We start from the raw sequence: 61359 nt of genomic DNA, 5'->3' as shown, positions 1-61359 counted from the left end.
GGATCTCAATAAAAATTTGACAAATAAGCAAAAGGCATTAAACTCCTTTCCGCCTCGCAGAAATTGATGACCTATGGAAGGTGACATGGGCATTGTTGTTTCCTTCCGCTTCAGAGGGTCAACTTGCCTAATGAGCTTTTGGAAGACATATTTTCCAAATCAATATTTAACCATCTTGAAGTTATTTATGTCCTTTTCTGTTTTTATAAGGGGCTCCGAAATAAGAATGGTTCTTCAGCATCATCCGAGTACTTGTGACAGATGGAGACCTGCAGCTTCTATTAAGAGATACCAGCCGTTTCATTTTGTTCAGTTCTGAAGAATAATAGGGTAGCTGCCAAACTCTCCATGTTTGGTTCAAGATATTGGAAGACAGGACTCAGCCCAGAGGTGATTGGACCTTCTTGAAAACTATGCTACTTTAGTGTTTTTGTGTTCCAGGCTGTGCAAAGTTCAGCCATATGCCATGTTCATGGCTTCCCGGTCCTGGGTGGCAAAAATCAAAAACAGTTTTGTGGAATGCTTCAGAAAAAAGGCTTCTGTATTAAAGCGAATCTGAGAAAATTTCCTCTGTCCTTCTCTCCCTCCATCTTGTGCTTGCGTTCGTTCCCTCCCTCTCTCTCACACGAATACAAACACTTATACACAGAAGTTCACACCATTCAATGTCTTTTCAAGAAGAACAGATACTGACTTTCAAACGGAGGGTTGATGAGGGGTGGGAGGGAGGAGAGGGTGGGGATGGGCATTGAGGAGGGGACCTGTTGGGATGAGCACTGGGTGTTGTATGGAAACCAATTTGACAATAAATTTCATGTTAAAAAAAAATAAATAAAATTACATTACTAAAGAGGCACCTGGGTGGCTCAGCCGGTTGAGCGTCCAACTCCAGCTCAGGTCATGATCTCCCGGTCCATGAGTTCGAGCCCCGCATCGGGCTCTGTGCTGACAGCTCAGAGCCTGGAGCCTGTTTCAGATTCTGTGTCTCCCTCTTTCTCTGCCCCTCCCCCCCTCTCAGAAATAAATAAGGCTTTAAACAATTACTTATTAAAAATAAAAACGACACAAAACAACCTGTGATTATTTTCTTCTCACTAGAAGAATATAAAGCTGGGGATATATAAACTTTGGCATATTCATTATTATTATTATTGTTATTTTTGCATCAAAGACCCTAAGACAGAGTCTGAATAAATCAGTAATCTTATAAAAATACATTATATGAATATTTAATATAATAAGAATATATAATCTTTGTATCTCGGCTAGTTTCGATTTCAGTGAATGGAATTAGCTAGGATGTGACAATGTGGTCTATAGTTTGGTGTTAGAAAGTAACTTCCTGGGCCACAGCTTGTTGGGAGTGAACAATCTTCCATTAATGTAATTTAAAGTGAAAAAGAATATTTGAAGTGAAATCTTCAAACTATTATGAAGGCAGTTTTTTCTTCTTTCTTTCTTTCTTTCTTTCTTTCTTTCTTTCTTTCTTCCTTTCTTTCTTTCAGCTTATTCACTGCACTATGTGGTTCCGTTGATTAAAACCTTGGCTGTAAATACCAACTTTCAAAATACAGTTCATTAAAGTTATTTGTATTTGTTGAAGTTTATTTATTTATTGAGAGATTGAGAGAGAGAGAGAAAGACAGAGAGGGAGAGAGAGAATCCCAAGCAGGCTCTGTGCTGTCAGTGCAGAGCCCGATGCGGGGCTCGCTCTCACAAACTATGAGAACATGAACTGAGCCAATACCAAGAATTGGATGCTTAACCGACTGAGCCACCCAGGTGCCCCAAAGTCATTTGCATTTAACGAATCTATTAGAAAACTATTTTCCACTTCGTGAACTTGCAAAGCAACAGCCTTCTTCCCAACGCATGTCACTACCTTCCTGCATAGGGTACGCACTGGTCTGGCTGTGAATCCAAATGCATCAAAAGTATGAATGGGTAGAGATTTGGGTAGGAGGGAATAGGTTCTTGCTAACACTCTCTCAGATATGAAAGAAGTAAAACATGATTTTTAAAAATGGAGGGGTTTTTCTTCTTTAGTTATTTTTTTAACCCCACTTAAGTGGATTCCTTATTTTGTTTTTAAAGAAATTTCAGGGGTGCATGGGTGTCTCAGCCCATTAAGCGTCTCCTCTGACTTCGGCTCAGGTCATGATCTCCAGGTCTGTGAGTTCCAGCCCCGCGTCTGGCTCTGTGCTGACAGCTCAGAGCCTGGAAACTGCTTCGGATTCTATGTCTCCCCCCGTCTCTTTCTGCCCCTCCCCTGCTTGTGGTCTGTTTCTCTTGCTCTCAAAAATAAATAAAACATACAAAAGAAATTTAAAAAAGGAAATTTGGGAAGGAAGATTTCAATCCAAAGGTTTTTTAAAAATGTAAATTGAAAGTGTCCTTGTTCGGGAGTCACAGTGTAATAGTGACTCTTCAGGAGAACAATATGATAATGTGAGAGTTTTCTTTTTTTTTTGTGATTACTGATATGTGTTATTATGGTCTCTTGGTAATAGATTGTCCTTTATATATGCTTACTTTTAGTTTCAAAGGACCTTTGTGATAGTGTTTGGGAAAAAAAAATAATCTTCTTTTTAAAACTAGAAAACACCCATTTTGGAGCAAATGAGAGCATATGCTTGGGTATTTCTTCTTCTCCCAGGTGTGATAGTTTATTGTACTGCAATAGAATACGAAAATGAGTTTATTAAGTTTACTTAGAAATGATTCAAAGATATCTGTGCGAGCTCCTTGAGCTATGTCAACATTTTCTTGAAAGATACCCGAGATTATTTGATGTTTACTTTTTTAAGTATAGTATTTGTGAGTTAAAGTGCACAGGAACATTTTATTACATTTTAAATGTAATTCCTGATCCCCAGATGCTGCCCATATAAATCTGAACAAACCCAAGACATCACTATCTATATTAGATCAACAAATCCTCTCAGTACCTGGGCTGGTGTTAAGAATAAGCAGCAAAAGTGAAATTCCTTGGTAATAAAACTTCTGTTTCTTGACAAGTGTGATGTCAGGACTTTTTTTTTTTTTTTTTCTTTTGCTATTCTGCCTACACCTTTTAAAGTAGGTTACCCGGCCTGGTAAGATTATGTCTTCCTGTACGATTGCGGTAACCTCTATTTGAAAAGTGCCTGCCGTGTAAATAATACACTTTTCTAACAACTGTTTTAATGGTCACTGTTTTCGAGGTCATCTTCATGTGAAATTCAAAACTGCAAAATGCCGAAAATCCAATTTTTCTTCGAAGGAAGGGATGCATGCTTTCTTTTTCCTTCTCCTTTTTTTTTTTCTTTTTCCTTTTTTGGGCTTTTATTTCTATTTCTTAAAATGGTAATCTCAATGGGAATTGGCATCCTCATACATCAAACTTCATTTGTGCCAACATCAGATTAAATAATTTTTCTAAGCTTTACGTGCACCGTAAAATTGGGCATACCTATGTGGACTACTGCTATTGACTTCTCAAATTATTACATTACACTTTTATTCTTGAGACCGGACAAAGATGATATTTTCAGGGCTAGAAGACCCAAATTTATCTCTTCCTCATGCCTTCAAATCACATTATAAGATGCTGTGTCTTGCGGTTCGTGCGGGAAAAAAAACATACCCAATTACTGCCAACTAACTAGAGCATCCTTTGATATGATTTCTAGATCTAGAGACCCCCCCCCCCAAACCACAGGTCTATATATGTGCTCTTATACCGCATTTATTATTTTTTTCTGAGTATGATATGTTATTGTAGAAATTTGGAAATTACATACAATTGCAGTAGGGAAAAATCACTTATAATTCTGCCCAGATAATCATAATTTAAATTTTGAGATGTCATAATCCTTTGCCGTCTGAAGTTTGGAGATGACACTCTTTCATACTATTATGCCAAAATTTAAAATCTACAACATATTTACATCTACAAAATTCAGTTCAGGCATCTCTTTAGACTCCACCCCTTTGATATAAAGACAGTTAAAGTAAGATACATGAATGAAATGTGATTTTGTACAAAGATCAGAGGGTATTTAAATTGCTGGTACCTGTTGAAACTAAACAAAGGGAAACACAGGGTCGCAGCAAAATGCTAACCGAGGCTAAAAATATTCAAACCAGAGTGGCATGTATGTGACATACAATTAGTGGAACCCATTGCCTTTAGCCAATAAAGGGTGCTAAAAATAATATTTCACCGGAAGATTGAAGACCGCCGATCAGTAGTACAATTAGCAAAGCAGATATTTAATGCTATAGATCTCTTCCATTTTGTAGTAAATTCCTTTTAGGCTTGAAACATAATGCTTTTTATTTTTTCCCAGCAATGCCTTTATGTTCCACTAACTTGATAAAATTGTAGTTTTTATCATTCATTAGGGTCCCAGAAATTTAATTTCCATATTGAAAAGGATGACATACATATATCCTTCCAGTTTTGAGATTCATATATTCATACTTTTTGTTTTGTTTTATTTTGTTTACAAGATGGGATTATTGTATTTTGGAACATATTTTTTCTTTAGCAATATAAGGTTTGTTTTCAATGCCCTTAACATTTTCTCCTAAATAACTTTGAATGGCTGCACATATTCCTATCAATGAATAAAACATAACTTCTTAAAGCTTCTTAGATGTCTATGAATGGACTTTCACAGTCCTAGATATTTTTTCTTTCCTTTTTCTTTTTTTAAGTAAGCTCTACACCCAGTGTGGAGCTCGAGCCCATGACCCCAAGATCAAGAGTAACATGCTCTACCAACTGAGTCACCAGGTGCCCCAAGTTTTAAATTTATTTTTTTAATACTGGATATTATTAAAACTATTTGCCACTGTTGGAAATGAGATAGTACATCTTATTGTTATATTATTTTACGTCCTCACCTACCATGCATTAAATAGTCTTTTACGTGTTCATTTTCCATGTGCTTTTCTCTTGTGAAGGGCCTTTTTTTATGCTTTCACATATTTTTTTAATAGAGGCATTCTCTTCTAGAGCTTTTTACATACGATGGTTATTCATTATTTTGTTTTGAATATCTGCAAGTTGATCATTTGCCTATTAGCTAATTTCAACGTGTGAATTAGAACTCAGAAATTTACATTTAGATTCAGCCCAAATCCAGCAATCTTTTCTTTAGGACTTTTGTCTTTATCTTTAAATAATCCAAATATCTCATAAATACAAATATCACATTCGCAGGAATATTGTTATCAGCTAACAGTAAGTTAGCACATACTGCTAAATTTCTTATAAACTTCCCTAGAGATTCTCCTATACATACTTATATAAAAAAGAAAATCAATGACTCAGTCATCATCCCTCCTCCTGGAAAGATTGAGGGAATCAGCTTTCTTCTTGGCTAATGATGTTTGCTCCTCGTTTCTTCTTCCTTCTAGGTAAATTATTTCCCAGGAAGCCTCTAATTTCTTATGTAAATATGTCTCTGCTGGGCATAAACCAGTAGTTAGCCAGACATACTCCGACACATTTGATATCTGTTCTGCATAGCTGAGACCCCAGGAAAGTTTAGGTGTTTTCCACCAGGGAGTAAGTTACTTGTCTCAAAGCCAGAGTGACTCCCACAAGCTTGGAAGGTGAGCATTTACCCTGGTATCTGAATTATCATTGACAAATATTCAATGTTCTAACTGATGGTGAAATGGAACATTTCCTTCTGAGTTTCCACATGGGAAGGTAAAAGGCAAAATTAGCAACCCATACCATATTTTTTAATTCCACATTCAAAAAGTGTTCCCCAAAAGGAACTGTAATATTTTTCAGCTGTTCAAATTCTGTGTCTTGCGCTCTCTCTGCTCCTCGCCCACTCATGCTCTGTCTCTCTCTGTCTCTCAAAAATAAATAAATGTTAAGAAAAATATAGAGCAAAAACAATAACAACGTACTGTGGGATCTGTAACGTATAGAACAATAAAATATACGAAAATAAGTGAAGGAAGGATGAGAGGAGGATAAATTGAATTATGTAGTTGTAAGATTCTTATATTGTTTTTAAAATAGTAAAATATTACTTGAAGGTAGTCCGTGACTATGTGAAGATGAATAATGTAATTGCTAGAGCGGTCATCCAAGAGAACACAAAAATATAGCTAAGCGCGAATACCCAAGAAGAATGGAATTAAAAAAAAATACACCTTTTTGGCATGGAAGAAATGGGATAAACATGAAACAAACTTCGAGATAGAATTCCTCAACTGAATCCACCTTAAAATGTTCATATGGGTGGGGGGAACTTCAGCAAAAATAAAAGGGGGGATAAACAAATGCAGAGCACCTTTCAAGACTTTAAAATCCTTCTTGGTCCAGTATTTGAGAAAACAAGAAGACCAAAAGAAATTGCAATAAATATGCAGATGATCTGAAAGACATTATCAACCAATACAATCTAGTTAACACTTATCGAATGCTATGCCTTACAAGTATACATGGAACACTTATTAAAACCATTGACTGAACACTAAAATATGTTTAATACATAGTGAAGGCTTGAGATCATTCAGTTTATGATGTCTGACCACAGTGGTAGTGACACAGAAATTAATAGTGATAGGATATTTGAAAAAAAATCCGTAAGTATTTGGAAATTTATCAATATGCTTTTACATAATCCATGAATCCAAAAAAAAGCACAAGAAAAATTACAAAACATTTTGGATTGAATGATAATGAAAACACAATATATTAAAATTTTTGGGTGTGGTAAAAGCAGTTCTTAGAGAAAAATATATGTCTTTATTTCTTTCAAACTTTTTCTTAAGTAATCTCTACATCCAACGTGGGGAGCTTAAACTTACAACCCTGAGATCAAGAGTCACATGTTCCACTGACTGAGTCAGCCAGGTGCCCCCAAACTGTATGACTTTAAATGCGTATATTACAAGTTACAGATGTAAAGTCAATTATGTAAGCTTCCTCATTAAGAAACCATGAAAAAAAAAAAAAAAGAAAAGCAAATTAAACCCAAAGTAAAGGGAAATAAATAAAACAAGAGCAGAAAATCAATGATATAGAAAGCAATTACATAGAAAATTAATAAAGTCAAATACTAGTTATCTGAAAAGATTAATAATATTGACAACCAATTATCCCTAAGCTGATCTGTAGATTTAACATGATCCCAATCAAAGTCCTAGAAGACTGATTTGTAGAAATTGACAAGCTTATTCAAAAATGTGTATGTACCTTTAAAGGACCTAAGTAGGCCAAATAATTTTGTAAAAGAAGATAGAGCTGGAGAACTATGCTACCTAATTTACAGATTTATAAAGCTACAGTAATCAATGTATTATGGTTTTGTCTATTTTTAAATGTTTATTTATTTATTTTGAGAGAGAGAGAGCACACAAGCAGAGGAGGGGCAGAGAGAGAGAGGGGGAGAGAGAGAATCTGAAGCAGGCTCCAATAATGACAGCACAGAGCCTGATGCAGGGCTCGATCCCGTGAACTATGAGATCGTGACCTGAGCTGAAATGAAGAGTCAGATGCTTAACTGACTGAGCCACCCAGGTGCCCCTGTGGTTTTGTCTTAAGGATGGACATGTAAGTGAGTGAAACTCAGTGAGATACCCATATTTAAAATCATATATATATATACACACACACATATATATGAATATAATGTATAAATATATTATATATTCATATAAATATATACATAAAATTGATTTTTGACATGTTTGATCAATATCAGTGAGGGAAGGAAAAATCTCTTAAGCAAATATTCCTAGAGCAACTGGAAATACATTAGGGGAAAAAAATAGATGACAATCCCCATCTAACTGCATACACAAAAATCAACTTGAGATAAGGCCAAAACGTGAACTTCAAACCATAAAGCTTTCAGAAGAAAACACAGGAGGTTATATTCACAACCTTGGGATAAGAAATGTTTTCTTATACAGACACAAAAAACACTAACCATAAAAATCTGTAATTTTTTTCAAAATTACCTCCTCCTTAAAAGGTACCATTATAAGCTGGAAATGTATGCTATACCATATACCTGACCAAAATCTGTGTCCGGAACTCTTATAGAACTTCTACAAGTCAACTATAAACAGACAAAAACCTCAATTAATAGTGAGCAAAGGTCTTTAAAAGATACTTCACCAAAGAAGATATGAAATGACAATAAACACATTAGAACATGTCCAGTATATTTAGTCATCAGACAAATATAAATTAAAAACACAGCGAGATACCAATTTTTTTAATCCACTCGAATGATTAATGTAAAAACTAAGAGAATGAGATATTAAACAACTATACAGATCAACTGGAATTCTTCTGTTTTTCTGGTTTGACTTTCCCATGGTACAGCCACTTTGAACAACTATTAGGCAGTTTCTTATGAAGTAAAACATTCATTTATACCCCCACCCACCCATCCATTCCAATCCAGTTCTAGGTATTTCTGATAGAAAATAAAATATGCCAGCACAAAGACTTATCCCAGAGTGTTCATGCCAATCTTATTTATAATAGCTACAAAATGGAAAACAATCAACAGTCCATGAAAACCGGAATAGATAATTTACATATATATGTGTGTGTGTGTGTGTATATATATATATATATATGTATATATATATATATATATATATATACACAAAAATTACCTATTCTGGTTTTATATGTATATATAAGTATATGCATATATATGTATATATATGCATATATATACATATATATGTGTATATATGCATATATATACATATATATAAATTACCTATATAAATTATAAATTACCTATATATTACTTATATATAATTATATATATAATTACCTATATATAATTATATAATTATAAATTACCTATATATAATATATATCATATATATATAAATTACCTATTCCAGTTTTCATGGACTGCTGATTTCATGACCATATATATATATATATATATATATATATATACACACACACAGTGGAATACTAAGGAATAAAAAGGATAGAAGTACTGACAAATACCACAACATGGATAAAACACAAAAACAATATGTTGCCTGGAAGAAGTCAGACCGAAAAAGAAGTTTTATGATGCCATCTATGTGAAGCTTTAGTTGAGTCTGTACCAAACTCGGCTGGTAAACATTTGAACATTTTTCATCTACGGAGTTTGGAAATCGACAGGAATATGGCACAAGGGAACTCCCTGAGGTGATAGAAATATTCTATATTTCATTTTGGGTGGTGGTCACTGGGGTATACACAATTGAAAACCTCACATTTAAGCACGGTGCGTTTTATTGGATGTAAATATTATCTCAACTAAAAGTAAGTGTATTTCCATGAAAAAAATGTACACTTAAGGAGCATAACTGATGAAATTGGAGGAATCAAGTGTGACGTCAGAGAACACTAGGGAGAGAAAAAGTATGTAGTTGAAATTGATCCAAAGGCGTCACCAATTGCAACAATATAAATAAACTAGACTTTGAAATCAAAAGACAGAAATGGCCCAATTGGATAACAGAAATCAAATCTATTTATGTGTTTTTATAGGAAGAATCCCTTCTTACAGGGGCACAGGAAAGTAAAAAGCAGGATTAAAGTGTGTGTGTGTGTGTGTGTGTGTGTGGGTGTGTGTGTGGGTGTGTGTATGCATGTAGCAGGCAGACACAAAAAGAGAGCTATTTGCTTCATCAATATCAAATGAGACAGACTTTATTTTTTAAGTTTATTTATTTATTTTGAGAGAAAGAGAGAGAGAGAGAGCAAGGGAGGCGTAGAGAGAGAGAGGGAGAGAAAGAGAATCCCAAGCAGGCTCTGCCCTGTCAGCACAGAGCCCAGTGAAGGGCTGGATCTCATGAACTGTGAGATCCTCACCCAAGCCAAAATCAAGAGTTGGATGTTTAACTGACTGAGCTACCCTTGCACCCCCACTCCATGAGATAGAATTTAAAGCAAAATCATTATTAGATTCTGAAAAGAAGAAATAACTCATCAGGTGGAAACAATTTTGAATTAGTAGGAACCTAATAACATGATCATAATATATATAAAAATCCATATATGTATATATGAATGGATGGATGGATAGCTAGCTGTAAAACTGAGAGAAGATGGCCATGTCTGAATCATAAAAGGAGACACCAAATGGCTTATTGGTGATCTTACTGTAAATTATGCCTTCTGCAGTTTGTACTAATAGAATAAATCAAGGTTTTCAGACCCTGGGCCACCTAAGAGGTACTTGAAGCCACAGTAGTCCCTCAACTGTCCTGTGTAAGGTCCAGTAAGTAGGGCATTAATTAGGGATATTTTTAGGCACCATGAAGAATTTTGGTCTAACTATATGTGACACATATATGTAACTAGATAGATCTAGATACACACACAACTATTATATATAATGGTATTTGTGTCCGTGTATATTTATATGCATATATTCTATATATGTATGCATATTGGCATGTATAGACAAGGTGAGTCATTAGTTGTTCGCAATGACGGATGGTATAGGACAAATATTTGTTAAATAATTTAGTTTAATTTAATTTAATTTAATTTAATTTAATTTAATTTATTTTCCCACTAGACCATTGAAATTAGTAATGTCCCGATCAGAACCTAGAGTCACACGGGTTAAATGGTTGTATAAAATATATAAAATGTGATTTTCCTCCCTTTATTTGAACCACTATTATTCTCCTTTATAGAACATAAAAATGACTGGCGAACGGTGGGTCTGCGGTTTTAATTCATGTCTAAATCTGAAGTGTATTACCTTGACCACTCTACTTTCCTGCCTCTTGAGAAGGTAGTTTAAAAATAGACCACAGAGCCAGACCTGAAGCCTGGAAGAAAAGCTCATGTTTGGGGTCGGTGTCAGGACCCACACCGGGACTCTCAAATTAGAGACCAATAAATCGGGAGTCATAAAATCAGAACACCATTGAGCAAATATATGATGCTTGAGTTAGTGTTGTTTTCAAGTACATTTTGGTAAACAAACAAAAAAAAAGTTTTTTGTTTTTTGTTTGTTTGTTTGTTTTTTTTCCCAGCAATCGCCAAGTGTCTCAGTGAAACAGGACACTGAAAATTTATAGCAAGTAAAGGCTGGCAAGTGGAACTTAAAATATACATTTCTCATTGTGACTAATTTCAAATGTATAAAATGTCATTGATAGTTTCCTTATTCCATGGGCCACTTTTACGGTTCTAACAGGACCTAAAAATATTTTAAAGGCTTTCCGTTGCAAGTTCGTTTGCAACCTCTGTCCCTGAAACCGATTCTTCCCCCCCCCCCCCCCCAGGAGTTATTAATTTCTCAATCAGAACGGATCCTCTCACGGTCACCGGGATTAGTTGTGTGGTGACCATCTGGAGGGGCCCGCGCTGATCCGCACCCCTGGAAACGCCCTGCTGCGGGGACTGCCATCGAGAGCCAGAGATCCCAGGGCGCTGCGGCTCACACCGTAGGCCTCCTTGGCCTCTGCCCCTCCATCCTGTCAGCCATGAATCACCCGCAAAGGAAAAAGAGGAGGGAAGACAGCCAGAAAGCCAGGCTGGCCTCCTTCAGGACAACTGCAGAACCAAAACATCCCCGAATGTTTGAGGAAGAATGGCCTTGAAGAGCCCTTAAGGAATCCTTAGTACCCCCATCGGTTTCCCCGGTATCATGATGTCATATTTGCCTTTGTCCCATTAGGAAAGCGGGTTGATCGCGGGCTCTAAATCTGGAACGCCTAAGCAACCGGGAAGGCCCTCAACAGTAGGTGAGTGTCTCTATTTGGGAAGGTGTGGCCCCCGGAACAAGGATTCCTTTACCCATATTCGCGCCTGTGAAGGTGCAGTTTTAGCAACATTATTCTGTACCTGATATAATTCCCAGGAGCCAAGATGGTGTAGCCTCTAAATGTTCCATTATCTCATTGCCTCCCACACCACTATTACTGTGATTATATGTCTGCAGATTGTGATTTTGGCTTGAGTCAACATTATCAATAAATATAGATGATTCACACACACTGTATTTTAATCTGACTTACACCAGAAAGGTGAGAAAAAAATCACTCCTGAAAAGCCAAATGCTTGGAAGATCCCCAGTAAGGAAATTTGTTTTCCACAGGAAGATTTCAGCATGGCTCAGGTTTTTCTGAAAGGAGCAACCAATGAAACATTTCTTTGTTAGTCAGCAAGCGTGAAGAGATTTGCTCACAGCTTTGTTGTATGTGGCAAAAGCAAATATTTAAAAATTCTACGACGATCCATCTTACCTTAGGAGAGACCCTCACTGATGGCTTATGATGAATCAGCGATCACTATGAATTATTTTTATTTTTAATAAAAATGCCGAGTAACCCTGGGATCTTGGGTCTGGCGGAGAAAGGACGAGAATGTGGAGGGATTAGAAATCTGGACTCTAAAATAAAAGAAGCTAGCCTTGCACAAACAGCATGGGATATTTGTGGTGTGTGGTAGGGAAGGTGCCAATTTCAAAGAAAGCTGAGTGCCAGAAAGTAGTATCTGGGTGGAAATCCAGTTACTCAGAGGTATGGTGGCAATAGAATTACTGAGTTTTAATTCCGCTGCGCATTTAGATCTCTATGAGATGGAGAAACACCTGGAAAAGAATCAAATGGACTGGAGTTTTGTTTTAGCAGGTCTAAAACCGTAATAGTCAGATGGGACTTCTTCATGTTCTTATTCTCATTTGGTGCGTGTGTGTGTGTGTGTGTGTGCGCGCGCGTGTGTGCGTGTTGAATATGCAACCACTGGCAGCAAGGAGGCGGATTGCGGAGATAGAGTTTTAATTTGAGGGTGATGTAGAAGTCAAAGATATTTTTGTAACATATCCGGCAGAATGGATGGCCTACCTCTATGTATACATTGGTGGAAATATTTTCTAGCTGCTTCCAACCAGTTACTACTGATTCATGGGTGATGTAGAATGAAGAAATAATCTTATTGTTTAAAAACCTAATAAAAAAGAAGGATCATTCATGGTAAAGATGAGAGACGGAGACAAAATAACTCATCTGTAATGCAGATTTATTAATAGTCATTCACTGATTTTCAGGAAAATACTCTTCACGTAACCTTGACTTTATTAAGGAGTCCTTAAGGTGCATTTGGAAGACAGATAATGAGTTTGGGGAATAGCCTTATCTACATCAAGCTAATCTTTAACAGCTTGGAAAGGAACTAGCATAAAGTTTTCCAATTTGAGTGGCAGAAACATGTTAAGATGAAACCATTTAAAATGTCCTTTTAATATGAAGACTTTACAGTACATGACAATGTTTTTATAAGCATGCTTCGTGGAGCAGTGGGAACATAAAATAAATAAGAAATATAGAAAACTGTGGAGCCCTAATACTATTCTTGAGGGTCAAATGAATTGCTAGTTAAGAGAATAAAGCATTCTACTGTCTGAGACCTCTGAGTGGCACTTTGTATCTGGGTTAATAAAAAGCAAGTCAGACGTCCCCAGGGGGAAAAGAGTGTTTCATTCACGTTGGCTGTCTCCTTTAAAGGGAGGGACAATCTGAAGGGAGGGATTTTGAATGGCATGTCATTGTTGAGACTGCACATGCCACATTGTCAGGCCTTCTATGGAGAGAAATCGGCAGGAACCTTTCTGACCCTTCGCAAGTGTAGGACTGTGTCTGTGTGGGTGTGCGTCAGAAGGCTGAGAGCCAAAAGAAAGGAGGATAAAAAGAAAACTAATTGAGAAGTATCTTTCTAATGAGACAGCTCATATTTACCCATGGGCTGATTCCCAAGTTCAGATTTTTCTCCTTTAGTGAAAATGCGAGTTCCCTTCTTTAGCATAAGAGCATAGCCTGCCCCCCCCTCCACCCCACCGGGCCTCCAGCTTCTATGCAAAAGTTACCTCACACTCCAAGTTGAACTAGGCTACAGTTTTCAAAGCTTTGAACGTGTTCATTAGCTAAGCTTTTCATTCACGTTGTTGCTGATAACCTTATTTTAAGCCTTTTTGTGTATTTGTTTGTTGATTGGTTTTGTTTTGCTTTTTCTTCCCCCACTTGCCTCAAGGCGCTTGGGTTATCTCCTTCTTCCATCTTTAGGTCTCAGAAATGTAGGATTTTACCAAGAGTTCAAGAATTCGCTTTCCCTGCCCATCATAAGATATTCCCAAAACTTGCCCAAGAGATTGAAATGCTCTCTCGAATTTTTTTTTTTTCTAATCCTGGCACAACATCGTTTCTTCATCTTAATAAGACCCAAATGGATAATTTGCAGGTCGTACTGAAGGCTAAAAAGGGCCCTTACAGATTTATCCGCGGTTGCTGAGATGTGAATATAGTTGTGAGAAAAGCAAGAAACCATTTTTCCTATGGGCCTCGGAAAATTCGGTCAGGGGTAAGAAAGCTGGGATTTAGTGATCTGACTGAGCGTTCTTCTTCCTTTAAGAAGCAAGTGATAATTCATCCGCAGACACACCTTTCTTTGCTCTGTTGTCAATAGAAAAGTTGTTTTGCTAATGGTTATCTGTCTGCAAGTCCTTGACCTGCTTGTAAACACATTTCTGCAGGAAAACCCTGGGCCGTGGCCTCAGGACTTTGCGTCAACAACAAGAGATAAAGTGACCACAACTTAACCTGAGGTGGCCTGGAGTGCCCTCTGCTGCCCCTTGACCAAGAGCTTCCCTAATCTCTCTGCTGAAGGAACAGATGCTTGGAGGGCCGGCCATTTACACACCATGACCTGCCCTGCTCCAGGGTTCTCGCCCCTACTCTGTTTGTAATAATTGTACATATCCCTGCCAGGGAGCCATTTTAAAGCATCCTTCCATTAACTGGGACAGTGGGGAGTTCTACTGGCTGATGAAAGTTGGTCAGATCTGCATCTTTACAATTCTGATTGACCTGGCACAAAAGGGAAAAAAAGAAAAGAGGGTCAAATCCATTGATTGGCGTCTTACCTGTCATATGTGGCCACCTTCATCCCGCAATATTTTGACTGAAATGCAACACTTTTTAAAGACACCAAGCAGTAAAATCGTGTGTGTGTGTGTGTGTGTGTGTGTGTGTGTGTGTGTGTGTGTGATGAGTTAGGTTTATAGCCCCGGGCAAAATCATTTTCTACCTCAGTTTCTATTTCCATGTGCCCTCCCCCTGCGGTAAACCTCGCTCCCTCCCTCCAGAAACTCTCCCCACCTTCTCCTTCCACCCTTTTCCTGTTTTGTTTTCTCTTCTCTTGAAACACCCCTCCCTACCTTCTTAGAGTTAACTTGTCACAACAAAGCATGGCTCCCATGTTTCTGAAAGGTCAGGTTTCCAGGGGAAATCTGTGTTAGTCTCATCTCCCAGCTGAGTCTGTTCCGCGCCTCCTCAGGCCAACCGTTTTCTCCCTTTATGAAGGTTTCTGAGGATGGGCCCTTCTTTCTCCAGTCCCCTTTTCAACAGTGACTTTCCTAACTTCTCTCATCCTTGACTCAGTATTCTTTCTTACCTCAGATGTGGCTCAGATTTGGCCTGTTGAAAATTAAACGTACACTGTTAACCGGTACCTATTCCTGGACACGTTTCCGGGTAGCGGAAATAAAATGGCGCCCAGCTTCTGTCCTGCAGAAGCGTTGCAGTTTTGATGGATCTAAAGCGACGATCTAACTAGTAAAAGGAAGCCCGATAAACCATTTGCACATCAAAGTAGTGTAAAAATATGTGTTCTGCATGACGCGGAGTTGTTTTTTTTAAAGTAAACCGATAAACTCATTTGTTCGTTATAGCACTTCACGGGTTATCTGCTGGGGTTTATGTTTATGTTTCATGTCTCAAGCACATTCTCAAAGTTACACATGAGCAAAATATTTTGGTGTATTTTCAGTGGCTGAGGTCACGGTTCAGTTCGCTTCATATGGGCTATAGCTTTTATTATTTGTATGTCCCGGAGATGATTTAGTCTTTACTTGGGTAGACATAAATTAAGAGGGAGGGTCAAAAGTGCTGTTTTGCATTTGTTCGTATGAGTGATTAGAATACTGATTCTTTCTTTTTCTTTTTTCTTTTTTTTTTTAAGGGGGGAGGGACAGAGAGAGAGAGGGAGAGAGAGAATCTGAAGCAGGCTCCACGCTTAACACAGAGCCCCATGGGGGGTTTTGATCTCACGACTGGGAGATCGTGACCAGAGGCAAAATCAAGAGTTGGATGCTCACTCAAAGGAACCATCCAAGGCGCCCTTAGAATACTGCTTCTTTATCAGTTTTTTCGTGTTTGTCATAAGCCTTTGATACGACGATCTACTTCTTTCCTTTGTAAGGGGGATATGATTGGTAAAGACTTTTTATAAAACATAACCAAAATCTGTGCAGAAGACTGTACCAACTAAAGTTGCGCAGCTCAGCGATTTATCACAAAATGAACATCCATGTAATTCTCACCCATGTCAAGAAATAGAGCATGATCAGTGTCCCCGATTTTGCCCCCCCCCCCCCCCCCCCCCCCCCGATTACCACCTCCTATGGCTCTTTCTGAAGGTAATCATTACCTTGGAATTTATATAATCACCTTCTTGTTTCTTTATACCGCCTGTGCATGCGTCCTAAACGCTGCAGTTGCATTTTTTTCCCATCTTCTGGGAATGGAATCCAGCAGCATTTACTCTTTTGTGTCTGGTTTCTTTTGACCAACATTATCTTTGTGGGACTTTTTCTGTGTGTCTGTGCTACAGTTTATTCACTTTTATTGCTAACTAATATTCCATTGTATGAATACACCATGATGCATTTACTACTAATATGTATTTAAGCAGCTTCCACGTGTTTTGTATGCATCCATTGGTACAGTTATGCAGTTTTTCACTTTCACTTGATTAATGTTGTGAAGACAGTGATTACTTCAAATATGAAACCTACCTTGAAAACTTGAATTCACCGAAATTGGTTATTGGAGATGACCATGTTTATATTTGGCCGTATTCAGTTTTCTAAAAGTTTAGCTTTTAAGTACTATAATTTTCCTTTCTTGTAATCAGATTTTGGTGCATGTTAGAGCCATGCTTTCCTCTGTAAAAAGAGATAATAAGTTTCTCTTTTCCTCCTCTGTGAAAGAGTGTGAGATGGGCATAATTTCTTCCCCAAAAGTTTGATGGAATTCCATGATGAAGCCATTTGAAACTTAGTCTGCCTTTCTTTTTCCTTTTCATTTCCTTCCTTCTTCCCTTCTTTCCTTCCTTCCTTCCTTCCTTCCTTCCTTCCTTCCTTCCTTCTGTCCTTCCTTGTTCCCTCCCTCCCTTCCTTTCTTCTTCCTTCCTTCCTTCCATCCTTCCTTCCATCCTTCCTTCCCTCTGTCCCTCCGTTCTTCCCTCCCTCCTTCCCTCCCTCCCTTCCTTCCTTCCCTCCCTCCCCCCTTTCTTCTTCCTTCCTTCCTTCTGTCCTTCCTTCTTCCCTCCCTCCCTTTCTTCTTTCTTTCTTTCTTTCTTTTCTTTCTTTCTTTCTTTCTTTCTACCTGCTCTTCCTTCCTCTTCTATGTCTTCATCTTCTCATCTTTGTCTCCTCCTTCTCATTTTCTTCTTTAGTTTAAGATCCCTTCAAAAATTCTCACATCCTTTTTTTAAATTGTAGAATGAAGTAAATACAGCTGTGCTTTAAAACCTGTTTCTGATGATTCCAAATTCTGGAACCCCTAATAACCTATGTCTACTGTGTTTGTTCCACATAGTTTTGAATTCCTCGTGGGCCTGGTCATGTTTCTGTCTGATATTACATTCGAAAATTATCTGTTGAAATAATTTAAAGCTTGCATGATTTTATCTTCTTCCAAAACAGCATATGTTTTCCTTTGACAGGTCCTGGGGCCTTCTTGCACTCTGGTATAATCTTAACGATATTCCTAGAATTAAGATTATTTAAAGAGTCTTCAAGTAGACAGATTTTTAGATTTCATTTGGCTGTTCTGGTTGTCCTTAGTGGGAAGTTTTTACCAAGTTCACTAGTGCACTTGAACCAGAAGCCTGGACAATAATATTTATCCCCCATTAATACCTAATAAATAAGAGATAGCTCTACTGCCTTCAGTCCTTCCCTTTCAAAAGAGGAAACTTATCATCATTACTCCAGTTGGAAATTTATACTAACTTAAACCTTCTGTATTGTGACAGACATTAATGAACTGCTTTAACCATTCTCATATCTCTCCCTGTCCAGTCAAACACGAATTATTTCCAACTTTGCGGCTACCAGTTAAAAGAGTCTTGTCCTTCCTCATGGATCTGAACCGTCCTTTGGGGAAGTCAGTGATTTAAAAAATAAAAAAATAAAAATTAAGTTTTCCTCATTTGCACATTGGGTGCATTTGGGATTATTCCTTTTATTTGGAAGATACAAACTTAATTAATTGTCGGGAAAATGTTTATGTTCAAGAGAGATATGATTTTTTTTTAAATCTTCTTTGAGAAATGGCTTCCCAATATTCTAAAAAATGTCATCCAACGTTTCTCATGGTTTGGCTCCGCTTGATTTATTATAGACTGATGGCGGAACTAGGAGTGAGCCCATCTCAGAGAAATCTATTTAATTCCAAAACAAATCTGAAATATTATATACGACCTGTATATCGTACACTGAAATAGTATATACTGAATAAATGTATACTGAGACCATAAAAGTCCTTTCATTTTTTTTATTTTGGGAATAGTTTGGTTATAAGGAAGAGAAACCGTTCAAACTAACACATACAAAGGGAAAAAGATAATTTATTAAGAGAGCTCACAGAATCAAAGGCTAGATATAAACCATATTTCATTTCCATCTTGGCACGAGGACTGGGAAGTTGGGAACCAACACAAACCGAGTGGTTCTGTGGGACCCGTGAGATGTTACCATTGTTTCTTTCACAACTGCTCCAATTTCCACTTTCTCTTTTATAGAATAACTTCCTCAGTTTAGGCAAACAAAGGGGGGGAGGTCAGGACCATTGCATGTCTGTATTAATCACTTCCCAGCTCATTCAGTTAATAGAGGTTTACTAGCATTTCTCTGCCCTGTTTCTATATTTCTAAGAGAACAATCTCATGAGGTCAGATCGGGTCAGCTGGGCATCCATAGCTCAGTGGTCTATGGCCAGACTGCCAAGAAAATCTACCTAGGGACCTGAATGTTGGTATAAAGAGAAGCTCCGAGAATAAGATGTGAGACCTAAAATTGTACATTAGTTTTCTGTGTCACTATTATTCATTCTACAAAAAGTAAAAATAAATAAATAAAAATAAACTTTTCCCCAAATTTATTCCTAAGACTATGTTTGTATCCTTTTATTCTCAGGTTCTTTATTCTTGTTGTCGTTGGTTCATACGTGAGTACCCTTCTCTTCTCTAAATAATCCCTCCTCTCCTGGGCCCTTTGCTCCAAGCTACCAACGTCCCCAGTCTTTTTAGTGGACTTCATTTAAGCTACATTTCAAGGCCGCTCCAACTATATCTCGTTCTATCTTTATAGATACCCTTAGGAAACAATATTTTTCCCCACTTAACTCTTTCTCCTGGTTAATTCCTCCATGCACCAAGGACAGCGGATGATGGATTCTGTAGTTTAATGAATGGGCCACATCAGGGAACAGATTAAAAGATTGGACACTGCACAACAACTTGACCATTTTGATGATTCCATTTGAAACCAGGAGTTGTCTTTTTCACTATTCTGCATCAATCAGTTTAAAGAAAACTCTACGAAGGAGATTGCAACCAGCCAAGGCACAACTATGGTAAGACATGGTGGCCGTAGAAGAGATTTTTAGGTTTTCGTGGTGGTGGTGGTGGTGGTTAGGGGATGTGGTCACTCTGGTGACCTATGCTTCACGGAGGCCCACCTGGAAGGGAAGAAGAACATAGTCATCAATTTATCAGCTTAAAATATGGCTTCTCCGGAACCTCTCCCAGGATTATTCCTTTGCCTAGAACGTAGCAAAAATGGCAGCATGGTGAGTTAACACTTTCATTACATCTTGGCGGTTCCCTCACAGTGTCCAATATTGATCACCTTCCCTTATATGTCACAGAGGTGCAGTTAGGGTCTCAAGTGCAATTTATTCCTAAATTAGGAATAGGTATTCTTAAGTGGGTATTCATAACTCAGGCACTGCCCCATATACGTGGAATATAGGGATATTTAAAGCGTCTGCTTTGTATGTATTAAAGCAATCTGTGCTTTTATTTTGGCTTACAAATCAATACATAATTTAATTTAATTTACATTTAGGCAGCAAATGAATGGCTTAAGAAATATTATATTCAATTATAATATGCATACATTAGGAAATCTTATTAGAATCTTCCATTTCTTTTTTTGTTGCTTGTCTTTCTTGATAAAATAAGATTTTATATAGTGTTGGTTGCTGGTTTGCACTATTTTTTGGTATCCTCCCTGATCAAACATCCCTAAAATATGTATTAATGTTTTCTTTAATTGATTTTTGAACCTATCTTTTATTTCCGCATCTGTAACTTGGAGACTGTATATGTATATGCAGCTTCTTTAAATGCTGAATTACTGGGTCCTTTGAAAGAAGTTATAGAGCGAAAAAACTAAAATTTGCTGTCTTGGTTAAGCTTGTAGTTCCTGAGCCGAATTCCGGAACTACCCTGGCTTGTCTCACTCTGTCCTTCTTTATGCTGGAAATTCCTCTGGACTTCCAAATGGTTTTCTTTTCTCCAGTTTTCAGAGTTTGAAAACTTTGATTTGGGAAGCTTCTGGAGCAATTGAACGCATAATACCGAAGGAAGCAAGGTTTTCTGTTTTGGTTTGCTTTTGCTTTCTAATGTACGTGAGACCCTTCAGCCCACTTGAAATCTCTGAAGAGTGAGCCAATATTGCCTGCCACGTTCATCTTGAAACGCTTCTATTCTTGAAATTACCTTTTCATTGGTTTCCTTGACATTTCGTTCTTGAATCAGCTCCCAGCAGCCTCAATTCTCAACATTTTAAGGTCTTATTTATCAGGTCTTCCTTCTTTGCCAACCTTCTAAATTTAATGGGCTGTGCATCTTGCTATTTTATTCATCACGTTTACTTTTTTTTTTTTTTTAATCTGGACATTTACGATATTACTCTGTCTCCTTGTTTGCCATTTGTCTCCATTTCCACCCTCATTTACAATGACTATCTTCTTAGAGATAGTTTCATGCCTTAAAACCCTCCCCAAATGCCATCTGTTTTCCCATAATTTGCAAAAGAAATTCCAAGAATTTCGTATGAGAATCAAGCATTTTCTGGCCCAATTTACCTATTTTATGTTCTAATGTTCTCTAAACTTCCCACACCCCAGGCATCCACGAAAACCATTCATGTGCTTTCAAATTTCCTGTTGTGGTGGGCAACTGGTCCATTCCTGGAATTCAGTGTCTTAATCTGACTATTAGAATCATATCCATGCACTTTAACTGTTTTCTGTATTATGTGTATTTTACCACAATCATAGAAGAATTTTCATTTGGAGGGTCTCAGATCAAATGCAACCATCTGATGGAAGCCTTCCCAGTCCCCACTACTTCTGGGTCCTCTGTGTTTGCATAGCATACTACATGTGTCTTTAAGTTACCGGTATTATGTTCTGTCTTACATTATGTTTGTTTATACAGCTATCTCCTTCATGGAAATACACGCTGCTTGTGTGTTTCTTGATCCCTCCCAGCTCCTAGCGAAAAAAATGCCTTGATTACATGAAGCCTAGAGTGCACGATGTGAAGGGGCAGAACTACTCTAAGGTGCAATGAATGGAAACTATGTTGGAAGGGAAGCGAGAGAGAAGACAGTCAAGTAAGTATCTTGGTGGGGAAGAATCTGGAAAGGCTAATCTCTAATCTCTCGTTCCCCAACAATTAGTACCATCCATTATGACTTACTAAACTAGGAAGTGTATTATTAAAAGTAAGAGATCTTGAATTTGGATCCACCCCTATGAAATCAAAACCAGAATGGAATTCTTGCAAGGAATAGTTAATTTCATGAAACTGGACACATAGTGCAGACGTTAAGAAAATCTAAGCAACTCTGGCCAAATTCTTCTAGAGTGAATTGCCCAAAATTATGTGGACAGGTACAGAGACTACAATTAACAAGGCGGGGGGCGGGGGGCGGGTGGTAAATGGACCTGGAATACTTATTTGGCACTTTTAGGAAGGGATGGCTTTTATTTGTGTGCCGTTGACCAAAGAATTTTTCTTCTCTCTTTGGAAAGGGCATTGAACTGAAATACAAAATGTAAGTTGGGACGTGAAGAAGGGAAGGAATACCTTATTGATCAGCCAGATAAACCAAATTCACCCTGGGGCGTCAGTCTCATCCTGAACCTAAAAGACCCTCACTCATATAATATCTACACAAAGTAAGCAGTTTACAAATATTTCCAAATGCTTCTTCTCAGAATATCCTATCGGAAGCCTTAGCTCACCATCCCAACACCGGTATATAATTCTTCACAAGATGACTCTCTCCTCTTTCCTTAAATCTTCTCTTTAATAATCTCTTCCCCTCATATCAAAAATAGGGAGTCAGCGTATGCTGTGCTTTGTGGCCGTAAGTGCAATATCCGACAAAATAAAGCTTACCGTAGCTTTCTAGCGAAAGCAATTAAGAGAGAAAGCCATGTTTTTCCCCCTCTGTAAACCATAACCAAATGTTGCCTCCAGAGGAAGACATGGAAAATCATTTTGTGAGACTTGTCCCTCACCATCCGACATTAATAACGCTCAATGACAACAGTTACTTGTAATGTCACAACTGGTGGCCCTTTCTAAACAGTGGAGTTATTGATATATGCACATGGCATTTACTAAAAATCCTAATTTCAAAATGTCATCTCTGAAAGACCTCTTCATGTTCTTGCTAGAGACTATCAACTGTGAGAACCCATTGCTACCTTCTTCAGGGTGAGTTTTTCTTGTTTTCTTGAAATGTCTCAAATTTTTAAAGGTCTCTGACAAGAGCTAAGACCTTTCAGACCCTGGCTTACTTACATCAAATTACATTGGGCTACCAGAGGCATACATAGGAGGACCTCGAGGTGAAATGGTTACTTTTATGTGTCCATTTGGCTGAGCCATGGACGTTGCATCAGACGTTATTTTGAGTGTTTTCATGAGAACGTTTTTTTAGTGAAACTGACCTTTACACAACAGACCAAGTAAAGCAGATCGTCTTCTTTAATGTGAATGGGCCTTTTCCAAACAGTGGAAGGCCTGAAAATACAAATCAGACCCTTCTGTGGGTAAGAGGGCACTCCTCTGGCCTGACGGCCTTCAAGCTGAGACACGGTGTTTTTCCTGCCCTCAGACTGGAAATAGAAACCTGGGCTCTTTTTTTAGGTCGCTAGCTTGCTGGCCTTTGGACTGGCTATGCCACTCGCTCTCCTGGGTCTGGGGCTTGCCAGGGGTGCATCTTGAACTTCTCAGCTTCCGTAACCACATGAGCCAATTGGTCAAAGTCAATCTCTGTCTCTCTTTCTCTCTCTCTCATCTCCCCCACCCCTAGAGCAGTACAACTGGAAACACGAAGCCATTTTAAACAGTAGATCTCCATAACCAGTGCATCCATAGTTCTCTAAAACACATCGGAAAGCACACACACACACACACACACACACAGATTCATGCTGATATCCAAATCAGGCTCTCAATACGTATGTTCAACTGTTGCTTTCATTTTGCAAGAAAAAAAACATTCCTAGGGACAGAATTAAACCTAGGAATATACTCTTCAGATGAAAAAGCGTGATTACATTTACTGATTCAATAGTGTCCTCTTTTAAAAAAAAAAAAATGACAAAACGTTCGCATGTATGTGTGTTTATACACCTTACTGTTTAAGCTACAAATAAGCCACGGGCGTTTAAGTGCAGTTGTGTTTGTGAGTTAAAGCGAGAAGAGCAAACATATCATTAGCTCTCCAACCATGTGATTATATGGTCTTAGCATGACTCATGGTGAAACATGACAGCTCGTATGAACACTAGATATTCACAGAGAGTAATGTGTAAAAGATACTTTTCTGTAATTGGTCCCAGGGCAAAGGGCTGATAGCTTGTATAAAAGCCTCTAGATATGCATTTGGTCTGGCTTCTAATTAGTGAAGCAAAAAAGAGCTGAACTTTGGAAATTGTGATGAGTCCGTGATCTTTTTTTTTCCTTTAAGGAAATAATCACTTTGCCCTTGAACTCCAAAAGGCCTTGAAATCAACTGATTCTCCTCTTAAGCTCCTTAACAAGCATGGGGATTAGAGGCAAGCAGTGTAGAATGGTTCATATTAGATATAAATGATAATGGACAATAGAAATTCACCTATGAATCAAGTATAGGCACTCTGAGCAAGTTCCTTTCACTGAGTTTATTATTTTTTTACAAGATATTGTGATTCCCCTGTTGCAAAAAACCATGTGTGATGCAGATTGATGATAAGAACCCTGGAGAGACTGAAGTCAAATGCAGAGTTCTACTTAAGAGCAGTTCTTTGTAAAATGTTGTCAGCGGTGAGAGCGTTATGTTAATTAAATCAAATGTATCATGAAAACCGAAATATAATAAAAATCACTGCTTATATATTTATTTCTTTTTTATTAAAATGAATCAGTGAAACCCCATAACTTCTTTATTGCTGTAAAGAAATAAAATTGCCAACGAAAAAAAAAAAGAAATCACCCCAGCCTTCTCATTTCTAGTCCCGAATCCTGTGCATGTCTTAAAACGCAGTTCTTAACTATACCAGGAAGTAAATAGACACTACATCCAAGAGGTCTCTCTGGGCCATATCCATTTTGGGCAAGATTCTGCTGATCTGTGTGTGTAGTTCTTTTCCTGACTGCTGATCCCATTCTCACCCCTTGAAAGAAGAGTTTGACTTAGTGTCGTTCACCTTGAAGGGAGACAACGTTCTGCACACAGTCTGAAGATGCGGCATGAATTACCTCTCCCTCTGCCACCCACCCCCAAGAAGAGAATAAAGTGTAATGGAGCAAGGAAGAGGGTGGGAGAGGGAAGGACAGAGATGTGAAATACAGCAGGTTTGGGAAAAGGATATAGCCTTTGTGATTAATATTAAAGTTCTGGGCTCACAGACATCAAATTTTATTCTCTCTTCCTGAGATTTGGATGAACCTTACCATACCTGGCTTGGAACAAGAGTGCCAGATTAAGTGATGCTAAATATCAGGGATGAAAATGTCTTTACATTTTCTGCTTCTTCTAAAACCCTAAAGGTTCCACTGAGTATCAGAAAAGATCCTGCAGGCTTCATAACTTGTCAATATCATACACCCCTTGACCTGCCCGGACTCTCTGTTCTTTTTCTCCCATCTTGCCTACATAGTCTCTTTAACACGTGTTTGGATTGAATAAAAATTTCTTTTTAAAACTTATTTATTTGTTTATTTATTTATTTATTTATTTATTTATTTTGAGGGGGGCAGGGGTTGAGAGAGGGGGAGAGAGAGAATCCCAAGCAGGCTTCATACTGTCGGTGCACAGCCCGACACAGTGCTCAGTCCCACGGACTGTGAGATCATGACCTGAGCTGAAATCGAGAGTTAGACGCTCAACCGAATGAGCCACCCGGATGCCCTGGATTTAATAAGTATTTAGATGGATTGATAGACTTTTCACTTCAAAGTGAATCTGAGGTTTCGTTGATCAAATTTTGACTCTAGAGAAGTTTCTAGCACAGTAGTTCAATTATAGTTATGTATTTAGCTCATATATACTGAACATATGTTGTGTTCCAAGCACTGTGTTAGGGCTGAGGATACAAAGTTGAGGAAGGCACGGTCACTGGCCTCAAGAACCGAGTGACTGAGGGTATAGCCAGGATGCCAGCCAGGTACAGAGTCTGCCATGGCAGATGGGAAGGGCAGGTTCAGGGAAAGTTGGTGAGAGGCCTGTGTATTTTTTATATGAGTGGAGAGGACTGTGGCAAACTAAAGAGTGGACTCCATGTTTACAGGGAGCAGTTGAAAATCAGCTCCAATCTTTGCTATGCAAGAATGCTAGGCAATCACACCAGATCTCCTGTGGTTATAGAAAGCTGGCATATTTTATTAAAAATTGCAAAGTAATTTCATCAGTTCCATTTTTTAAAACATTTTCACAAAACATGGTTTGTGCCCTTTGTTATAAGGGTTGCCCATCCATTCAATTTAACCTCATCATGCTATTACTGACTATAATTGGGATCCTTCTCACATCAATGTAGAATATAGTTATTCCTCATCAACAGTGGCTTTTCCAAGAAGGACATCTGACCTGGGAGGTTTCCAGTTTATTCGTCAGGATGGGGGTGGGGGGGATGTGATGCAATAAGAATTGACTCCATGATTGCGGTGGTTTGCAAACAACACAGATGCATTTCTCACTTCCATTATAAATCCATTATGTAGGTAGCAAACGTGTTGCAGGTTATCTTCTCTTTGGGCCCAGGCCCATAGACTAGCCTCTATCTAGAATATTAGTGAGCATGAAGAGCAACAGAAAAGAAACACACCCTGTGTCTTAAGTTTTCTGCTTGGAATCGACACCCAATACCTTGGATCACAATACATTTGCTAAAGCAAGGCACTTGGCCACGGGTTGGGGAAGTAGAGTCTTTACCCATCGAGGTGAGAGAAGTTGACATTTGTGAACAGTAATATGACCGAAAAAGTGCTTTTGACCAGTTCAGCATCATTAAAGAGCTCCCATGGGGAGATAGTGAAATCTTTTGTATCCTCGGGGTTGATTTCCTTTGTGTTAGGAAATCACCAAGTATGGCGGCCCTTCAGTGAAGAGAATAAAAACAAGCATCTGGCTTTTGTTCTAGAGGAAAGATGGATGTGTTAACCGTCCTATTTAGTAATTTGAACTGGAGGAATTTGGAACCTTGTCAAAGGTTGAAAAATGATCAAAAAGAAAGATGTAATGCTCTTTATATGGAGTTATTTACCACTTGTTTACAGATTGTCTATTACTGTTTCCATACTATAATAGCAAATTGTTGCCACAGAGCCTATAGGTTTACAAAGCCTGAAACATTTATTATCTGGCCTTGACCTAAAAGCTTATTGATCTCTGACCTCGTTGAAAGGTTACTGTGATTTTTTTGAGCCACAAGTTCATTTGTTCATTACGTAAATGTATATTTATAATCATTATATGCCCAATTTTGTGCGAGATGGTGGCTATATTAATGAACAAAATAGATACGGGTCCTGTCTTTTTGAAAATTATAATTTAGTGGAGAAGACATATTAAACAATCACCTAAATGAATACAAAAAAAAATCACGTGAAGTCATGTGAGGCAAAGAATAAGGGCTCACAGGCACGCAAAATAAAAGAAACTAATTTAAATTGGGAAGTTCGCCACATCTTTCTATGATCCAGAGCGGAGATTTGGAATCTGAGTTAACTAAGTGGTGATTCTGTCAGGTGCAGAAGTCCTAAGAAAGTAGAAAGCATACCACGTATAAAGAAATGAAAGGCATTTAGTCATGCTAGTGTGAAATAACAGACTCTCGAGACTGCAGTTCTCAGGAGAGTTACGGAAGGTAAAATCAACAGAATCTGGTTGCATCAGAAACACCCACAAGTGAGAGCAGAGAACTAAGAAGGACATTTAGTTTCTGACTTCCCCGGCAGGATGGATGGTTGATGAAGTAGGAACATGAATGGAACCAAGTTTGGAAAGAGGGTTTGTAAAGAACCTAAGTTTATTCACAGACGTGGTGAACATCCCAATGAAGATGAGCATTGGAGTCTAAATCTTCGAGTCTAAATCTTTGAGCTTAAGAACAATTTGAGTAACCCGCGTAGATCAGAGCCTGTACAAGGAAACTATACAGAGTGAAGAGGCTTGGGACTGAGTCTTAAAGACTTTCAACACATCGTAGCTGAGTTGAAGAGGATAGGAGAGGGCCAAGGCAAACCCAACCATCGTTTCACAGAAACCAATGGAAGACGGTGTTGGAAGGAGGAAGGAATCCTCAGATGTGCTATTAGGACATTAAACGAGAAGCTTGTGACAGTGATTGTGGTAAACGCCCTCAGAAACGACTGTGGAAAATGACAACAATGGTTGCAAGGGGATTTGGGTGGCACCACCATGAGTCAGTCACAGCAGAGGAGAGGAGATTCTTTCAGAAGACTGACTATAATTCCTGCAAAGGTCTCTAGCATCTTCCCTTTCAGACTGAGTACTCCTGGAGAGAGTCCTTGACAACCTCCGAAGAAGATGTGAAATCCTGACACTTAGGAGAAGCGGCTCAGAGTTGCAACAATTTAATATTTAAATGGTTGGGGCACCTGGGTGACTCAGTTAAGCGTCCGACCCTTGGTTTCAGTTCAGGTCGTGATCTCACGGTTCATGGGATCGAGCCCTGTGTCCAGCCCTGGGCTAACAGTGCAGAACCTACCTTAGTCTCTCGCCACCTCTCTCTCTCCCCCTCTCAAAATAAAGAAATTAAAAAAATAAATACATGTTACATTGTTATTGTTATTTTATTTTGTTCTTCACTTCGTATAAGCTAACCAGAGCTTCTCTTGCTAAAAATTAACAAACAGTTGAAAACTTCCATGAAGTGTTTTGCACACATAAGAATCAAGGGGCTGGTGAACTACGCACAGAAAGATGAGATTAACCTCCACACCAAACTAATTCATCCAAGAAAAGAAGTCAAAGGCTGAGGTGACCAGGAAAATATCATCTCGCCAGAATTGTTAGGAATCCTGTGGAAGATGGTGGACTTTGTGTGGAAAGTGCAATGAGTAGTTAAATAATTTTATCTATATTTTGAGGACAAGCGTAGTTACTCTTACAATGGGACATAAAAATATGGATTTTTTTTTTCTTTTTTCAAGGACATGTGTAAGTAAGAGAGGCGGCGAATGTAAAAGGCTTTAAAACTTTCAAGTCAGTAGAAGGGAGTTCAGATACTTTACAAACAAGATGAGTGTACATAATTAAAACTCTCAGGCGAATCAACGGCAGAGTGACTGAGTTGAAAAATAACCCAACAGGGCAAAGTTTGTTCAAGAAAGACAGAAGACTTACACGGATGATTCTTGTTTATTTTAGAGTGTTTCTTCAGGAATTGGCTTTGCTTTACGATATATTGTTCATGTTACCTTATGATGCTTTATTTCAGTCCCCCAGGTTATGGATGTCGCTGCCTTGCTAACCATGATTTTGAAAGTCCTGCTTCTGCTCAGAGACTCCTCACCATAGTTGGGACGGCTTGTGTCTCAACAGGGTTCAGACAGGAAGGAGGGTGAAGGAGATGTTCCATCTCACATTTTGGTCTTCTGGAAGTATGCTGGAGTCTGATTTCCTGTCTTTCTCTTGGAATATACTGTGCACAGTCCTCACGGGTCCTTCTGTCTCTTGTTCTCATGCTGTGTTGCCAATCAGTTCACTCTGGATTCACGGCCATCTTGACACACGCAAATCAGATACAGAAAACATACCAGAGCAAGGCAGTTTATAGTGGTCTCCGATTTAAGTAAACTATGTGAAACATTCAAATGATAGAAAAAAAACATATGCGTATATATAAAATATACATGGGATCTTGGCTTCTCTGGGATAAGGCCATCTAGCAGAGCCCTCGACCTGGTCTTCAAGGCTTTCTCTGTGCATTGGACGTTTTTTATTTCCCTGTTGCCTCTTTGTGCTACATTGTTTGCAATATTCCATTTGACTTTCTTCAATTTCTCAACTGTACCCTGTTCCAAACTGTCTCAGCGTCTTTGTGCAACTGTTCCCTGTACCCAAAATGCCCCCATTCACTGCCTACTCTCTGGACCCTATGCATATGTTACCTTACGTGATAAAAGGCACTTTGCAGATGTGATTAAGTTAAGGATTTTGAGCTAAGTAAGGAGATGATGTTGGATTATTCAGAGAGGTCCAAAGTAACCACAAGGGTCTTTATGAGAAGGAAGCGGGAGGATTGCAGTAGGGAAGATCTAACGATGGAGGCAGAGGTCAGAGAGGAGAGAAGATGCAAGGCTTCTAACTTTGAAGGTGGAGAAAGGAGCCATGAGCCAAAGAATGTGAGCGGCCTCTAGAAGCTGAACAAGGCAATAACATGGATTCTCCCCGTGTCTCAAGAAGAAACTAGCCCTTGCCGCCATCTTGATTTTAGCCCAGCAAAATTCATTTTAGACTTCTGACCTCCAGAACTGTAAGAGGTAGGTGTTGTTTTAAATCACAACGTTTGCAGCATTTTGTTGAGGATGATCTTTGTTACTAAAAAATGTAAGAGGTGATAGAGGAAGCAGAAGGAGTCAGTTTGTACGTTAGCTTATCCAGTTTCATTTTTGGTTCACCCTGTGCTTTGAGCAGTGATCCCAGGACAGCACTAACAAGTGTGACCATGAACTCACCCTCCCCTCTCCCCACTACCCCCAACAGAAGGTGTGCAGGTTCAGGAGCAGTGGGCTCGGATCACTTGCCTCTATCCACACGTTTCAAGCTGGGTGAACGGTTGTCAGGGACAGCCCAACAATGACAAAGCTTTCAGCGTCTCTCTCCAAAGTCAAAATTTGAAATTCACCTGATATTGCAAAGTACGACAAACCCAATTACGTTGGTGAGCACTTAAATAAAGGAGAGCATCAACTTATTATTAAGTGTTTGTCAGAGATCTCAGTTGTAAGCAGCAGACCAGCTCTGGTGGGTTGAAACAGGGAGCACCGACTTTTGAAGCTTCCAGAGAATAGGGGAGAATATGGAAGCGATCTCAGAACCTGGAAGCCAAAAGAAGCCAGGCAGCAGCCTAGACCCGGGCTGTACCATCACAGCTGTGGTCCCAATGAGCCCAGATGCTGTAGCATGCATTGCCACATGCCCGTGGCACTGTCCCCTGTCCCGTGGACACGGGTGCTGGCACCGCAGCCCTCTCCACCCAGGAAGATTGGCTCTATCTGCTGCCAGCAAAATGAATGACCCTCTTCTCCCCCTTCTGAGCAAACCTGGCTCCCAGTTCAAGTTTCTGCAGGCTACTGGCCGTCTTGGGCTGCATGGCCTTTTCCTTGCTGCAGGAGAAGCAAGGAAAATGAGTACCAGTCCCTTTAGCTTCTAAAGTAAGAAGGGGTTTCTGTCTCCCAGTAAGGTTTAATTCTGGAAGGATGGCCAGTGAAAAATAAAGTGAAAAAACTTAAAAATTATGAATGGCAAATGTTCACACAAGCAACATCCTCCTGTATGCAAGCCGAAGACGGTGAACATCAATTTCAAGTTAATGTCTCGGTTGTGAGACAAAACCCCCTCGATTCGAATTCTTGCTCTGTGACCTTGGGCAACTTATTCAACCTTTCTACGCCAAGAAAAGTGCTGAGCCCATGCCTGGCTCTCGAAGCATATTACTTATGATGTAATATAAGACAAATCTATCCCTTTTGTCAAAGTCAGCATAAAGCAGGACTATCTCATGTTTGGGGAAAGTCAGTTTTTCTTGGAAGGAGGGATTATGTTTCTCCTGTTACATTGGCTTTGTGGGGAATTACTACTGCTAGCATATGCAACATGATTTCCAGTTATTTTCAATTCTACCTGGATTGTTTTTAAGGCAGCACATGAAAGAGATCTATCGAATTGCTCGATCAATGTAAGTTTATTATTGCTTACCCAAGTGTTTAATAAACCCATCCCTGTCCTGGGTATAGCTTTAAATACCTTCATTGACTGTAACAAAGCAGCTCTTTTCTTCTTGACCAAAGTGGCCATATAAACTATAATTAAGCACTAATTATGGGCTCTACTAGTCAGGAGACAGCAGAGTCCTTTTTGCAACCTCCCGAATCAACCTTTGAAGGAGACGTTGGCTGTTGGAAAATAATATAAAATACACAAAATGAGACATGGGAGCCAAAAAAAAAAAAAAAAGGTGGGAGGTTGAGTCTCCTTTTTCTCCGCCCCTCCCACTTTTCCTACGATGTGGCCTTTGACCCCACACACCACTTTTCTGTTTTGTGAAAAATAATGATAATAGGAAAATAATCCTTTAAGCGATGGCTCAGTTTTTACAGCCAACGAAATTATGATACCTTATGGATAATGATGACATAGAATGACTTTTTAAGTTCTTGCTATTTGAGAAAGCTCAATATTAAATTAGTCCAAATGTATGCAAAGCCAGTTTGAAAATCACTCTTTGGTTTCTAGATGCCATTGAAGAGTATAATGTGCATTTCCACGAGAACTTTTCGTTGAAGAGAAGTATATGATTTGAGAAGCAGAGAAGCGTGGCTTATTTTGAACACATGTGCATGCACATGTGCACACACACACACACACACACTTCACGCGGCCACCTGCACAACCTTGCAGGCAGCTTGCAAACAATCTCAGTGATCTCACCCGGCTACTTGTCAGGAAGAGCGTCGCGGCCATGGCCGTGTGCATACTTTACAGGAGCTTAGCATAGAAAGGACATATTTAACAGTTTATAACTGTCTCAGTGACAGCAAGTTCTAATTTAAAACTCCTGTGTAATACTTGTTAGGAAGTTTTAATATCAAAAGGCCAGCCAAGGTCTTCCATGAAAAATTTCTAGACAGTGAAAGAAACTAATCCTTTTTAGTTTGGCTTCTCCCTGGCAGTAGGTGATCTAGATTTCATATTTTATATCCATGGTTTGTTAATGAAATTTTCTCCTTTAAATAACAACCAGGAAAAGAAAAAAAAAAGTAGTAATACTTCGCAATAAATATTGGGCGTGGAGTTACGTAGAATGCAAAAACACCACTAAAAGTTTTGAGTCCCTTTAAAAAAACTGTGTTTTGCTATCTTGGGAGAGACTTTTGCTGATTGGATTCCTTAAAGGACGAACACACTGACCGGCTGGCATTGAGATGCTTTGTGGATTTGCATCCCTTGTAAAAGGATTAGCATGATCCCTGCACTCCTCTTACCAGTTGACATGGGTAACCCCACCCTCACACCTTTACTTGTAAGGAATCCAAGTGCTTGTTACAATTACCTTGGGGGGGTGGGTGTGTGGTCACAGGTGGGGACAAGGAGTTGCCTCCCGGTGATCAAATCCTGCTTGGCAAAAGGCCATTTGCCTAGTTGTCTGGGGCAGGACTGGCTCGCACACCCAAGAAAATGAGAAATGTGATAGCCTCCTTCCTTAGTTGCCTTCTGGAAAAATCTTTGTCTCTGCACAAAGCAAGTATGCGTATACCTACAATGCACTGTAACAGGACCATATGCGTAAGCGTGAATGGATGTGAATATGTGTGAGTAAAACTGAGTTGACATGCACAGACAATACTCCAGCAAGCTTTTCTTGTTATGTTAAGAATTATTATTATAATTCTTTTATGACTTGTGAAAATGGCCTAAAAGATGGAACAGTGTTTTCTAGAATATTTATTGTTTCTACGATAATCTCAAATGACTTGTATCTTATTGAATATTAATCTTCCCTAAAATGAATTACCTGGGCAAAGCTAACAGGACTATTAATAGGGTGATATCTATAGAGTACTTTAGATTATAGGATGAAAAGGAACCGCTATTAAAGAACATGATATATTAATTATTCCTTTTATCATTTATATGGCCTGCTATTTTTAATAGTCACATATGCCTTTCTGATTTCTTTATCTACTTATGTGTTAGTAAATTGTATGCATTTTGTAGAAGGTGTCTCAAATATTCTTTGGAAAGAATTGAGAATAGGAGAGTAAAAGAATTGTGTGTGGGGGGCAAAGGGGTAGTAAATAAATAAATAATATCCGGCACCTATGAAACATTTTAATATTTTGAACAATGCATTTGACATCGTGTCAGTTCAATAGATGGCATGCATTGATATGATTATCATTTTCTTTCTTTCCCAATATAATGAAAAATGGGAATAATCTTTAATACTAATGAGTTTGTGTTTAAAAGCGTTATTGATTTCTCCTAGCCAAGACACCACATTTCTTTATAATTCATGCTTTACTAAGATTTATTAACAAATAGAGTCGAAAATGGATTTCCCAGATACCTATTAGCAGGTGGATGTCAGTCCAGAAGCACACAGCCTCTTGAAGTTTGCATTAGGAGAAACTACAGTGACAGTTTGGACCTAGTGCTGGGCAACACGCAGCTGAGAAATGAAACACGGAATCTTTTGGCTATTCTCTTCACCATCCCCAGTTTCACAGATGTAACCATTTCTTTCGGTGAAGTCTTTCATAGCATCCTCATGGACCGCTTTCCACAGTGTGCCCGACAAAACCTATGGCCCCCCATTCATCTCCGTGCTTTTCCACCCTTTCGGTCTGTAACCTTCCCTGGCCACACAACTCTTTGTCTGTGACTCCTCCGTCTGTAACCAGAACACTTCAGAACGAGAGCCATGGTTCTTCAAATGAAGACCTCACCAGCGACAACATTCTCTCACGTTGTGGCACCGGTGGGCAAGCAGGACCTTCTCAGCTGGGCAAGATACGGATGGAGAAGCTCCTGACACGAGGTGTTTTTGTCCATTGTTGGGAATTACAGGTCATGAAGTATAAAGACAGAACATCCTCCCTCACCTAGTATCCAAGGGCCTCCACAGCCTGGACTTATCGTATATTTTCAATATTACATACACAGTAATGACTGGAGCACCTTTGAAGCACCTTGTCTGTGGTAAAAGCTAACTAGGCTTAAGTTACTGAATAACTGGTTGAGGTGAGGAACAAGGAGGGGCGTAACATTTTTTAAGTGCTTATTATTTTGCAACTATATCGTTAAACATCTCACATAACCTTTATCACATTCTTAGAACAGCCCTGTGGGTGGGTGATCTTCTTCCCAATTCATGGATGGGAACACTGAGGCTCCAACTTTGGTACCTAGCCTAAAGTCAGTCTACTAGTAAGGAGTAGGCTGCGTAATCCAATCTGTTACTGTCATGTTCATCGTGGAATCACACTGCGTTGATTAAATAATACTTAAAGTAGTATTTGTTCACCATTGATCATTCACAGTAAGTTCTCTGTTAAGTAGACAATAAGTTCAGTAAAATAGAAAATAGATAACAAAACCCATCATTGATGGTTCCTGACTACCTATGTGACCCACATCCTACCTGTCCAATATCCCCTTCTCCTACATTTGTTGTCCTCTTAAAATATCAGGTTAGCCCCGTTATTTCTGAAATAGTCTTTTTTTTTTTTTTTTGCCTAGATTTCTCCTTCACTTCAATAAAAATCTCTGCTCATATACATTACCTCTTTGGAGAGGACTTTAATAAACTACCTTTCCATTGGAACCCTGTGGTCAGTTGAGGGCTTTCTTTCTTTCTTTCTCTCTTTCTTTCTTCCTTTTAAGAGAGAGGCAGAGAGAGAGAGAGCAGAGGAGAGGCAGAGAGACAGGGACAGAGAGAGAATCCCAAGCAGGCTCCGCACTGTCAGTGCAGAGCCTGATGCGGGGCTCGAACTCACAAACCGTGAAATCATGACCTGAGCCGAAACCAGGAGTAGGATGCTTAACCGACTGAGCCACCCATGCGCCCCAACTTCCGTTCTTGATCCTGAATTGGATTGCCTGTTTTCATGTACTCAAGAAAGAGAGCCAGGTGGGACTCACAGAATCATAGTTTGAATGTCCAATCAAGACAAATGATCTAAGGAATTTCACTGAATGGAAAAGAAGGGCTGAAACGGCTTCTCTGGAAAAGCCTAAAGTCTAAGGTGGCTTTTGCATTGCATGGGGCATCAAGGTCCCATTGTGATTCCTCTAGGGGCAGGACAGAAAGTAAGAAGGCACATTATAAGAGGAAATTGGCATACGTTAAATGATCAACAGTCATTGTTCTATATGCTTTATATAAATATTTCCTCCTTTGGCTTCCCTGAGATATATTTTCTTCCCCCTTCTACAGATAAATCAAGTGCCTTACGGCTAAAATACTTGCCCAAAGCGGGGCCTGCTGAGGTTGTTAGAGCTGACATTTGTGCACAAGACAGTCAGCCAGAGCACGAGAGCATCAGGATCGGATCCAAACCCAGACATCACTTGATCAGATGTCCCCCGCTCCGTTCACTTTCCCCAAAGTCACACCCCCTTCCTAAACCTCCTCTATTCCCCCCTCACCCCACCCCCAACACCAACACACAAAGGTACACACACAACAAAGCGACCTCAAATGTATGGAGAACAGCCAAGGATTTGAGGTTGAGGTATCCTGTGCCAAATGCTCCCCCGCTAAGCTGGGAATATAACACCTCCTTTTGGCTTCCGTAAAGCTTCAAGACAAATCTTAAACCAGATACACTCCTTTTAATCCTATTGTTACCGTCTTGTGTGGTGCCAAAGTAAAGAAAGGCCTTGCTTTTAAAATGGGGACTCTAAGAAGATATTAGTAGCATACACAAAACACACACTTAGAGCAATTCCCAACGGGGTTAATGCCTGATCTCTCCCAACCACACTTCCTCCTTCCCGTCTCCCCTTCCTGTGCGGTAATAAGTAAATAAATGAACCAACAAGCAACGCTCTACCCTGTTTTCTTTTGGGAGGATAATCTAACCTCGAAGTTTCGTTTGTTTGTTTGTTTTAATTTTTTGTTTTCCCCCCTGAGGGAAGCAAATGCACCTACTGTGAGTCAGACCTGGGGGCGGTCCCTTTACATACATCGGTTCATTTCTCTTTCTCGTGGCCCCTTCCAGGCGGGCGTTAATGACAAGCAAACTGCAGCTCCGAGAGATGGGTTTACTTAAGATCAAACAGCTAAGAAGTTGCTCAACCGGGATGTGAATTCAATTCGGATGACTCCAGCACCATTTTTTTCTTTTTTTCCTTTCTTCTAATATGCAGAAAGTAATAAACAAAGAGGCCAGAGACGTGTGCGGGTGGGACAGAGAAATCTGACGGCAATTGATCATTGTTGGAATTGAAAGCTCGGACTAAGGCTTCAAAACACAAACAAACCGAAAACAGCAGGGAATAATAAAGATTGCTACGCTGGGTGCACAGAGTGGTAACACCACACGTGGTGAGCTGGCATGTGCCTGTTGGAAGGCAGATATCTTTGTCTTTTTACCTGCTGCCCGACCCACTCAGGCAGGTCAGCAATTGCTGACACAATCAAGCAATAAACCGCCTGACAGGAAGTAACTCTGTGCTCTCTGCCCGGGAGAGGGGACTTCCTGGTGAGCAAACCTAAAAGCAGAGAAATTAGTGCTTTTTACCAGCAGGAGTTCCGGACCCCTTCGTTGCTGGGGTGAAACCACCAAATACCAATTCAATCATGTCAGGGCTGTGACAGCCCTTTGTGTCCCCGTCGATGCAACATTTCTGGGGAGAAAGAGGGTGGGGGTAAGTGTTCATCAAAGCACAGAGAAGGATAACGTAGCGAGTCTTGCTTTTTCGGAATTAGCTGAGGTGCACGACGGGCATCTCAACTGTGCGAAGGTTGAGGACTTGGTTAACTCGATTGCACGAAACCTGGATTCTCTCCTCCAAAGGACCACACAGCCGTCAACAAAGCAATCCTCCTTCCAGACAGTGGCTGTGAAATACCGGCCACATCAACGACGTGAAAAGCAGAGGCACCGTGTTCAGCCCCGAACACCCCCCGGATCACACCGACGACTCGAGGCCACAACTTGCAGATTGGCTTTTACCTCGAGTTTGCAATGAAAGCAGTTCGAGGCAATTCAAGCCAAAACGCCCACTTTCCGTTCCCGTATTTCTTACGAGCAAGCTCAGGCATGAACTTGATTCTTATTCCGGTATAGACAATCCAGGGCAAACGTCTCAGAGGGTCGACTTCAGACTCGAGTCTTTTCCTTCCTCACCTTCTCGCGATATGCTTCCCTAGGCTAGAACTCCAAAACGTGATTTGGTACCATCATTCGCCACACCTACTGAATCTGAGTGATCTCTTGGATTGAAGTCCGCACACTTCGTAATACCAAACGCAGAGATGCTGAAATGCCAACCCTCGGGTCAGATATTAAAATGTACAACCTCTCCTACTCTTGCAATGCTTGGTTGATAAGCAGTTATTGTCCTGAAAGCCAGCCATTGGAGTTGAAAGATAAATATTATTCCATATCTTATGGAATAAAATATATTATATCACAGGTGATGGAGACAGATTGACTCAATAAATTCTAATAGTGTATGCTCAGAAATAGTGGCAATAAAAATGCTGATGAATTGACACGGGGAGAATAGTGAATGTCATTAACATGCTCCTTCCTCTGTTCTGATCCCCCTGTCATGTTCTTCGCACTGCTGTAATCACTATCAGTGGATTTTTCTTTGCTTTATCGGCCTGGGAAAAATGGCATTTTTGTAGTGCTTTAAATTATCCACTATGCAACTGATTGCAGAAATGATGAGGTCGCCTAAATACAGAAAATTAATATGGGACTTTATATTTAGCAGTATCACCAGCCTGTATTTGAGCACGCGGCACGAAATGTGAAAAGCCACAGAGCCTGGCTATTCGGTCCTACCACAAAGTGTTGTCCAAACGCATTTTTGCTTATCTTTCTTAACCCCGATCCGTGCAGAATAACGAGGCAGAACTTACTATTTGGATTTTGCTTTAAAAGAGGTTAGTTACATGGATTTTTATTTCATGCGATGCAGTAAGGCACAAGCCATGGAGATTCTAAAGTCTGGTTTTATCCCAACTGTTTTTGTATATTTTGGGGATAGATAAGGAACACATCTACTACATGCTATCAGGATTTAACTTCTGAGTCACGGCCCTTAAACTGATATAAAAGGTGAGTATTGGGGCGCCTGGGTGGCTCAGTCGGTTGGGCGTCCGGCTTGGGCTCGGGTCATGATCTCGTGGTTTGTGAGTTCGAGCCCCGCGTCGGGCTCTGTGCTGACAGCTCGGAGCCTGGAGCCTGCTTCGGATTCTGGGTCTCCTCCTGTCTCTGCCCCTCCCCTGCTCATGCTCTGTCTCTCTCCCTGTCTCTCAATAACATATAAACATTAAAAAAAAGTTACAAAAAAAAAAGGATGAGTATTGCGTTAGGGGAGTGGTAACTAGCCGTTGATGTGTGAGTCCCTTCTATGGAGACACTTCACAGGGTTCTACCCGAACATCCCCAAATCCAATTACTCTCTGTCTTCTCTCCAGAGTTTTGGATGAAATTATTTTAGGCGGCATAGCTCCTTAAATTGTCCACAAATAGCCAGAGCTGAGAATATCTTGAACTGAGATAATCACCCTCCGCAAAAACCTATTCCTCTTTCTTTCTTCATTAGTTCAGTGAGTGGCACCAGTACCTAAACTGTGCCCCAAACCAGACTTGCATATCATCTTTGTCCTCTTCTTCACCCGTATCCTCTACAAGGAAGCAATTGCCTATATAGGTGCCTTTTTCTATTTTTTTAAATTTTTGTTAATGTTTATTTATTTTTGAGAGAGAGAGGGAGCATGAGCAGGGGAGGGGCAGAGCAAGAGAGGGCCACAGAATCTGAAGCAGGCTCCAGGCTTCGAGCTGTCAGCACACTGCCCCGTGCGGGGCTCGAACTCGAGAGCTGTGAGATCATGACCTGAGTCGGAGTCGGACACTTAACCGGCTGAGCCACCCAGACGCCCCACATTGGTTTTTATTCTTAAGCATACTTCCTTATGTCTATAGTGGGCCGTTCACTCAAGAAAGGAATCCTGAAAGGCTGGTGTTAAACTATAAGTTCATAAGCAGTATGAAAATTGGCAATGGGCTTCCGTGGATCTGTAAGGCTGAATTCATCCACTCACACTATGTACAAACTGTAGCAAAATACCCCCAGTAATCAAGAGATGTCTCCAGTAGTCTAGTAATCAAAACCCAAAATTAGAAAAGAAAAATACGGCGAAAAAGATGCCATGTGTCCTATTAAAAGTTCTCTTTTAATTTATTGGTAATAAAATAATCTATCTGGACCCATAATAGTTTATATGTGGAATTGTGCCTGCCAGTAGCCTCCTGAAAATCAGAGCTTAGAAACAAATTATAACATTTATAAAATAAATTAACCAGTTCTCTCTCTCTCTCTCTCTCTCTCTCTAGGTGTGTATGAAAGACAGAGAGATATTTCAAATTCCAAAAATGTTAATTAGTCTTTGAATAAAGTCATCTTTTTTTTTTATTTTATAGAGACAGAGAGAGAGAGAGAGAGAGAGAGAGCAGGGATGAGAGGTGGAGGGAGAGAAACAGAGAATCTTAAGCAGGTTCCATGCTCAGCATATAGCCCTACGCAGGGCTTGATCCCGCAACCCTGGGATCATGACTTGAGCTGAAATCAAGAGTCCAACGCTCAATGAACTGAGTCACCCAGGAGCCCTTTTATCTCTTTTTTATGTTTTGGGAAATAATTCACTTCCAATCTACATTTTATTATACGTTCAGTACTAAAAATACCCATACGTGGTATATGTCATCTTAGAAATCATTGGTTAACAAATTTTCCCATAATGAACGTTCAGGTAAATAACGAGAGTGGCATTTGCTTTCTGAGAAATCGTGGACGTTTATCTTCACATAGAATTACTTTTAATAATAATTATAATATGATGCTAAAGAGGGATCTCTTGGTCTCCTTTTTATGGCCAGGGCCCCCATGGTTGAGAACAATATAATATTCCAAGAAGGCTCCCAGTCTAAAGGGAAGAGTTGGTTTACTGTAACAGGATGTACCACAACTTATTCGGCCAGAATTACTGATAACCCGCCTCCAGCCCATAAAAGTATACGTTGGTGAGACAAAGCAGGAGCTTACCTTCAGGCAGTGGAGAAAGGTGGGTTTTTTGTACCTTTGACTAAGCGAGAGAAAAACCTTCAAATGGCCTGCTTCTTGGAATTTCGTGGTGCCTCTCGTCACCTGTTGGAATCCGAAGGCGACGTCAGGGACCCTCTTCCACTTGTGTAGAGGACTGTGATGGCATGGGTTTCACAAGTACCAAATATGAGTCCTTTGGGAGGAAGTTTGCCGGAACCTTCTGAAAGACACATCACCTGGGAAAACCACTTGGAGACGTGAAGAGAGCCAAGAAAGGAAGAGTGTTTTACTTCCCGAAATAAGTCTACTCTGTGATTAAAGAGGGCTGGAAATCCTCAAGAGCTGATGATACCTCATCTAGGAGCGGAGAACTCGTCTTCAAAGCAGGTGGCGAGTAGAGAATAAAATTATTTTCTGCTGGTACCCAGTCAAGTCCAGGTGGATCAATTACGCGATGATAGCTGGTAACTTAGGGCTTATTCGGGGCATAATTTTATGTCACGAGTCAGATTTCCCAGGAAATCATGCGGCAGAGATTTGGGGACATGCTCTCAGGATCCACACTTTTGGGGGAGTGAAGAAATCAAGATTTGACAGGGGGAGAAAAAAATCAGACTGTCGTGTGTTTGTACCATAGGGCTCCCCTGGGCTGGGATCGGCCTGCAGAATTGCCCAAAACCGAAGCAAAGAGCTGGGATTTTTTATATGGATCAGATACCGTAGGTGAGTTACTCCAAGGAAGAACACATGAGCGTCGATGAAGCAGCCGTCTCTCATCCGGGGAACTCACTGGGTGGAGATGTGGTCATGTTTCAGGCACAAGATGAAAGTCACCGGCCCTCTCAATAGCTGGCGAAACAGAAGTGTTTCAATCCTGGGGGGCGTGGTTGGCATCTCACGGTGTTTATTACAATCCATCCTTTGTACTACTAAGATTTACTTGCTTCATATAAATTCGGGGCTCACCTTCTTGAGAATGATGGTGGCCTCCTTTCCTGAGGAAATGTATGAGAAGACATACTGACCACCCCCCCCCCTACTGAAGCTGCTCCTGAGGCTGCAATCAATACTTATGACTTCTTTTTTCAACTATCCATTCTAGGTTGCCTTCCTTGTAGCATGACGCCCTTGCTCGTCTAGGTAGCTTACCTAGGGAGTGGGTGAAAAGATTCTTATTTATAAAGGAGGTGAGCTCCTGGTCACCACGTCCTTCTCAGGCTACGTCTGCTACGTAGGGGACGTATGTACCCATTTACCGTCAAAATTAAGCACAAGAATAGTAAGAGATGCCCAAATGGTGACTGAACTTCTTTTTCTCCCCCCCCCCCATCCCCCGTATAAATGCAGCCTCTATCTCGTTCTGAGGACTAGTGTCAATTACCCTGCCAAGACGGTGGCGATTTCTCTCCCTACTTAGTGCTGTGTTTGCGTAGTTTCTCATCACTGACACATCTAATACCATAGTTTGTTCCAGACGTCATGGCTCAAGTGCCCAGGGTGCTTGTACCACAGATTGTGTCTGCTTCAAAGTTCTTCCCTTCTCTGGACTTTGTGAAGCTGTCAGCCTTTTGTTTGTTTGTTTGTTTTTGTCATTGGGTGGGGGTGATGCCGGGCTTCATTTACTACCTGGTTCCCGTACACAACCACACTAATAGAGTGTCGATGACGATTCTCTGGATTTCTAAATATCACTATCAGTTCAGATACCTTGTCCAAAAGCTCTCACAATCAGTGTTTGGATACTTCCTTTTGCTACCCAGGTAAATGGCTCACTTTGTAAAGGGAGCAAGAAAACTCCCATTTTCTGTTTTTTTTAAATATTGTTAACGTTTTTATTTAGTTTTGAGAGACAGAGCGCCAGCGAGGCAGGGACAGAGAGAGGGAGACACAGAATCCGAAGCAGGCTCCCGGCTCCGAGCTGTCAGCGCAGAGCCCGACGCGGGGCTCGAACCCAGAACGGAGAGATCATGACCTGAGCCCAAGGCGGACGCCTAACCAACTGACTGTGCCACCCAGGTGCCCCGAGAAAACTTTGAATATATAAGTGCTGCCACTGATTCTCAACTATTTCTGAATTCTCTCTTCCCAACCTATTTCCAAATAGGGTCTTCTCCTGTCAATACTGGCCCGCCCTCAGCCACCGGCAATTCTGGTGCCCCTCTCATCAAGTGCGTCGCTTGGCAGTTACATGGGCAAGGTGACCTGTAGTGTCACCAGCAGAATATAGTCAGTTGGCAGGTCTTCCAGTCTTACATAGGACACCAACTCTAACATGTGCATTCTCTGAGCCTTTGGATTCCTTTTTACATGGCCTACGATGGCCGTTGTGACACTTCTATTTAACCTACGGAGGGTCATTGATTTCCCCAAGCTTCTAAGAGACGTCCTAACACTGTGTTAAAATCCCCACCCAAGGTCTTTGCCAGAGTATTATATGTTATATTCCTGGTGGCGTTCCCATTTTGTCAAACTCTCTCTGTGCAAACTTACATTCTGCTCGGCTTACTTCAGTCTCCTGTGAGTCTGGTTCCATATATAATCTCCCGGCTTCCGTCTTATGGTCCTATAGCAAATTCGTTTCCTCTCTTGGCAGGCTCGGCAATTTGCTGGCTAGGTATCATCGTGTTTTATCTCTTGTTAGTGGTCTAATGGCTAAAAACGAATCATAAGCAGATCCTGAAGGGGACACATGGTTGTTCTGCAGGGCAGAAAATTCTGTATAGTCTCCATGAAAGAAGGGAGTTCTAGCTGTTCACAGGGAGGAGGAGACTATTTGCATTGGCCTACAGGGGGTTTGGCGGATCTGGAGGTTCAAGGTTTTTGATGAAAAACCTCAGACGTCCCTATCTTAATTCTTAGGGTCTCACTCCATCCCAATCGCAGCAACCTCCCCCACTTTTTTTTTTTTTTGGTACTAGATCTGTCAGAGCTGAGAATTCAACCCTACACCCTGTCTGGGGTCCCACCACTCATAACATTAAGTTTCGGGTCTGGTTCTCCGTGCTTTCGTCCAGCAACTACATAGGAGAATCTTTTGTAATTTGTCAGAGGCCTCTGGCTTTCACTTTGGACCTTTAATGATTCGTTAATCACCTGCAGCATCTCACTGTCTTTCTCCAAAGCCTTGGTGGCCTCTAGCCTTGGCCATCGAATTCCATTGTTCTTACAATGACAATGGGCCTCACCATTCTCAAACACTTGCTTCACTGTTTCAGCGAAAGGGTTCCCTTCAGCAGGTAAGCCATCAGTGCGAGGTCCTCAAGGACTCACCTCCCAGGAGTGATTGGATTTACAATGCCAGCCAGAGGAGGTCGGTCCCCCACCCCACCCCCCACTCCCAGATCCCATTTTTAGAGTCTGTTTTCTTGGGATGCTTTGGGCACCAACTGTTGTAGGTTGGCTCTACCGGGAAACAGATCGAGAGGTGGATACTGGCATGCAGGAAGTTTATTTGGAAGCATCTTGAGATCAACAACTGTGTGGAATAATGGAAACAGGACGGAGCAGCGGGGGGAAGTTGAGCTGTGATGTAATTGTGATAATATTGTAACTGCCTCAGACAATACCAAACAGGAAACTCTGGAGTTGGGATGGCCCCGAGGAGTTGTCTTGAGCCGGGGCAACAGGCTTTTATGCCTCTGCATTTACTAACTATTGATACAGGATAATCCTGGGAATGGACTGTGTCCTTCTGGGAAGGGTATTTGCTGGGAGATAAAACTCACCTGTCAACTCTCTCATCAGGTTAAGAAATGAGTACCTCAGCCCTGTGTGTGGGGTGGTAGTTTTGGGGGGGAGTCCATCCACGGCATCCCCAATACCTGGTGGCAAACTTGTCATCTGTGTTATTCCCCAAACCCAAAATTGTGACAACAGGTAAGACCTGCTGGCGTTTATTTTACACACAAAGCGGAAGACACACCAAACATTGAGGTTTCGAGATACTTTTGAGATATAACCAAGGTATAAATTAGAAAACAAAATGCATAGATGTATGGGTTTAGTTTGATGAGTTTTGACAAACTGGAGGCATCTGTTTAGTCATTCACAAAATAAAATCACATCATTTCAGGGGCGCCTGGGTGGCTCAGTCGGTTAAGCGTCCGACTTCAACTCAGGTCACGATCTCGCGGTCCGTGAGTTCGAGCCCCGCATCGGGCTCTGGGTTGATGGCTCAGAGCCTGGAGCCTCCTTCCGATTCTGTGTCTCCCTCTCTCTCTGCCCCTCCCCCGTTCATGCTCTGTCTCTCTCTGTCTCAAAAATAAATAAACGTTAAAAAAATTTAAAAAAAAATCACATCATTTCAAAAGGTTCCCTTGGGTCTCTTTCCAACCAGGTCTCCATACCACCCCAAGAAACTACTTCCTTATTTTAATCACCATAGATTCATTTTGCCTATTCTTACAATTCATGTAAGTGAAAATATATAATATGTGTTTTACGTAACATGACATTTTGGAGACTCATCCATGCTATTCCACACACTGTAGCTCATTCCTTTCTATGGCAAGTGTTCGCTCTTTGTATGGATATACCACAAGTCGTTTCACCATTATCCCGTTATGAAACACGCGAGTTGTTTCCAGTTTGGGGCTATCGAGAATAAGTTTGCTATGAAAATTCTTTTTGACAGTTTAGAAATACATTTTAAGTTTTCTTGGGTAAATGTATAGAACTAGAACTGCTGGGTCTTTGGGTATTAGAAGCTACCAAACAGTTCCCCGGAGGGTATTGTCATTTTAGATTTCCTCCTGCAATGTAGTTCCATATCCTTGGCATCATTTAGTGTTGTCGTTGTGAATTTCATTCGCCTTTGTGACTAATGATGCCGAGTGCCCGGTAACATGTGAAGTATCTGTTCATGCACTTTGCCCATTTTTAAATTGGTTGCTTTTGTGTTATTGTAGATTCGTAGGAATTCTTTACATATTCTGGATACAGGACCTTTGTCAGATACACATGAGAATATGTTTTACCAGTGTATGGCCTCTCTGTTTGCTTTCTCATGGTCTTTTGAAAATTAAGTGTTTTTAATTGATGAAGTCCAATTTTATAACTTATTTTTTCATATGGGTTAGTGCTTTATATAGCATGTCCAAGAAAATCCTCTCAAAACCATGTAGATATTTTACTGTTTTTTTTAATGTTTATTATTTGAGAAAGAGACAGACAGAGAGTGCCAGTGGGGGACGGTCAGAGAGAGAGGGAGACACAGAATCGGAAGCAGGCTCCAGGTTCTGAGCTGCCAGCACAGAGCCTGGCATGAGGCACGAACCCACAGACCACAAGATCATGACCTGAGCTGAAGTCGGCTGCCTAACCAACTGAGCCACCAGGAGCCCCGATATTTTACTGTTTTATATTAGAATCTGTTTGTGTCTGAGTTTCATGTTTAGGTCTATGATTCATTGTGAAGTGTGTGTGTGTGTGTGTGTGTGTGTGTGTGTGTGTGAGAGAGAGAGAGAGAGAGAGAGAGAGAGAGAGAGAGAGAGAGTGTGGGTGTGTGTTCGCCAGTGCGTGCCCACATGCACCATAGCTTGAAAAAGAAATCATATGGATATCCAGATTTTTCTTTCCCAATTAGTTTGATTTGTCATAGCCAAAAATTGATTATGGATCCATTACTATCATAGCTGTAGAGTAAGCTTTGAAATCAGATTGGGTCAGTTGTCCAATTTTGTTCTTTTTAAAATGTGTTTTTCTTGATCATGTATTTTAGAATACACTTGCTTATTTTTTCAAAATATCTTTTTGGTAGGAATTGCATTCAATATTTAGATCAAGTTAGGGAGAATTGGCATGATACATCTCTCCGTTTATTTGTATCTCTTTCCAAGTTCTCTCGATACTGTTCTGTAGTTTTCAGTACAGAGGTTTTTGTTTACTTTTTGTTAGAGTTATTCCAAAGTGTTTAATATGAGTACTTTTGATGTGATTATAAGTTGAATTTTTTTTATTTTTTCTAGTTGTTTAATGTTAGTATATAGAAATACTACGGATCTTTTAATACTTACAATATTAACTTTACATCTTACAAGTTTTTAAAGTTCACTTATTCGTTAAATATAGTCTTCTTCTCTTTCCCCTTCCCCTTCTTCTTCTTCTTCTTCTTCTTCTTCTTCTTCTTCTTCTCCTCTTCCTCCTTTTTTCCCTCCTTCTCCTTCTCCTTCTCCTTCTCCTTCTCCTTCTCCTTCTCCTCCTCCTTCTCCTTCTCCTTCTCCTCCTCCTTCTCCTTCTCCTTCTCCTCCTCCTTCTCCTTCTCCTTCTCCTTCTCCTTCTTCTCCTTCTGCTGTAGTCATCTTATTTCATTGAGTAGGACCTATGGCAAAATGGAGGCTTCTGACTACTTCATTAACTTACCCAAATTCATGCATAATACAATATGGAGGCAGTAGATAAAACTACATCGTTTGTCTCCAGAACCGTGTTCTTAACCCCTATAGTAGATATTATGGTGGACCACATACATTCATCCTTCAGAACTAAGTCACTCCTTCCCCTACCAATTAGAAACATTGTGGCTAACAGCTCTCAGTTGATTCCATTTTTAAGAATTGCCCTTAGCTGAAAAGAACTCCCTAGCCCAGATTTGTAATTTTTCCCCTAATGGAAGCACAGCCCCATGACTGGTAATACAGAGGCCCAAAGTTCAGCCTTTTTGCCTCAAGGCAGGCAATTTCCAAGCGATGATCCACCTCCAAAACTGTCCAGGGGATCTTGGAATTGGGTTGATGCCTTCCAAATTGCATTTATCCGTCGGCACAATCCTACTTCCTTCCTTTCTCTACAAGAGTTGATGCTAAGGGCACTTCTCAATCATCTTTCCATATAAAATCTTTCCAGGAACCTGCTCTAAGATACCCATCATGCTTTGTAGTTACTACACTTATATTGTAAGTTACATTAGAGATTGTGTCAAATAAAACTTCCCATAAATTTCAAAAATACCCTCATCCAAAATGAAATGCTTATTTTACTTAGAAATACATTTTGTACTATAGCATGCAAAAGGATGAAAAGAGTACAAAATGAGTTTGTAAATTTAAGAAGATTAGTTGATGCTGGACGAGAGGGTCATTTCCTACCACTTGCCTCTCACATTCTAACCTCCTCCCATCCAAAGTTATCTCTTTTCCCCATAAAGGTGCCACGCTGGGACTCCTCTTTTAGGTCTCTTATCATACTATTTTCTGTTCTCGCTTCCTTCACATAATGAAGTGAAGTGACACGAGAAGTAAGCCTTTTCTATAGTTATGTTGAAGTATTTCACTGTGAAAGGAGCGCCTCCAGGACTAATTAATTAATACGATGGTATCATGCTTCTAGAACTCCTTATCGCAGGTTTGTCCTCTCCACTTATGACAGTAGGGGCTGAGGTCAGCGAGATTCAGAGCTTCAACTATGCTGGTAAAAAAAATGAGAAAGTGTGAGTGTGAAGAGAGTAGTGCCTAAAACACTCTCTTGTTGGTTCATACATTTTCCTATAACCGCAAGTGCAAAAGCTCAAAGCCAGACTTCAGATGTCAACATAACTCAATCGCAGCTCTTCAGGGTTTGTTAGTAAGGATCTGTCAACCATAGGCTTCAGAATACCTTTTCGTGGTGCGATAAGTAACTTAGGATAACAACATGAATAAAAATCTCTTTCCTCATTCTTTTTGTTTTTAATTTTTTTTAATCCTTACATTTTTTTAATCCTTACATTTAATCCTTACATAAAAATCCTTACATTTTTAATCCTTACATTTTTTTAATCCTTACATCCTTACATCCTTACATTTTAATCCTTACATTGAGAGAGAGAGAGAGAGAGAGAGAGAGAGAGAGAGATTGTGAGTGGGGGAGGGGCACAGAGAGAGGGAGACACAGAATCCGAAGCAGGGTCCAGGCTCCGAGCTGTCAGCACAGAGCCCGACACGGGGCTCGAACTCACGGACCGCGAGATTGTGACCTGAGCTGAAGTCGGACGCCGAACCACCTGCGCCACCCAGGCACCCCTCTTTCCTCATTCTTTTATCAAAAAGAAATATCTATACATGTATAAATTAATAGCATTGCACAGTCCTGCATGTGATTCAGGATTATAGTTGGTGCAGCAGAATTTGAGAAAGGACTGTAGTGCTCTGAGCCATTCTGAAGAGCCCTTTGGTCTGATCCTTCCCTTGAAATGGTTCTGTAATAACACATGGGGATTTCCATAAAAGATCAGTGCAAATGAAGCTATAAACTTATTCTATTAGAGGCTCTGATTTTAAAATATTTTCCAATATTAGATTCTGTTCCAGAGAAAGAGCACAGCTTCTACCCAGTGATTTTAAGGGAACCAGTCAGAAATGTGTTATATGTAGCTCTGTCAAGATGATTTGACAAATGTTTTCTGGAAGGACAATATGATCTCTCGGCAAAAGATACTCTTATCAGAAGACAATTGGTGGACACGTTATTTCTATTCTGTCAGCCTCTCTTCTTTAGGTGAATCACTCCTCTCCACCCAAGATGATCCTGGGACACCCTCGCTCATGATGCTCCACAACCTCTGATCATATTTTCTGACCACAGTTATTGGCTTGTGACCCAAGCTGGGCCAATAATAAAACTACCTCCTTAGATCCAAAGATTTGTCCAGAGAGGAGCATATTACTTAAGCTGGACAGCAGAATTTTCTGCGATATTGATTCGTGCTAATGGGAGGAGACAATACCTATTTATGTTGGAATTCTAAAGCCAAGAATTAGTGAGCCAAAGATGGCCAGTGGTGGCCAGTGACTATCTTACTAACTCTATGAAAGAAACCTTCAATTCTAGTGAAATGGGAACTTACAGGTAGATGCAAACAAAGATCCCTGACAATATGCATTGAGTCCATGCATCTGACGGACCATTTAGCTAACTGTTCTCTTGGACATCCATCTAGTGCTCCAATGAATTCTTTTCCTGCCTAAGTTTGAATCCGCTTTTGCCACTTTAAAAACATTCGGTCTTATTTAACAAATTATTTGGATGAATAGTGCCTCAGTTGAATTTACTAATGCTTAATTCCTCCTGCCCCAATTCTCCACACCTCATTCAAGTCCCGCTAAACTAGGACCGCCGTGTATAGCTGCATTGTTTTTATCTAATTGGAAACATACCACAGGAAGGTTTTCTTACAGTAATGTCTCTCAGTAGAGAATCTGCTGTGGCCAGCAATAGCTCAAGAAAGGAACAGTGCACCCAGATCTCCTAGGTTAATCAAAATGTGAAAACGCTAAGCAGATAATTCCAAGGCCACAGAGATGGCGACAGAACTAAGAATACAGGATCCTGCTTAGTAAAAAAGTCCTGCAAAAAGAGGGTGAACACAAGTTGTAAGGACATGACGATAGAGGCAGCTGTGGAACTTTATTCTTATGAAAATGGAGAGGATTCCCTTCTGTATTAATGCCTCTTCTTTCTTCCTAAGTAATATGCAACTGTTGCCTCTCTGCTATTAAGCAGAGCTAAACATTAATGTAATCATGTAAGGTGGAATATCAGTGGTTAGGAAGAAATACATTATATTTGTTATAATGCAGTCCTCCCACGTCAGAAATCAGTAATATCTTGGCGTTGCAGAAGTCACCTTCTCAGTTATGAACAAGAGTATGAAAATGAAGTAAATTGACTCTAAGAAATTGTTTGTAAATCCTGTTAAAACATAGGCGGAGGACCTGAATAGGTACTTTTCCAAAGAGGCCATATGAATGGTCAATATGTACACGAAAAGGTGCTCAACATCACTCATCATCAGGGAACTGTAAATCAAAACCACAACGTGATATTATCGCACACCTGTCAGCAGAGCTATGATTGAAAACAACAACAACAACAAGAACTAACAAGTATTCGCAACGATATGGAGAAAAGAGAACCATTGTGCACTATCGGGTCGAATGTAAATCGGAGCAGCCCCTATGGAAAACAGTACGGAGGCTCCTCAAAAACTTAAAAATAGAATTACCAGGTGATCCAGCAAATCTACGTCTGCATATTTATCTGAAGGAAATGAAAATACGAACTCAAAAACATATTTGTAACCCCATACTCGTTGCACCATCATTTACAATAGCCAAGGCATGGAACAACCTAAATGTCCATCAGTGGATGAATGGAAAAAGAAAATGTGGTGTACGCATATAGAGAATGGAATAATACTCGGATATGGGGGAAAAAAAGGTATCTTATTATGTCAATAACATGGATTGACCTTGAGGGCATTATGCTGAATGAAATACGTAGAACAGAAAAAGATAAATACTTTACGGTCTAACTTACGTGTGGAATCGAAAAGCTAACAAACAAAAAAATTCCAAAACCTGAATTCATAGATACTGAAAAGAGATTGGTTGTTGCCAGAGGCTGGGGGGTGTGGTGGGTGAAATGGGTGAGGGAGATCCAAAGGTACAAACTTCCAGTCAGAAAATAAATAAGTCACGGTGATATAACTCATAGCATAGAAACTATAGTTAATAACACTGTACTGCGTATCTGAAAGTTGCGAGGAGAGTAGATCTTAAAAGTTCTCATCACAACGAAAATACTTGTCATGGGTGGTGATGGCTGTTGGCTACTTACTGTAGTGATCATTTCACAGCGTGCACAAATACCGAATCATTAGGTTGTATGCCTGAAACTAACATCACATTGTATATAAATTATATCTCATAAAAAAAAAGAAATTGCCTGTATTTTACCTCATTTTTACCTAAAAAGTGTTAATTTCATGTGCTTCAACATACTAGTAACCTAATAAATTTAATTTGAATACTATTCCTGATAGCAATACTGGTGTCACTAATAAGACACTTACTGGGTCCCCCGGGTGGCTCAGTCAGTTGAGCGTCCGACTTCGGCTCAGGTCATGATCTCACGGTTTGTGAGTTCGAGCCCCACGTCAGGCTCTGTGCTGACAGCTCGGAGCCTGGAGCCTGCTTCCGATTCTGTGTCTCCCTCTCTCTGTGCCCCTCTCCCACTTGCACTCTGTCTCTCTCTCTCTCTCGAAAATAAATAAACCTTTAAAAAAGTTAAAAAAAATAAGACAACATTTACCAAAAAGCAAGTGTTGTGACAGGTTACTTTATTTACTTAAACTCATACAACCTACGCAATATGTACCATTATATCAACAGATACGATTATTTCTTTACAACACAATTGATGAAAATTAGTCACAGAGGTTAATTAATTTGCCCAGTTACCGCCAAGTCTATACATGTAGGGGGCTAGGATTTGAACCTAGGTTAATCCAGTTCCTGAGTCTGCACCATTAGCCACTGTGCTATATTATCCCACAAGGTAATGCTCCAGATTCCAGGTTTCTAGCTCTCCTTTTCTACTCACAAGGTAGGTGTCGTGAAACAAGGCAGGGCATCCCGAAGTCATTTGTCCATAGTCTTCTGATTTCTTATTCAGGACACCACTGAAATAAGCGACCACTTTTGGTGCTAGCAAGGCTCAGGGCTTCTCTGACCACCTGAGTGGCTCTTGGGTTGAACTGAATTATAAATCAAAATCCTTACTTCACAAGGATTATCCTTTGGTGATAATGTCTCAATCACTTCCTGTTTGTTTCATTGGCAAAGGAGGTAGTCCCACCCTAAGCTTATGAGAATGACCAACATAAGACACTTGATAACCAGGCAGCTGAGACTGAGAGTATTTCGTTAGTCACATATACTTGCTGCCTGCCGCACGGGGCCACAAGGGGATTGTGCTCCAGACAGAATGAAAAAGCAGGGCTGGGGCCCCTGGGTGGCTCAGTTGGTTGAGTGTCTGACTCTTGATTTCGCCCCGGTCATGATGCCAGGGTGGTGGGATTGAGCCCCGTGCCAGGTTTAGCACGGAGCATGGACCCAGCTTAAGATTCTCTCTCTCTCCCTCTGCCCATCTCCCCCACTCACACACTCTCTCTCTCTCTCTAAAAATAAAAGATAAAAAGAAAGATAAAGCGGGTCTGTGGGAGGCACTCTTTTTAGTATCAAGAGGGTCAGGTGACCCCCCAGTTTCCACAGGAGGATATGATCGCTTGTTTGTAGAATTCCACAGGGAATTGTAATAATTATAATCATCATCATCATAATCTAATAATTATAATAATTTCCTATGGAACTATTCAAAGGCAGGGAACTACTCAGACATAGTCGGAGGTAAGTGGGAACTGTGCCTGGTCCTTTTGACAGGGTTGGAAGGTTGTTTAGCCAGGGGACCTTAACTGTAGGAGAAGAATGAGGGGAAAAACTTGTGGTTAGGCCATTCAAGGCTCTCCCGGTTTCCCCAGATGTCAAGGCAGCACAGAATGTTGGTCCTTACTATTAGGCCTTAAACACAGTTGCCTGGCTTGATATTTTTAGTAGGATCTAAACGACGACAACAACAACAACAACAACCAGTCCTGACATGCTGACATGTTTGGACAAACTTGAATGTGAGAAAATGTTTCCTCCAGCCAAAAGAGCTATGAGACTGATTAATCATAAGTGATTGGAGGCATGGCTTCCATTTCTTGTAATCTTAAAATCCTACTTTACCCCTCAGATTTTTATGGGACCCAAAGATTGGAATACCTAAATGATTTGCAAATTTCCAAGTTATTTATTGAAATATTCAATGTTTTAGGCTAACATAGACAAGAGAAGGCTATCTTCAAATATCTTTCAACACCTGCTATGAAGGTCATCTAGCGTAAGCCTGAGCTTAGACTCTGTTGATCACCAGCTACCTCATCTTGGGCTAGGTTCCACTTTCTCAGTCTCAATTGCTCGACTTTCAAAGTAGATCTAATAATACCTATCTGAAGGGATTATATGAAGCTCGAGTGTGATAACAGCTATGAATAAGCTAGCACTTGAAATGACTCATTAAATATTAGTCCTTTCTTCCTGCCCTTTCCATTTAGCAGACCCATTTTTTTTTTTTGCCTCCAGATATTATTAACGATTATTAGATGCTACCTTACTTTCTGCAGTAGGCAGATGCAGTTTTGGTAACTAGATCCCTTTATCAGCCCATTGGAAATGTAATATTTGAATCAATCAGAAAGTATCATATTAGCGTTTACGACAAAACTACAAGGAGGTAGTAATTCTGTATCTTCTCATCTAGGAAATCCTCAAAGTCTTAAAAGTTAAGAAAAAGAGGCACCAGGGTGGAACCAAAGTGGCCACGTCTCCACTAGTCTGTCGAGTCCATTTGTAATATTTAAATCCTAAGTTATGACTGATGGCGGTGGTGAGAAGTAAAATGTCAATAACTCCAGTAGTTAATCAAATGTTTCATTGCTAGATAAAGCAGAGGGGAAATAAAATATATAATAGCTTATGTTCAGAGTCCAAGATGGTCTCATAGCACTTTTCTGTTAAAGGTAAATTTTAATTTAATTTGTTCATCATATGTATGGAGCACCTGTTTTATGCTAGTGTTTCTATCAACTGCTTACTAAATATTCTCAATATGATGCCCCTGGACGCCCAAACTTAAGATATCCACGCTGAAACTTTTACCTTGTACCCGTCCCCAAATTATTTCTTTTCTCCCCATTTCATTGAAGGGACTTGCCAAATATACAGCAAAATAAGTCGGAACAGGGGTTTCATCCCTGGCTCTTCCTCCCGCCCCCCTTCATATCAAATCATGCTTGTTTTGTTTTGTTTTAACTTTATTTATTAATTTTGAGGGAGAGAGCAAGACAGAGAGCACATGTAAGCTGGGGAGGGGTAAATAGAGAAAGAGAGAGAAAGAGAGAGCTCTTTATCCCATGAACCATGAGATCATGACCTGAGCCAAAATCAAGAGCTGGATGTTCAGCCAACTGAGCCACCCAGGCACCCCTCATTCCTGGTGTTCCATCAGTTCTTCCTCTTAATCCACATTGTTTGCTATCCCAGTGTCTCTATCTTAGTTCAAGCCACCTTTGGCTTTCATCTAAATGACATCATTCAAGAGCTGCTCTGTTGTCATATATATTTCCCATATAGCAACCAACTAACTTCTCTTATTTAAAAATGTTATGTCGTGGGGCAGATGAGAAGGTACAAGCATGGTGATGAAGGTCCATGTTAGCCCATCCCTTCCACTAATTGCATCTAAATGATATGCACAAAATACATAAGTAGCTACCTGAGGACTCTGAAAAGTAAACGAAAAGAGGTCTAGTACATCTGAAACTTGACAAAGTGACTGCACAGACATGCGTTTTTTGGAATGGTCTTTCTTTTTCTTATCATCGTTCCCCTTTTTATGCCTCCAGTCAAGCCACTAGCACGGCGGCAGCAATGGCGTCTCGGCCAAAACTTTGAGAGAAACTGTGTTTCTGGCCAGTGGAGCCAGGAAAAGGAGGTTTTCGAGGATTATTGGGGGATGGATGCTGAGAGAGAGACAGAAGAGAATCTTCTAATTCTATGCATAAGAATGGATAAGTCTTAGTATAAGCTTTGAGCTACATCTGTGCGGGACAGACCCACACCAGCTTAGCTAAGACTTAGATGAACAAAAAGATATTTGAATGACATACGCATCTTTCAGGATTGTTCTAAGGAGCATACATGTGGAATAAATACCAAATAAAAATGGTGAAGGTTTGTAGAACTGAATTGAACCACCTTGAAGCCCAGGATACTTGAAGCACCAGTACCTGTCTGACTTCTGAGCTCGTCGTGCATACGGCAGACAGAGATCAGCATAGCAAAGACTTTGAGAACTAACTTGAGAAGTGAACCACTTTCCACAGAAGAGAAGACACAACTCACAACTGAAACCTAACTAGACTGATTGCCTGCTACAAGCAAGGCAGAAAAATTTTCCGGAAGACTTTAACAAAATCCAACATCCAACAGCTTAACCTTCACAAAATGTCCAGAGTACGATCAAATATTAATTGATACATAAACAAAAGAAATAGCAATAATAACAAAAAAGATACAGTAGAATGTGATAAACTGTCAAAGGCAAAAATAAATGTATGCCAAGCTTGAGATTAATGCAAAGCTGGAAATATCAAACACTTTCAAGAAGCTTTTATTGTTTATATGTGAAGAAAACCACACTTGATTGAGTGATAACAATGAGAAAATGCCAACAGAAATAGAAACTCTACAAAGAACTAAATGTGAATTTTAGAACTGAAAAATTTAATATAAGAAATTAAAAATGACTAAGTGGGCCAATTAACAGAATGGTGATAACCGAAGAAAGAATAAATAAACTTAAAGATGCATCGGTAGGAATTAGCCTAAATATAGAGGGAGAAAAGATTGAAAAAAAAATGGACAGAGACTCAAGTGTTTGTTGAACAGCATCAGAGGTCGATCATACTTGTAATTGGAGCTCAGAAGGAGACGGGATGATCAAGGCTGAAAAAAAAATACATTTGAAGCAGTAATAGTTGGTAACGTCTTAAATTCTGTGAAGGACAAATATTTACAGATGGAAAATTGGCAAATTCCAGCCTGGACAAAATCAAAGAAAATCATGCTTAGATACATTAAAATCAGCTCACAACCAAAGCAGACAAAGTCTTGAAAGTAGCTAGAAAGAAGGCATTACATATAGTGGAAGAACAAATTGAATACACATGGATTTCTCTTTAAATATCTTTAAATCACTGAAAGAAAGAACTGTCAACTCAGATTTCTATTTCCAGTTAAAATATTCTTCAGAATGGAACGTGAAATACAGAAAGTTTAAAATGAAAGAAAGTAAGAAGTTTTATACTCAGTAGATCTGCTTTACCAGAAATGCTAAAGGAATTTCTTCCAGCTAAAGAGAAATGATACAGAAATGTGAACATTTAGGAATAAGAGTAAGGCAACAGAAATGACTGATATTGGGGTAAATATAAAAGACTAACTTTATCCTCTTGAATAACACACACACACACACACACACACACACACACACACACACATATGGCTGTTAAAGTAAAAGTCATTATATATTGTTGGATATATATTATATATTGTTTTATATATATATTGTTGGATTAGGCATTTGACGTATACAGAAGTAGTTCGTGTGACAACAGAAGATGAAGATCAGTGTGGGGGGGGGGAGAGGAAAGGAATTGATACAGTTGCCAAGATTTCAATTTACATAAAGTGGTACAATATTAAGCATAAAGATTAAGTGTGCCTATTGAAATCTCTAGAGCAATCACTGAAAGTAATACAGAGATATGTACAAATGCCCAATCAATAAAATAAAATAAAATAAAATAAAATAAAATAAAAATTTTCTAAATCTTCAAATGATTCAATAGAAGAAAGAAAAGGAGGAATACAAAAACAGATGGAATATAAAAAAAAAAAAAAAGAATAGAATCACGGATAGAAACCTAACCATATCAATGACTGTATTAAATGTTAATGGTTTAACTACTCTAATTACAAAAAAAAAAAAAATCCAGAAAGGAACTACTGACAGAATAGCTTAGAAAGAAAGATGTCACTACATGCTGCCTATAAGAAACACATTTTAAACACAACAGTGCCCTAGTGAGAGTAAATGCCTGGAAAAAATACATGTCATGATAACAGTAAGCATTAAAAGGCTAGACTGGCTATCTTAACAACAGATAAAATAAAGCCAGTGAAAAGAGTACTACCAGAGATAAAAAGAAATATTTCAATAGCATAAAAAGAAATATTTTGATGTGATAAAATGGACAATTTATGAGGAAGACAAAAACTATCAATGTATATGTTCTTAATAATATAGCCTCAGGGTCCCTGGGTGGCTCAGTCGGTTAAGGGCAGGTCATGATCTCGCAGTTCATGGTGAGTTCGAGCCCCATGCAGACAGCTCGGAGCCTGGAGCCTGCTTCAGATTCGGTGTCTCTCTCTCTCTCTGCCCCTTCCCTGCTCATGCTCCGTCTCTCTCTCTTTCTCTCTCAAAAATAAGGAAACATTAAAAATTTCTTAAAATTATATAGCCTGAAATTACAAAAAGCAAAAAAAAAAAAAAAAAAAAAATGACAAAGGGACACAGAACATTTTACAACCACTGTAGAAGATTTTAACAAATGTCTCTTTTCATGAATCAATAGATCAGAAAAAATCAGTAAGAAAACAGAATATCTGAAAACTACTATCAAATACCTTGTTCTAATTGACATTACATCCAACAGGTGTATTATAAACTTTCTTTTCAAGAACACATAGTAGAGTCCCTATAATAAATCACAAATTGGGATATAAGACAATTCTTGTTAAATTTAAAAGGATCAACATTATATACAGTGCATCCTCAGCTCACAAAAGGATGAAATTTGAAGTCAATCAAAAGAAAACATGTAAGAAAAGCCAAAAATCCAGAAGTCAGACTTCTAAATAATTTATGGGTCAAGGATGAGATCACAAGGGAAATTAGAAACTATTTTAATAAAAATAAAACATCTCAATATTTGTGTACTGCAATTAAGACATATTAGTTATTTCTAATTATACTAGAAAAGAAAATCTGCCTTAGTAAAATAAGTCAGATAAACAAAGACCAATTTTATAAAAAACACAAAAGGTAGTCCTTCATGTTAAAAGTAATGACATCAGGGGCGCCTGGGTGGCGCAGTCCGTTAAGCGTCCGACTTCAGCCAGGTCACGATCTCGCGGTCCGTGAGTTCGAGCCCCGCGTCAGGCTCTGGGCTGATGGCTCGGAGCCTGGGGCCTGTTTCAGATTCTGTGTCTCCCTCTCTCTCTGCCCCTCCCCCATTCATGCTCTGTCTCTCTCTGTCCCAAAAATAAATAAAAAACGTTGAAAAAAAAAATTAAAAAAAAAAAAAGTAATGACATCAGACATCAGTGAATTCTCAAACCCACAGCAAGAAATTAAGAGCACCTGAAAGGATAAATACGTGGGTAGAAATATAAGCCATATATATTTTTCTGCTTTTATTTCAGTTCTTCAAATGGCACAAGATTGCATAAAACATAATTACAGCCCATCATTGTTGGATTTATAAGGGATGTTGATACAAAACATAGGACAGTAATAGTAAAAATAAGGGAGACGGAAATAAAGCTATAGTGTAACAAAATTTCTGTGTCTTACAACAATTAATCTAAACGTAATAATGAATTTGTGATCCATAGAATATAACTAAAGGTATGTACATAAATCAATGGGGAAATAAAAAATGGTGCTAGATAGAAATATATATCAGCCGTATTGGTATTTGACATATTGTTATTCATCATTCTTTTGTTACTGTTTCTCTTTCCCTATGATCTTATCTTTCATATAAATATGAAAGATACATATATAACCAAATATATGTAATACCATATGTGTGTGTGTGTGTGTGTATATATATATATATATATACATATATATATACATATATATGTATAAAACCAAATATACTTGTAAATAACACCAAGTATACATGTATATAATGTTGCATACATTGTACTATGTAGCAAATTATATATACCATTATATCAAATATATGTGTGTGTGTGTAGGTATGTGTGTGCATATGTGCATGTGTGTGTGTGTGTATGATAACATGGCAGGAAAGGAGAAATAGGATAACAAAAAGACATGAGACATATTAAAACTAAATGTGATGTAAATTAAATCACAACAGTAATTATACTACATATAAATGGACTATTCCTCCAATGAAAAAGCAGTGATTGCAAGACTAGATAAAAAAACAAGATTCAGGGGTGCCTGGGTGACTCAGTCAGTTGACAACCATCTCTTGATTTTGGCTCAGGTCATGATCTCACCGTTCCTGAGTTTGAGCCCCATGTCAGGCTCTGTGCTGGCAGCGTGGAGCCTGCTTGGGATTCTCTCTCTGCCCCTTTCCCTGCTCCCCGCAACCCCCCACCTCATTCTCTCAAAATAAATAAACAAACTTAAAAAAAAAAGAGCAAGGTTCATCTACCTGCTGTCTATAAGAAATTAATTCGAGATTTAAAGACACAAACAGGTAGAGTTAAAAGAACAGAAAAGGATCAACCATGCAAACAGTAACCATGAAAGATACAGAGTAGCTACAGGAGTATTGGATAACACAGACTTTATGACGAGAAATGCCGCTAAAGGTCAATATATGTGGAAGATATGATAAATACAAATGTGTGGGCGTCTAACGATATAGCCCTACAACACATGAGTAAAATTCTGATAGAATTGAAAAGAAAAACAGACAGTTCAACAATGAAATTTCAGTACTTTGCTCTCAGACATAGAAAGAAATCCCCAATGATAGAAAAGAATTGATATTGGTAGGGTGGTTCAATTCTTTTCAACATTATCAATATTTTGGCTTCATGGACATTTATGTTGTGTGTTATCTGATCACAGCACAATGTGCTTTCTTTGTTTTTAATTTTTTTTTAGTGTTTATTTTTCAAAAAAAAATTTTTTTATGTTTATTTATTTTTGAGAAAGAGAGAGACAGAGCATGAAAGGGGGAGGGACAGAGAGAGGGAGACACAGAACCCAAAGCAGGCTCCAGGCTCCGAGCTGTCAGCACAGAGCCCGACGCAGGGCTCAAACTCACGGACTGTGAGATCATGACCTGAGCTGAAGTCAGATGCTTAACTGACTGAGCCACCCAGGCACCCCTAGCGTTTATTTATTTTTGAGAGAGAGAGAGAGAGAGAGAGAGACAGTGTGAGTTGGGGAGGGGCAGAGAGAGAGAGCTGTGGGACTGGAACTCACCAACCACGAGATCATGAGATCATGACCGGAGCCCAAGTCCGACGCCTCACCGATTGAGCCACCCAGGCACCCCACAATGTACTTTCTTTTTAAGGTCACATGAAACATTCTCTAGGATGGGCTATATGCTAGGCCATAAAATAAGTGTCAGTAAATTTAAAGAGATTAAAGTAATACAAAATATGCTCTTTGATCCCCAAAGAATTAAATTAGATATCAACAGAAAGATATTTGGGAAATCCTCAAATATTTGGAGATTAAATAACATACTCTACTAAAAAAACCCTTGTCTCAAAATCTCTACAGAAATTCAAAAATATATATTTTTATAAATGAATGAAAATAAAATATCAGAATTTATGGAATGAAGCTAAAACAATGTTTAGAGGGATACTGATGGTTTCAAATCACGTATATTTGAAAAGAGAAAAAGTTTGAAATCAATATTCTAGATTTCCAACTTAAAATACTAAGAAGGGCAAATTAAACTCAAAATAAAAAAGAAAGCAATAGTAAAAATTACACAGAAATCAATAAAATAGAAAACTTAAGAATAGAAAAATAAAACAATGAAGCTAAAAGTTATTTCTTTTAAAACATTGACACAACTGAAAAGCTTTTAGTTAGACTAAGACAACAAAAGAAAGACACAAATTTCCTAAATTGTTTGGAAAGAAATTAAAGCATTTCTATGGAATATTTTGAACAACTTTTTGCCAATAAATTAGATAATAAATGGAATGGAAAATTCTTAGGAAGACAAAAATTACCAAAATCGTGTCAAGAAGAAATATGTAATCTCCTAACATCGAAAAGCCCAGAACCAACTATCTTCACTGAAATATTCTATCAAATACTTAAAAGAAGATGAATACCAATCCTTCACAAACTCTCCCAGAAAATAGAGAAGTCTTCCTAACTCATTATATGAACAGTATTACTTTACCAAAGTCTAACAAATATGTCACAAGAAAACTGTAGACCAACATTTCTCGTGAATAGATACTCA

At 39.5% G+C, this 61359-nt stretch overlaps 1 long non-coding RNA gene across 2 annotated transcripts; it reads left to right on the top strand.

Moving 5' to 3' along the window:
• Nucleotides 1–19257: 19257 nt before the first annotated feature.
• LOC122221128 lies at nucleotides 19258–24496 on the top strand. 2 transcript variants are annotated; one of them, XR_006203089.1, is made up of 4 exons: nucleotides 19258–19290; nucleotides 19507–19698; nucleotides 21572–21749; nucleotides 24334–24496. It is a non-coding gene; the product is annotated as an uncharacterized LOC122221128 (long non-coding RNA). The 2 variants fall into 2 exon arrangements; XR_006203088.1 differs by having other exon boundaries at nucleotides 19502–19698.
• The last annotated feature ends 36863 nt before the right edge of the window (nucleotides 24497–61359 follow it).

Source organism: Panthera leo, chromosome B3, assembly GCF_018350215.1.
Source record: "Panthera leo isolate Ple1 chromosome B3, P.leo_Ple1_pat1.1, whole genome shotgun sequence".
Classification (NCBI taxonomy): domain Eukaryota; kingdom Metazoa; phylum Chordata; class Mammalia; order Carnivora; family Felidae; genus Panthera; species Panthera leo.
This window is presented reverse-complemented; position numbering and strand designations above follow the sequence as displayed.